Source organism: Odocoileus virginianus, chromosome 17 (genome assembly GCF_023699985.2).
Source record: "Odocoileus virginianus isolate 20LAN1187 ecotype Illinois chromosome 17, Ovbor_1.2, whole genome shotgun sequence".
Classification (NCBI taxonomy): Eukaryota; Metazoa; Chordata; class Mammalia; order Artiodactyla; family Cervidae; genus Odocoileus; species Odocoileus virginianus.
In genome coordinates, this window is record NC_069690.1 from 31,037,249 (window position 1) to 31,109,337 (window position 72,089).

Genomic DNA, 72,089 nt, shown 5'->3' on the forward strand with positions numbered 1-72,089 from the left:
GCAGGATTTTGCTGCATATTGGAATCATCCCAGGTTTTAACATACTCACACCTGGGTCTCATCCCTCCCATCCATCCCCAGATTTTAATTTCATTCATCTAGAAATGTCACTTTGAGCATCTGGAGTGTTCAAATCTTACCCTAGTTCGTTTAGTTGCCTTTAGAAAATGTCAACCAGACTTACTTGGACTCGGGGAATTAAGGGTTTCTTAGCCATGTCTGTGGGCTTTCCTGATGGTTCAGACAATAAAGAATCTGCCTGCAATGCAGGAGACCCAGGTTCGATCCCTGGATCAGGGAGATCCCCTGGAAAAAGGAATGACAATCCACTCTAGTATTCTTGCCTGGAGAATTCCAGGGACAGAGGAGCTGGTGGGCCACAGCCTGTGGGGTCGCAAAGAGTCAAACACAAGTGAGTGAGTAACACCTCTGCTTTCACTAGCCACGTCTGGCTACAAGTGAGTGAGACCAGACTGGACATAACCCTGGAGCTGGACATAGCGGCAAAGGGATCAGACCGAGGCTGTACCGCAGAGGAAATACAGAAATAATATCTGAAGAACCACCAGTGACTCTCTATGTGTTTGGCTAGATTACTGGGTTTGTTGAGCAATGGTTCCCAAACTGGAGCAGCATCAGAGTTATCTGGTGCCTAGACCTTGTGACAACCCAGACTGTTGATCCCGAACCCAGGAGTTTCTGATTCAGTAGATTTAGTGGGGCCCTAGGATTTGCATTTTTGCATCATCACCAGATGTTGCTAATGCTACTGGTCCAGGGACTACACCAGGTGAAGCATTGCTCCAGAGAAAGTTCTTCTCCGTTCATTTTCTTAGTCACCCGTGTTTTATGTGATTAAGAGAGTGGTTTCTTCACAGCCCCAGAGGGAGTCTTCCCACTCTATAACCACACACAGGGAAACACCAATTATCCCAAGCCAGAAAGGCGAGCAAATGCTCTCTGTTCCCCACCAGGTGCCTCAGCTACACAGCCGCCTGGGGCCAACCCAAATGCTTATGGGGAACTTGGGTTTTCGTTCTGCTGTCATTACAAAACTTGGAACCTACACAGCAAGGAACGCCCATTTGTCAGCAAGGGCATTTCCTCCTATGATCACAAATGGTTTCCAGTCGTGAAGAAAACTCAGGAGACATGTGGGGAGAAAAATTGCCAAGCCTATGGCTGTAGTCTCGGTTCATCCCCAAAATCAAACTGAAAGCTAGAGAAATAATTTGACCTCTCTCTACTTATTCTTGCACTGCTGTTTGGAATACACAGATTTTTTTTCCCTTTATTTTCAATATTTGCAAAGAAATTATCCCTTGAGATGTAGCATCTCTAGAAAAGTTTCAAACACTTTTATTAGTATCTGAGAAGTCATTATTTTTTCTTTTCTCCCAAACGCAAACATCTCATCATTCATTTTTAATTATTGCCTTTTCTTTCTTATGTTGAAACACAATTTGGAAGTGGAAAAATCAGTGCTGCCAGATTGCCCCAGCCTCAGAAGAAAGAAAATGTAACAGCTGGCACCAAGATCTGAACTCTGCGGGATTCTTCTAAAGTCACCCCTGTATGACGGCTCAGCTGAGGGACTCTGGTACCTCAGTCCAGTCGAGGACCACCATTCTCCTATGTGTATCCCACATCCATGTGCAGAAGCTTTGGGATTAGAGTGGTCTGAATTTCAAAGTCGTGACATGCAAATGGCATCCTTGATTCCCTGAGGTATTCTGATCCCTACAGCATATGCAGACACGCCTGGGATGCCCAGACCCCCGCGGATAATGGACATGGGGCCACAGAGGACAGGTCGCCACCACCAGTTAAACAGACACCAATAAGCATGATGAACTGGCCTGGTGTACCCTGAATGCTCAGTCACTTTAATCGTGTCTGACTCTTTGTGACCCTATGGACTGTAATCCGCCAGGCTTCTCTGTCCATGGGATTCTCCAGGCAAGAATACTGGAGTGGGTTGCCATGCCCTCCTCCAGGAGATCGTCCCAACCCAGGGATCGAACCTGAGTCTCTGCACCTCCTGCATTGCAGGCAGATTCTTTACATACTGAGCCACCCGGAAAGCCCTGGGACAATAATTCCATGATATAGCCCTGGACATACAATCTGGGGAAACATTGAATTAAAGTCAATTATATAAATTTCTTTATGTCAGGACTTCTGAAAACTCAGTGTACTAATATGCATGGTGAATTTTCACTGGCTTCCCCAGTGGCTCAGCAGTAAAGAATCCACCTGCAATGCAGGAGATACAGGAGACATGAGTTTAATCCCTGGAGTAGGAAGACCCTCTGGAGGAGGAAAAGATAACCCACTCCAGTATTCTCACCTGGGAAATCCCATGGACAGAGGAACCTGGAAGGCTACAGTCCATCAGGTCCCAAAGAGTTGGACACAACTGAGTGACTGAGCACACACACACATTATGAATTTTCAGGAAGAGGTTTTATTGGCCCATAGGAAATACATTTGATCATAGGGAAAAAGTAAGGGAGCTTCTCTTGGGACATTCCTGAGGAATTGCTTTGGGAAATGAGAGTTAGAAAATGTCTAGTCTCTTCTCATATAAATTCTACCCTCTGATTCCCAGGTCTCTACTACATGGGAATGAGTCTAAACTAACCAACAAGACTCAGTGGTGCAGTTTAAACCAACCATCTACCTACGAGCTAAGAAGCAAATTTTTGTGAAGCCTTTGAGTGTTCCTCCTGCTCCCTTTCCATCACCTTGCTGGAGTAAGAAAGTGACTTGGTGTGAAAGAAAAACCAAGAGAGGACTCTAAAATACTAAGTTGCAACTTTTATAGGTGTATTTTAGACATTTTCTTTCACTACTTCATATATAAATATTTGGATTCAAATATTCTTGCCAACGGAAGTCTGCTTTGCCTGGCGATCCTTCCAAGAGGACAAAGCACCTTGGTGGAAATCACTTTTTCTTAAAGAACAGCAGGCATTAAATTTTGTAAATGGATATTCAAACAGTGAGCCCAGAATCAGAAACCGTGTGACCTCTTCTACTAATTTCTCTCGCTGGCTCTTTAAAAAAAATTTTATTGGAGTGTAGTTGCTTTACACTGTTGTGTTGATTTCTGCTGTATGGCAAAGTGAATCCATTGACTGTATAATTGATCGCTCTTTTTTTGGATTTCCTTCCCAGTAAGGTCACCATAGAACACTGAGTAGAGTTCCTTGTGCTAACAGCAGGTTCTCATTAGCATCTATTTTATACACAGTGTCAATAGTTTCACTTGCTTCTTGGGCTGTGATACAGGACCTAGTTTGGCACACCACCAAATCCAGCAGTATTCCATGTTTTTGGCTACTGGTGATGTTGTTTTCCAACATTTTAAATGCTTTAATGTTCCAAAAACAGCATATTACTGTTACTTTACCTGTTAACTTTAATTATTGCCTGTTACTTTAATTATATATGCTATGATTTAATTATATCCTTTGATATTTACAGTAATGACATACTGATGAAATAAATATTGTCAATATTCCCCCTTCATAGGTGAGAAAACCAGGTCTGAATGATGTTAAGTAATTATCCTAGGTTACACAATTAGTTACAAGCAGGACCAGAATTTGAGCCCAAACCATCTGAAATCAAAACCTTTGTCCTTCCCACTACCATAACTTGCCTTCTGTAATTATTGGAATAAGATTGAGAAAGAAAATTTGAATGTTAAAGATAATTCCTTATATGAAACCTCAAAATACTTTCAAATAACCCATCATTTAAAACTGGAGAGGGATGGATTCTTGTAATATCCAAACATGAAGTTAACAGACTAAAAAGATCCAGAGTTTTCATAGCCTGCAAATAATCATATCACACTGATGACAGATTTTACAGCAAATAAATAGACAGCTCCAGAGATAAAAGCTCACAGCCCAGAGGGGCTGCAACGCCTCAAAAGTACACTGTGAGATGGACTCCAAGCTCTCCAAATAAAGGGGTTTGTTTAAACCCCTTGTAAAGGGGTTTAAACGGTAAAGAATGTTCAGCAATGTTTATTTCTGGGCCACCAAACTGATTTTTAAAAAAAGAAAGAGAGAGCAAGAGAGAAGTTTACAGTTTGGAAAATGCAATTAATCTTCAAGTATGATTTGCAAAGCTCATTTGTAGCAATTAACTTCATTATTCTACTTGAAGATTTCTCTCTCTCTCTCTCTGTATTCCAACCTTCTTTTAAGTTTTAAATCCGAGCCATTTTTACAGCTTTATTTCTCGTTAAGATTGCAATAATTTGTCATTGGTGTGCAGACACTTTCTTAACTATTCCTGTGTTACAAATAAAAGAACCAGTATTGCTCGGAGGTTATCTCTAGGGCCCTGCAAAGCCAAGCACTATAAAATGGTTAGACATTAAGATGCGGGGGAAACCCCATAAAACAACACATAAAAATGTGTCTTGCTTTGCCATTTATATGGAAAGATGGTGCTGTTCAATCTTTCAAGCCAAAGACTGTTTTAGAATTAAAGTTTCAATCAGGACAGGAATGGAGAGAGGTTTCACTCTTTTCTTTTTGACCCTCTTTCTTTGCTTGTAAAACTGCCAGAGCAAAAATCATGTGCTGCGTTCAGTTAGCTCTACCGCTGGCCTTTTGATCTCTCTCTCTTTCTTCTTTCCCCTCCCTCTCTGTCTCTCTCTGTCTCTCTATCTGTCTCTCTATCTCTCTATCTGTCTCTGTCTCACATATAAACATACACATACACACACACACACACACACACACACACACACACAGAGAGCAAGAGAAATCTGCTTCTTCCAGCTCAACAAAAACCTTTGGTAAATCACACCTCAAACTCTTGGAGAAACAACTTTGATTTGTTTGTTTGGGTAGACTTAATTTTTTTTTTTAAACTTGAGGAATGCGGCTCTGTTCATACTCACTGGAAGATCACTCCGGTTGCCCACAGGAGAATGGGATCACACTTACTGACTACAATAGGAAGTGTGCTGGCTTTCTCTACGCTGATTTCACACAATCCTCAGCACGTCTCTATGAAGCAGCTCTTTTTATTTTCCATGTGTTTCAGAGAGGATATGTCTAGCCCCAGGTCACCCCGTCAAGTGATGGAGGTAGGGTCTGAATCCAGCTATAGCTTGTCTCAAAGATGGGGCTCTAAATAAACCTCGGGGCACTCTTGAGAACCTCTATGTAAATTCTCTCCCAACATATTACCCAACACTTGTTGATGTTCTCGTGGGTTCTATCATTTGTATTCACAGAATCTATTATCTTGTCGATGGCTACCTAGTGCAAATTTGGGGCTTCTCTGGTAGCTCAGCTATAAAGAATCCACTTGTCAATGTGGGAGAGATGAATTCGATTCCTGGGTCAGGAAGATCCCTTGGAGGAGGAAAATGGCAGCCCTATTCCAGTATTCTTGCCTGGGACATCCCATGGACAGAAGAATCTGGCAGGCTACAGTACATAGGGTTGCAAAAAGTCAGATACAACTTAGCGACTAAACAATAGCAAGTGTGAATTCGAGGTTTTAATAACAAGGGGCTTTGTTTGGGAGGGAGCCCTACTTGCACGGGGCTACAGGTATGTCTTCCTCCACACATGAATTGATTGCAGCTGTTTATAAGTTATGCTACATTCTCAGCGTTTTGTGGGCAGGTCGGAAGGACAGCAGGGTATCACCCAGCATCAATATCCAGGGGATATTCCCAACCCAGGGACTGAACCCAGGTCTCCCTCATTGCAGGCGGATTCTTTACCAGCTGAGCCACCAGGGCAGCCCAAGAATCCTGGAGTGGGGAGCCCATCCCTTCTCCAGCAGATCTTCTCGACTCAGGAATTGAAACAGGGTCTCCTGAATTGCAGGTGGATTCTTTACCAGCTGAGCCACCAGGGAAAGGCCAATTAAGACTAGGCACAGCCAAAAAAATAAATAACTAGAGTTTTTTAAAGTGCATCTTGGAACAGCCATCCCTGCTTCCAGCAGCTTTACTTTTTCTTGCCATAACTGACAAGGATGGATCGACTCTGTCCTTAAATCTCTATAAAAAGAGATACCACAGGTTTTGCATTTCAGGAACATAGTTTCAGGTTGAATTCACAGAAAAATGTCAGTCTCCACATATCACCTAGAAACTAACCAACCCCAGCTCCAAGCTCCAGCTATTACAGTTCAGTTCAGTCACTCGGTTGTGGCCAACTCTTTGTGACCCCATGGACTTCAGCATGCCAGTCTTCCCTGTCTATCACCAACTCCCAAAGCTTGCTCAGACTCATGTCCATCAAATTGGTGATGCTATCCAACCATCTTATCCTCTGTTGTCCCCTTATCCCCCTGACTTCAATCTTTCCCAGCATCAGGGTCTTTACCAATGAGTCACTTCTTCGAATCAGGTGGCCAAAGGATTGGAGTTTCAGCTTCAGCATCAGTCTTTCCAGTGAATATTCAGGACTGATTTCCCTTTGGATGGACTGGTTGGATCTCCTTGCAGTCCAAGGGATTCTCAAGAGTCTTCTCCAACAACACAGTTCAAAAGCACCAATTCTTCAGCACTCAGGTTTCTTTATAGTCCAACTCTCATATCTATACATGACTACTGGAAAAAACAGAGCTTTGAATAGATGGCAAAGTAATGTCTCTGCTTTTTAATATGCTGTCTAGGTTGGTCATAGTTTTTCTTCCAAGGAGCAAGCGTCTTAATTTCAAGGCTGCAGCCACCATCTGCAGTGATTTTGGAGCCCAAGAAAATAGAAACTCTCACTGTTTCCATTGTTTCCCAATCTATTTGTCATGAAGTGATGGGACTGGATGTCATGATCTTAGTTTTCTGAATGTTGAATTTTAAGCCAACTTTTTCACTCTCCTCTGTCACCTTCATCAAGAGGCTCTTTAGCTCTTCTTCACTTTCTGCCATAAGGGAGGGGTCATCTGTGCATCTAAGGTTATTGATATTTCTCCTGGCAGTCTTGATTCCAGCTTGTGCTTCCTGCAGTCCAGTATTTCACATGATATACTCTGCATATAAGTTAAATAAGCAGGGTAACAATATACAGCCTTTATGCACTCCTTTCCCTATTTGGAAAAAGTCTGTTGTTCCATGTCCGGTTCTAACTGTTGCTTCTTGACCTGCATACAGATTTCTCAGGAGGCAGGTCAGGTGCTCTGGTATTCCCATCTCTTAAAGAATTTTCCACAGTTCGTTGTGATCCACAGTCAAAGGCTTTGGCATAGTCAATAAAGCAGAAGTAGATGTTTTTCTGGAACTCTCATGCTTTTTCAATGATCCAGCAGATATTGGCAATTTGATGTCTGGTTCCTCTGCTTTTTCTAAATCCAGCTTGAACATCTGAAAGTTCACAGTTGTGTACTGTTGAAGCCTGGCTTGGAGAAATTTGAGTATTACTTTGTTAGCGTGTGAGGTGAGTGCAATTGTGTGGTAGTTTGAACACTCTTTGTCATTGCCTTTCTTTCGGATTGGAATGAAAACTGAGCTTTTCCAGTCCTGTGGCCACTGCTGAGTTTTCCAAATTTGCTGGCATATTGAGTGCAGCACTTTCACAGCATCATCTTTTAGGATCTGAAATAGCTCAACTAGAATTCCATCACCTCCACTAGCTTTGTTCATAGCGATGCTTCCTAAGGCCCTCTTGACTTCACATTCCAGGATTCTGGCTCTAAGTGAGTGATCACACCATCATGGTTATCTGGGTCATGAAGATCTTTTTTGTACAGTTCTTCTGTGTATTCTTTCCACCTTTTCTAAATATCTTCTGCTTCTGTTAGGTCCATACCATTTCTGTCCTTTATTGTGCCCATCTTTGTATGAAATGTTCCCATGATATCACTGATTTTCTTGAAGAGATCTCTAGTCTTTCCCATTCTATTGTTTTCCTCTATCTCTTTGCAGTGATCACTGAGGCAGGCTTTATCTCTCTGTGCTATTCTTTAGAACTCTGCATTCAAATGGGTATATCCTTCCTTTTCTCCTTTGCCTTTTGTGTCTCTTCTTTTCTCAGCTACTTGTAAGGCCTCCTCAGACAACCATTTTGCCTTTGTGCATTTCTTTTTCTTGGGGATGGTCTTGATCATTGCCTCCTGGACAACATCACAAACCTCCATCCATAGTTCTTCAGGCACTCCTTCTATCAAATCTAATCCCTTGAATCTATTTGTCACTCCCACTCTATAATTGTAAGGGATTTGGTTTAGGTCATACCTGAATGATCTGGTGGTTTTCCCTTTTTTTCAATTTAAGTCTGAATTTGACAATAAGGAGTTCATGATCTGAGCCACAGTCAGCTCCCGGTCTTGTTTTTGCTGACTGTATAGAGCTTCTCCATCTTTGCCTGCAAAGAATATAATCGATCTGATATCAGTATTGACCATCTAGTGATGTCCATGTGTAGAGTCTTCTCTTGTGTTGTTGTAAGAGGGCTGTTGCTATGACCAGTGTGTTCTCTTGGCAAAACTCTTTAGCCTTTGACCTGCTTCATTTTGTACTCCAAGGCCAAATTTGCCTGTTACTCCAGGTATTTCTTAACTTCCTACTTTTGCATTCCAGTCACCTATAATGAAAAGGACATCTTTTGGGGGTGTTAGTTCTAGAAGGTCTTGTAGGTCTTCATAAAACTATTCAACTTCAGCATCTTTGGCATTAGTGGTTGGGGCATAGACTTGGATTACTGTGATATTGAATTGTTTGCCTTGGAAACAAACAGATCATTCTGTTGTTTTTGAGATCGCACCCAAGTACTGCATTTCAGACTCTTGTTGAGTATGAGGGATACTCTATTTCTTCTAAGGGATTCTTGCCAGCTATTACAAGTCCCTGAAAATCCCCCACTGCTTCCCAGATGCCCCCATTCACCGTCTTGTTTATTTAATGATCTCAAATTCCTTACAAGCTTTATTATGTGCAATAATCAAGACAAATTGAGATGGCTCCCTGGCTTACAAGAAAGCCGCCACCCCCATAGTGAGTCACTCTTGCCATGTTCACTCGTCCTGTAAAAGATGGCAAACCCATCAGGTGGTAATCCATCCACAATGTCCCACCACTGGTTCCCCTGCCCCAATCCAAGGACTGAATGGATGATTGGCCTGGCCAATCAGAGTTCTTAGGATCTTTTATCCTAATTAAGCTAGAAGGATAAAAGCCTTTCCGTTCTCCAGACATGGAGGTGTTAAGATAAGGTGTTAAGCATCTGGAACTTCTGGGGGTGTTCCCCTGAAGGCAGTTGGGTGGCATTGTGAGGACTAGCCATGAGCAGAGGGAAACAGAGAATGAGACGTTCGGATGCTATTCATGTCCTTCCTTAAGAGGGCTTACTCCCTCTCCACTTTGGTGGTTCCTGTGAGTCACTAAATTTCTCTTCCATCTTTAAAATGCTTTTAATCCTAACTAGAGCCAACCTTTCATGGAATAACAAAGAAATAAATTAAAGAACAAGTAGAAACATTTCTATATGATGAGACAGCATAACTGCGTAGGAACATTTTATGGTTAAGGGAGAGGACAGGGGCACTAAAGGGCAGACGCACAGTGTGTGCTCTGAGCATTCACAGTAGCTATCCTGAATCTTTGCCAAAAATTTTATGTTCCATAGACTCTATTTAAGTCAAGAATAAAATATCTTAGAAATGTTGGGTGGGCCAAAAGATTTGTCAGGGTTTTTCCATAAGATGTTATTAAAAGCCAAATGATGTGTTTGGCCAATCCAACATTTAAATCCAAATGGAGAATTTTTTTTTTTTAACTCAGGTGTTTGAAAGACTGAATGCAGTTATTAAGAACCACAGGCTGACTTCCAGCTAAAGTATTTTTTAAAGGGTCGACCATATCCGATTTACAATTTCTTCCCACACTGTGAAATTATTTTCTCCAGCGGATGCCAGCTTCTATTCCAAATGCAAACACTTGGATGAACTTGGGCTTGTCTTCTCTCCTTTCATGTCTCTTCTTCTTGTTCAAGTCCTTCTCTGTTTCATTGTCTGGGTTACCTGTACCTCACCTGGCCTATCTTCAGTGCTAACTGTATGCCTGTCCCCAGAAAGGAGAGTATTACAGAAGGCACTTAGATTCAAGATGCAAGAACTCCACTTTCTAGCTTAGGTTCAAGATGCAAGGACTCTACTTTCTAGCAGTTTCCATCCTGTACTTTCCTTGAAGCAGGATTCCAGGTTGTATTAATATTAGGAAATAGAGAGGAAGGTCTGTGAGTTAACAGGGTCTCCAAAGGAACTTAAGAGATGCTTGGTCCCCTTAGGACAGAGGTATCACCATGTTCTTGATAGTTCCCTATAGGGAAGGAGTCCTTTTGGCAAATTCCAATTGAGCAGCTGGATTTCCAGACTCCCCTATGCCAACTCCATGATTCTCCAGCAATCACCTTCCTCAAATGGGTTCCTCTCCCACCCACCAGGCCACACTTGACAATGTTACTGGAACCCATTTACCACCTGCCCTCTGCAACTATGCTGTAAGACCCCACATGCCAAGTGTCTTTCCTTATGACCACACCCTCTCCATCCCGCCAACCTCTGGCCAGGCCCTCTGGGTCCACACTACAGGCTCCCCACAGCAGCTAACATTCCCCTGGCTTTATGTTATTTGTCCTCTTGATCCCATTCTCTGAGTTTTTCAAAACTGTGTCTCAATGTACCATCTCCCAATCCTAAAGTAGGTATTTCTAATCTACACCCAGCTTCTTGTCTCCACTTATATTAGGTATTACAAACCCTCTTTTATTACTATGATTTCCTGAGTACATGATTCTCATACACTTTGGCATGTGAATCTACAAGGGTTTTTTTTCCTCTAATTATTCTAAACTTCACATAGATTTTCCAATAACTTGTAACACATATTACATTATATCTATCAACCCCTAGATCTTCACTCCCTACCATCTTCTTATAACGTCTACCCATACTTGTAATTTTTATGTCATCTGTCTGTATAAAACTTTCTTTTTCCCCCTTTCAAATGTGGTTTTTCAGCATTATGCCGTTCTCACCACATCATTCATTTCATAATTCTACCTCCTTGGCAAAGGAGGACTCCTACTCTTCAGCATTTCCTTTTAGGTTAATATTTATCACCAACTCAAAGAACATGAATTTGTGCAAACTCTGATGGTAGTGGAGGACAGAGGAGCCTGGCATGCTGCACTCCATGGGGTCTCAAAGAGTCAGATATGACTTAGTGACTGAACTGTGCTAAATTTTCTAAGAATTGAAAAATTTACTGAGAATCTTACCCTTTTCTTTCAAGTCAAGCCATAATTTAATATAATACAAAATACATACTCCTTTATCATTTAGCACTTTCTCTTATTCCAGTGGTTGGCATATGAATCACCTTCACACTAATTTTTGTTATTTCATGAAATATTAGAGACAGTCTTCATCCAGGAGACCACCTAACTGACATCCAGAAAGGCAGCAGAATTTCTTGATTCAGTTCATCTGATACTTTCAAAAATCCTCCACACATGCATTATTCCTGCTCTTATTTTAATTTTCCACTTTTTTCACACATATGAAAAGTAGAATCTTTCTGCATATCAGATACTGGCAGCTGCTGAATTTCCTGTTTTGTACATCCTCCCCATCCAGCTTCTGTAGACTCTGTTAGGCACCTCTTTGCCCCACTCCCCTCGTCAGTCTCATCCTTCCGTCTCGCAGTGATTGCCCTGAAACAACCCTGTGGGTGTGCATGCTAAGTCGTTTCAGTCTTGTCCAACTCTTTGTGATCCCATGGACTGTAGCACCAAGTTCCTCCATCCATAGGATTCTCCAGGCAAGAATACTGAAGTGGGTTGCCATCCCCATCTCTGAAATATCCCTAAGGAATTTCAGTTCACTTTCCAATAAGGGCGTCTGTTCTGAAATACCTAGTGCAACTCTTTTAATTTTAAATACATCTTTGTATCTTATGACTATAAAGAAAAAGTCATTTTCCTTAAAGAAAACAGAAAACACAATTTGAAAAGATAAACAGCAATAGAGAAATAATCTAAGACTGGGAAGAGATCACTGATTTAAAAATTCAAATGGGCCATAAACATATCAAAAATATTCTCTCTCTGATTCAAAAGTGAAAATTAAAATCACAAGATGCCCCTTCCATCTATCAGATTGGCAAGACTAAATACATTCTCAATCTCAGAATTGAGGAAACTTTCTAGGAAATTGCATTTTCATTGCTAGAAAAACCACTCTCTCTAGAAGGCAGCTCAACAAAATGTACCAAAATACTGAAATTATGAGTCAAATCCATGCAAAATTTTCTAAAAACCTAATTTCTTTGTTAAAGAAAATAAATAGCAGCATGAGTAAACTTTTACCCATTTGTGTAATTATAACAACATTATTTAGAACAGTATAAAAAGGAAAACAGAAAAAATGTCCATCAACTCAGGATTGGCTGTATCAGCTCTAACACAACCATGGATGGAAACCATGATGCCATTAGAAATCCCTACTTTAAGTATGTGCTAAGTGAAATAAATCAAGTACGAAAATAATATCAGTTCAGTTCAGTTGCTCAGTTGTGTCCGACTCTTTGAGACCCCATAGATTGCAGCACACCAGACTTCCCTGTCCATCACCTACTCAAACTCATGTCCATTGAGTTGGTGATGCCATCCGTCTCATCCTCTGTCATCCCTTTCTCCTCCCACCTTCAATCTTTCCCAGAATCAGGGTCTTTTCAAATCAGTCACTTCTTTGCATCAGGTGGCCAAAGGATTGGAGTTTCAGCTTCAGTATCAGTCCTTCCAAGGAATATTCAGGACTGATTTCCTTTGGGATGGACTGGTTTGATCTCCTTGCTGTACAAGGGACTCTCAAGAGTCTTGTCCAGCACCACAGTTCAAAAGCATCTCTTCTTCAGCACTCAGCTTTCTTTATAGCCCAACTCTCACATCCATACATGACTACGGGGAAAACCATAGCTTTGACTAGATGGAACTTTGTCAGCAAAGTAACATCTCTGCTTTTTAATATGCTGTCGAGGTTGGTCATAGCTTTTCTCCCAAGGAGCAAGCATCTTTTAATTTCATGGCTGCAGTCACCATCTGCAGTGATTTTGGAGCCCATTTGTATGATGTACTCTGCATATAAATTAAATAAGCAGGGAGACAATATATAGCCTTGATGTACTCCTTCCTCTATTTGGAACCAGTCCGTTGTTCCATGTCCAGTTCTAACTGTTGCTTCTTGACCTGCATACAGATTTCTCAGGAGGCAGGTCAGGTAATCTGGTATTCCCATCTCTTGAAGAATTTTCCAGTTTGTTGTGATCCACAGTCAAAGGCTTTGGCATAGTCAATAAAGCAGAAGTAGATGTTTTTCTGGAACTCTCTTGATTTTTTGATGAAAATAATATGTATAGTTTAATTATAGTTATTTTTGATCATTTGTAGAGAACTGTGCCTATCCCTAAGACAGAATACCAAAAGATGACAAAATAAAAAGTATTTCTGGGTGGTCATATTTGGAGAGAGTTTGTTTTCTCTTTTGTGCTTTTCTATGTTTTCTAAATTATTTATAATAAATAAAACTAACACATGTTGGTACTGTATTTTTATTTGTTTGTTTTTATTTTTTATTTTTTTATTGAAGTATAACTGGTTGACAATGCTGTTAGTTTGGGTATACAGCAAAGTGATTCAATGATACATACATACATATATATATATAATTTTCTAATTTTTTTCTCTTGTAGGTTATTACAAAACATCAAGCATAGTTCCCTACACTAAACAGTAGATCCTTGTTGCTTATCTATTTTGCATGTAGTAGTGTGTGCCTTTTAATCCCAAACTCCTAAATTATCCCTCCCAAACCCAACTTTTTTAAGGTCAATATTTCATTGAAAATATCCTATCATTCAATATCAATATCCATCTGTTCCTTCTTTTCCCCTAATTTACCTTATTTTAATCAAACAGCAATAACCATGAGGGAAAAAATCCATCTTTTTTTATTTTGCTATTAATATTCCACGAGTATTGCTTTTTGTCCAACCGATGATTGAAACAGACTCAGCACCACACCAATTACTAGAACCAACAATGATGATAGCAAAAGGTCACAATGTGTTTACTGGGTTCCAGGAACCAGTCTAAGGGGGATGTGTGTGTATGTGTAATTCTTACACAACAGCTCTATGAACTAGATCTCAATATCATCCCCTTTCTGTGGACAAAGAAATTGAGAAGTTAGGTAACTGGCCCAAAGTCACACAGCTAATGCTTGTCCAAGTGCAGTCGGTCTCACACTACACCCCAAGCCACTGTGTGATATCATTTCTATAACAAAGAGTATCGGTGGCTCTTGTTTTCCACGTTCTCCACTGCAGTATGTCAACTGAGGCATGTGTTAAGTAAAAGTGGGGGGGGGGGGGCTAGCCAGGGTCCTGAACCACCATTTATAATATTATTTCTATGGAAAATTCCTTGTGCATTCCAAACAACTGACCTACAAATGAAATTTCTGAATCGTCTATTTGCAAGTTGGGGGAAATTATATAGCATATCTCACAAGGAAATTATTGCCAAGGGAAAGACACGTGTTTCCATCCAAAATAAATGTCTGGAAATTATTTTGCCTTTGAATAAGGTCAGGCCATCCATCTCTGGCCAGGAATTTACTCTGAGGACTCTTCATCAAGTGCTTACAGTGTGAATAAAGACTCTTCAGAAGGCTGACAGCGACTGGCAGACGTGGATCTGGGAGGCGTAGAGTTTTCACATGGGCACACACGTGCTCCTGGGGAGAGAGTCCTCCTTGGCTGCCTGGCTTCTTGAAAAAATGAAACAGCAAAAGTGCTGAAGCATTTTCTGGTCCTTTCAGTAGTAGATGGACGTTGCACTCTGTCTTTCCACAAAGATAAGATATCTAGGACAGGGAAAAGGCTGAAAATCAGGAGAATTTTATTTTTTAATGTTTTCATCTCTTTTTTTTTTTTTGGCCATTATCAGACTTTTACTTTTTAAATTATTTATCTGAGTATAGTTGCCTTACCATGTTGTGTTAGTTTCTGGTGTACAGCAGAGCGAATCAGCTATTGTTGTTGTTCAGTCGCTAAGTTGTGTTTGACTCTTTGCGACCCCATGGACTGCAGCATGCCAGGCTTCCCTGTCCTTCACTATCTCCCAGAATTTTCTCTGATGTTGACCCTTATAGCATCTTGATTGCCTTAAACCTCTCAGTCTGCAGTATCAATCTATTCACAGTGACAGTTCAGGAATAAGGACAGTAGAGTACTGAACCATCTCTCATGGGCTTCAAAGAGTCAACTGTGTGGACCTCTTCCCAACTCTGGCTTCAGTTACATCACATCAGTAGTGTGAAACCAGCCAAGGTGAGAGTATTTACACCATAGAATTCAAATGCTACAATCAGGGATTCCCCCCCCCCTTTTTTCTTTCCTCTTTCTCTCTTTTCTGAGAGAGACAGAGAGCACACAGAAGTTGTCACACACTCATCACACATTGTTGGATGGGCATGACTTGATTTGGGTCCTTGAGACCTGAGGAGATAGTTAATCAGGCTTTTAGGAAACCATTGATGACACTATTCCTCTGGGTAAATTATAAAGAAATGAGATCTCAGACAATGGAAGCTACTTTGGCCACCATAAGAAGACCCATCAGAGGATGAAGTTGACATGTAAACCAAGAATCAAAGTGATCTGGAGTCAGAGTTCTGATGGCGTGGTCTTCTGAACCAACCCTTTTGTGACCTATATAAATTTTTTTTACTCTTGAGTTAAACGAGACCGTAGAATTTCTGTCTTAAACTAGCTTGAACTGGGATTTTTTATCATCATCGATGGAAAGATCTTGAATTAATACACAGAGTTATGACTTATGAGCAAGGCCACCCACATGGTGCAATCCCAAGAGGATCACGCATGTTGACATCATTGTGAAGAGCAGTCCTTAGAATTGGGCAGGACACCACCTCTGCAGCCCCGGTATATGAGGTGGTTGTGCCTAAGAAACAAGTTTACCCATTCCCTATAACTCAGCAAGAGCCAAAACCCCTAGCTCAGTTCCCCTTGGTTCCATTTATTTCCTTGTGCCATTTTGATTAATCTCTTCTTATTCCCCTGCCACAAGTGAGACACCCTCTGCCCTATTTTTATTTCTTTGCTTCATCCAACAACCAACATTTACTGCCTTCTGTCCTCATTTCAAGTTTTCTGTGGCCTCCGGGAATTCCTAAAAAGAATGAATAGACTCTTTAATGCTGGCCAGCTCCATTGATTAATCAAAGTTTTCCCACCAGTCTTGCAAACATTTATCCTGTTATTTTGATTTCCATTTCCCCTATATTGGCCAGAAGGACCTATTCATCATCCTCCAAATATGTCCAACAAATCTATGTTTCAGCACCTCTGTGCGTTGTTCTTCTTGTCCTGAATTCCAAGGTCCCTTTATCTTTCCCTATTGAAATCTTATGTTTCCAGCAACTCCCAATTCAAATCCCTTCCCTTATGAGTAAGTCCAATATTATTACAAGAAACAGACCTCTTTAGCCAAAAGAACTAGTCGGTTGGATAAAAAAAATACACACACACACAGTGCTCACTCACAGAACCTAGGGCACCAAATATAGCCATGTCCTACGTGACACCAGAGTCAGAGGAGTCAGAAAAATCAGGGGTGGAAATTACCCTCTCCATCTCTGGAGCACAGGTCTCCACTTCTCTGATCTTCTCTTTTTTTATGCTTTGTTGTTTTCACTCCTTCACACCAGTTCTCTGCATTTAGTGGGTCCAATGGCATATTTATCCCATCAGTTCTGGAATTCAATGGAAACAGTACATTCTCCATATGTCCCCATTCCCCCAATTCCTTGGAGAGAGAAGACAGGAATTCCAGCTGAGCAAAGGAGTGGACTCCCTTCAGTCTGATGCCCACCCCTTGACCAGCCAACTGTGTAGACAGGAAGAAAGAGCATGATTGTTAAAACATGGAAACTTGGACTCTTCCTTCTAGAGATGTGGAAGAATCTGAGTTTTGAAGGAGGAGGCATCCAGACATGGAAGAAATGACTGGCATCCCACAAATCATCACAGATGGAGTGATCTGAACTCCCACCACCCCCACTTCTTACTACCTGTGTCTTTTGTTGTTGTTTAGTCACTCAGTCCTGTCTGACTCTTTAGGACTCCATGCACTGCAGCATGCCAGGCTTCCCTGTCCTTCACTATCTCCCAGAGTTTGCTCAGATTCATGTCCATTGAGTCAGTGATGCCATCCAACCATCTCATTCTCTGCCATCCCCTTCTCCTTTTCCCTTCAATCTTTCCCAGCATCAGGGTCTTTTCCAATGAGTCACTTCTTCACATCAGGTGGCCAAGGTATTGGAGTTTCAGTATCAGTCCTTCCAATGAATATTCAGGACTGATTTCCTTTAGGATTGACTGGTTTGATCTCCTTGCTGCCCAATGGACTCTCAAGAGTCTTCTCCAACACCACAGTTCAAAAGCATCTATTCTTCAGCGCTCAGCCTTCTTTATGGTCCAACTCTCACATCCATGCATGACTACTAGAAAAATCATAGCTTTGACTGTATGAACATTTGGCGGCCAAGTGCTCTCTCTGCTTTTTAATATACTACATGGCAGTAACTTATTCATGTCTCACTTCCTCTACTAGGGTACATGCCCCAGTTTATTTCATGTGTGTTTATGTGAGAACATAGTTGGGTTCTCCAGAGAGCAGAGTTATAGTTTATGTAAAGGGTGTTTATTCAAGAATGACCTTGGTATCCAGACCCATGCAGGCAGAGGAAGGGAGCAGGACTGGGAAGAGGGCAATGATGAACTTCAGCAAAGGCCAGATGGCAACTTGGTCTATTCTTTAGCCTGCTGTGGAGCTAGGAGGTAACTTGAGCTTTGTCCTAGTTACTAGGGCTTTCCTGATAGCTCAGCTAATAAAGAATCTGCCTGCAATGCAATAGACCCCCGTTCAACTCCTGGGTCGAGAAGATCTGCTGGAGAAGGGATAGGCTACCCACTCCAGGATTCTTGGGTTGCCCTGATGTCTCAGCTGATAAATAATCTGTCTGCAATGAAGGAGACCTGGGTTTGACCCCTGGGTTGGGAAGTTCTCCTAGAGAAGGGAACAGCTACCCACTCCAGTAATCTGGCCTAGAGAATTCCATGGATTTGTATAGTCCATGAGGTCACAAAGAGTCTGACACAACTGACAGACTTTCACTAGTTACATTGAGAGAACCAAGTCTCTGGACCCTGAATTTATCTGCCATTCGCTCTGAGGATCTGCAGGAAAGGGCTTGGATTTGTGAAGGGGAAGCTGTCTGCAGCTGAGACACCTGGAAGGACCAACAGCTGGGGGCTGTGTGCTGACAACATGCCCAGCAGCTGCAGCAACAAGTTTTCCATTAAAGTGGGATCTGGATGGCAGGACTCGATGATCAAATGCAGTCACTATTGTGCATCACAGGAGACGTGAGTGTGCATATCTGTTATCAGCTTCAAAGCAGAGAGGGAGATGGGGAGAAGGGCGAGAGAGCAAGAGAATAATTGTTGAATGGAAGAATAGATGGATGGATAGATACAAATGAGTCATTTTTACACAGATTCTATGGGAGAAATGGGGGGTGGATGTGTGAAGTTAGCCACGTGGGCTAATTCCAGTTCATACATTTCCAATGGCTTTAACCAGGTCACTAAGCATCTCTATTGCTTCTCTGCTCTTTCATCTGATTAAAGCAAATACACTCCCTGATGTCTGTCCCTAACATTTGCATGACCCAGAGAAGGACACAACTGGGGTTCCCCACCCCACAGAAGTGAGTTGCACCTCAACCCACACAATCAAGTCCTTCCCACACTCCTCCTCCAACTCTCCATGAGCAGCAGCCCCTGGGACAGCCATGAATCGAGGGGCAAGGCCATGGGGTGGGCCACCCTTGGGTGAACAGACCCACAACAGAGACCCTCAGGCTCTAAAGGGGTCCTAGAATGCTGAAATTCTGAGAAAAGCTTAATTAAAATGGTGGCTCATTTAATGAGAACCTATTCTGTAGCACAGAGAACTTTACTTAATGCTCTGTGGTGACCAGAAAAAGGAAATCCAATAAAGAAGGGATATATATACATACACACACACACACACACACACACACACACACACACAGAGCTGATTCACTTTGTTGTACTGGAAAAACTAACACAACATAGTAAAGCAACTATACTCCAGTAAAATTTAAAAAATGAAACAAAACAGTTGCTCATGAAGGGAAATTTCTACCTAGTAATCTGTGGATGCCCTGCAGGTCATTTAGCCTTCTTGTGTGCAAACTGAAACTCCCCAGTCTGCTCTCAATAACTCCTCCACCCCATAGCCCCTCTCAGGGGTGACTCAGCTGCCTGAGCTCCCAGCCCAGGAGCACCCCAGCCTCTGCCCCACCCCTCGCTTCACTTGCCACAGTCGACAAACAACAGGACCTGCAGATGCTGCCTCCTTACTGCCTGTGTAGTTGGGGCCACCTCTCCCCGCGGTCACCTCCTCTGTTCCAGCCACAGCGATCTCCAGCCCGAAAGACTCCAGCAGCCACATCTGCATTGTTTCTGCCTCCAGTCTAACCCACATCCAATCATTCGCTGCTCTGTGGCCAGAGAGATCATCCTGACAAGAAAATCCAATCATGTTAGTTTCCCACCTATCAGGCTTTCTCTTATTCCCCTCTGCCCTTGAGATGAAGTCCCAGCTCCCCAAGACAGCATGAAAGACCTTTCATTTCTGCCTCCTTCTCACTACTGAGGCTTTTAAAAAATATGTCACACACATATTTATGTATATAGTATATTCTATATATGAATATAGAATATATACATATATGTACATGTATACAATGTATGGGCTTCCCAGGTGGCCCAGTGGTAAAGAACCGGCCTGTCAATTCAGGAGACACAAGGAGTGTGAGTTCAATCCTTGGGTCAGAAAGATCCCCTGGAGACGGAAATGGCAATCCACTCCAGTACTCTTGCCTGGGAAATCCCATAGACAGAGGAACCTGGCAGGCTAACAGTCCATGGGGTCGAAAAAGAGATGGACACAACTTAGTGATGGAGCATACACACACACATGCATGTAATGTATAGCACACATATACACATACATGCACACATGTATGTGCATATACAGAATATTCCCATATACACTTAAGTATAAGGAAACACAAAAATGACTTACATGTAACAAACTGTCATTTTGCCCTATTTATTTCTGTAATTTTAGATATTGTTTTAAAGAAAGAAAGTTTGACAGATATACTTGAAAACTTACCCTCCACCAAAGCCCCAAATCCCATCCTTTACCAAACCCAAACTTTGTCTGGTAGAATTCACCTTTACTTCCCTCCCACCAGCAAAGTCCATTAACCCAGCATCCTTTAGTGAATGCTCTGTCCTTTGCACACATTTGCAAACATTCTCTTCTGTCTGTCTCTGTCTTGTATCAGAGACTACCCTCAATTTTCTCAACCCTCAATTCTGTAATTCGCTTCCACTGGTCTGCCTCTCTCTCTCTCTCTCTCTCTCTCTCTCTCTCTCTCTCTCTCTCTCACACACACACACACACACACACACACAAAGTTTTATTACTATAAATTTAAAACAATTCAGAAAAAGATACTTGCCACTTAACCAATCCCATGGGCCTGAGCCACATAGCTCTAATGGAAAAAAAAAAACATCCAGCAAAAAAGAGGATGAGAAATAATAACAACACTTCAGGGTTAGGTGCCGAGCTCCTCAAACATAGTTCTGGTGAACCTTCAGCTACATGTCCCAGTAACATTTCTGATATCATCAGAAATGATAGCATCATCTTTGGAAGTGATTCTGTGAAAATTACCTGTGTGTCTCCAAATCAGCTTTGCTTTCTATGGGTTAGAAGAGAAAAAAGTACATATAAATCTAAGGTCAGCCTTCATTAAGAGAGAAGAGACAGAAAACACTAATGGTTAGGTACAAGTGCTCCAAATATTCTTAACTTTCATAGCCAATCCCTTTTTTAAAAAACCACTTTCTCAAATTTTCTAGGGAAGCATTTTTGACATTCCCTCCTATTAAGACTGCAAGGAGATCAGTCAGCCAACCTAAAGGAAATCAACCCTGAATACTCATTGGAAGGACCGATGCTGAAGCTGAAGCTCCAATACTTGGGCCACCTGATGTGAAAAATCAACTTATTAGAAAAGACCCTGAAGCTGGGAAAGATTGAGGGCAGGAGGAGAAGGGGGTGACAGAGGATGAGATGGTTGGATGGCATCACTGACTCAATGGACATGAGTCTGAACAAGCTCCAGGAGTTGGTGATAGAGAGGGAAGCCTGTTGTGCTGCAGTCCATGGAGTCACAAAGAGTCAGACACAACGTAGCAACTGAACAACAAGCTGTTGAGACAGTTTTCTTTTGGTTGTTCTTAGGCAATAACTTCAAGAAACTGCCTTTATTAAGCTCCCACTGTCCGTGGCTTGGCTTCCCGGGATGTTATAACCCTGGCAGCTGCATCCCCAAAGCCATCAGTTACCGTCTGGTCTGTCCTCTGTCCCCGTGTCCTGTAGAGTAAATACTCAAATTCTCCCCTGGGGGTGAGTTTTCTTTCATTTTTAATTTTTTTCAATCTCTTCACCCATCTGTATTCCTTTTGGCTATCAAGTCAAGGTGAGATTGACACATGCTGATAGTTGTTACAGCTGCTGCTGGGAACCGGTTACCCTAGCAACGGAGAGAAAACAAACATAGGAATTCCAAGGAGCCATAGGGACACCCCTCAGCTTCTAGGCTTCTAAAAATTAGTGGAGTAACTGGATCGCAAGGCCTGCCCACATCTGTCTGGCTGAATTCGTGGCTGAATTTACAAAACAGAGGAAGAGCCGATTGCTACCACCAGTTCCGAGGAGGAAACCTTCCTGCTTTTTCTTTCTTTTTTAAAACTTTTGATATTATACTGAGGTGTAGCTGATTAGCAATGGTGTGGTAGTTTCAGATGAACAGGGAAGGGACTCAGCCATATATACACGTGTATCCGTTCTCCCCCAGACTCCCCTCCCACCCAGGCTGCCACATAACATGGAGCAGAGTTCCCAGTGCTCTATAGGAGGTCATTGTTGGTTATCCATTCTAAATGTAGCAGTGCGCTTTGATTTATAGCGTGTGATCTTATGGGCAAGAGGACCCCTATCCCCAAGTATTTTGTGTCCTGACCTGTGACAATAACCCTGATCCATCTCCCTTCATACAGAGGTGTCTGAAACCTAGCAAGCTAAGGGGTTGCCAAGGTCTTGAGGGGCAGGAGCCAACCATTGTCTTTGGCCATCGGCACAGTCTTTGCAGTAGCAAAATTATTATTCCCATTAATGCAGTGGGGGAGGGACTTCCATCTTTTAATGAGAAAATGGAGGATTGTTTTCATTTTTAATTGCAGGGGCTAATTAAGGCCTGGGGCTCTGTGGCCGGGGACCCTTGTGGGTATGCATTCCCATCACCTCTGCAGAGCCTCCCCCCAGCTGTGGGTAAGCCCCCTGCCCCAACTTCCTGCTGTAATTAGTAAGGGCTTCTATTCTGATTAAGTACTTTATTACAGAAGCTAATTATGAAGCCCAGAGCGGGTTAGCTATGCCTTAGGAGAGATTTCCTTGTGCTTTGTGAAGGGAATTCTAATGGCAGCAAGGGTGTTGTTTCGACCTTTGAAGGACAAAGGTAGGAATTGGCACATCACACGGATGGTCAAATGTTCATCTATCCATGGAAAATGGACATATGTTAAAGCCACACCAGGAAAGCCAAGAAAACAAAGCTCCTTTTCAACGGAGATTTCAGCTGGAGGTTAGAGAGGAAACAAACGCTATCAGCCACCAGCACCCAGAGACTATAGCAACAAAAGGTCCACCTTGGACCCCCGAGCAAACCCGCAGCGTGAGGAATCTTGGCTTTGTCTAATGCACCAACCCAAGCTGAAATCGTGGAGTGAAAGGGTTTCAGTCGTAACTACATATTGTATCCTGTAATTGTCTGTGCATTCATGTTTTCTCAGTATCACCGTGGTATCTGGAGAAAAGACAGTGAAGAAGAAGGAAACCGGGAAACGTTGGGAATTTGTAATAGTCCTTTGTTGTTTTTTACATCATTCATCTTAAAGCCCTTCGGATAGAGTTAAGAAAAAGCATGTTTTTTATTAGACATGTCTTTATAATTCTATATGGCTTCCTAGCATTTCTAGGGAGATACAGATATCTATATTTGTTGTTGTTTTTAGTTGTTAAGTTGTGTCTGACTCTTTTGTGACCCCATGGACTGTAGGCCACCAGGCTCCTCTGTCCGTGGGATTCCCCAGGCAAGAATACTGGAGTGGGTTGCCATTTCCTTCTCCAGGGGATCTTCCTGACCCAGAAATCGAACCCTCATCTCCTACATGCAGGTGGATTCTTCACCACTGAGCCACCAGGGTCTGGAAGCACATTTTGTTCATTCAAGATCCCCACTTCCCATCGAAAACTAGAGAGGCCTTCAAAGTGGAGAAGACCCTGCAGAACTTCACTGATACTTTCTATTTTGCAGGGGAAAGGCAGACAGTGGGGCTTCAACATGAAGGGTGCAGGCCAGGGCCCCTACACCACCTGTTTAATCCACCACAAGTGTGTCCAGCAGCTTCAGCCAAAACAGGCAGGAGATGTCCTTTCGTACAAGGTGAGTCTCCCAGCTGTGACTGCCTGGTCTTCCTCTCAGCATCCATTTAGCTACTGAATCCCTAACAAAAATGCAGACTTGTGTCCATGTTCCATTTTCCCCTCACATAGAACTGTAAAATTTGAGTAGGAACCCCCATTGATTTTTTACAGAATATTATGATTTTTTTTTTTAGTTGAAGCAATTCAGTTTATTTCACTGAATAAGGTATACTTTGTATGTGTTAATAACTCTCTACTTTGCTCCAAGTTATTTATGTGGCTTATAAAAATACATATAAAATAAAAAAAGAATCAATGGAGACAAAAAGGAGCACGTTAAAATGTTCAGTTCAATTGCTCAGTCATGTCTGACTCTTTGCAACCCCATGGACTTCAGCAGACCAGCCTATCTCCCGGAGTTTGCTCAAACTCTTGTCCATTGAGTCAGTGATGTCATCCAACTATCTCATCTTCTGTCGTCCCCTTCTCCTCCTGCCTTCAATCTTTCCCAGCATCAGGGTCTTTTCCAATGAGTCGGTTCTTCACATCAGGTGGCCAAAGTATTGGAGTTTCAGCTTAAGCATCAGTTCTTCCAATGAATATTCAGAACTGATCTCCTTTAGGATGGGCTGGCTGGATCTCCTCACAGTCCAAGGGACTCTTCAGGAGTCTTCTCCAACACCACAGTTCAAAAGCATCAATTCTTCAGCACTCAGCTTTCTTTATAGTCCAGCTCTCACATCCATACATGACTACTATATGGAAAAACCATAGCTTTGACTAGACAGACCTTTGTTGGTAAAGTAATGGCTCTGCTTTTTAATATGCTGTCTAGGTTTTTGGGGTTTTTTGTGTTTTTTTTTTTTCTCTTGTTGTGATCAAATAATTGCTTGATGAAAGGAAGAGAGAATGGCTTTGCTCAAACACTGCTTGTGCAATGGTCAGTAATGTAATTTTTCTGATGTTTAATTTGGCAATGTGTGCTTTGAAAGCCTTAAAAATGTTTATATTCTTCACCCCAGTAATAATGATTTTGATTTTTAGAATGAAGAAATCATCAGAGCTACACACCAAGATTTACATGGTTCTTGGTATAATTTATGATACAAAAAATGGGAAAGAATCTATATATTCATTAAAATTTTGGTTAAACACAATTGGATATGTATAGGCATTAAAAATATATTTGAATATTTTTTGTGAATTTTTAAGGAATGGAAAAATGCCAAGTATATCTTAAGTGAAAACTCAGCTTATATAGAGCATGACACAATTGTGTACAGATAAAGCAAAGATGAAACAAATTTATAAAGAGAAAGAAAGGCCAAATGCTGCAATTAACACTGTTTATCTCTGGGCTGTAATGTTACAGGGAATTATTATTATTATCCAAATGTTCTGCAATAAACATTTATTACTAGTGTAATCAGAAAAAAAAAATTCCTTTTCTAAAATTCTCATTCAAAATACTCCTTCCGCCTAGGGATGATCTGTGATTCTTTCCCTGGTAATATTAGCTTAGAAAAAATAAAATATCCACACCTCAATTCGTTTGCTATTCCCATCTCCAGCCAGATCAAGTGAAAGTGAAAGTCACTCAGTCGTGTCTGACTCTTTGCAACCATGGCTATATAGTCCATGGAATTCTCCAGGCCAGAATACTGGAGTGGGTAGCTTTTCCCTTCTCCAGGGGAATCTTCCCAACCCAGGGATCAAACCCAGGTCTCCCGTTTTGCAGGCAGATTCTTTACCAGCTGAGCCCCCAGGGAAGCCAGATCAAATCTGACCTCAGATCGACAACAAATCTGTAGCAATTAAATATCACCAACATCTTCTCTCAGAGGGCCAGAGGTTTTTAAAAGACTTTTTCAGACATTTAGTGATGTCTTTTGGCCCATGCATTCTTTTAAGAGGGCTTGAGGGGAGTATCCAGGGGTAGCAATCATGCCACGAATGGACTGTTGGTTAGAACAGATGCACCAGGAACAACCGATGAGAACAAGGATATAGATGGTAACTACATTTGCCTACAGCCTCCATGTCAATCCAGACAGAAATTTCCAACACAGGTGAGTATAAGGAAAGAAACTTATCATCATGGATGGATTTTTCCTTTAACAGATACCCATTCCATACTTTAGAAAATGCAAGTCATCTCTGAATAGCGCCTTTCTAAGTGACAGTGACAGAAAGTGTCAGATGGTCCAAGAGGATCTCTGAGGGCACAGTGTCACAACAAAGTCTTCATTGATCTGCTAGGTGTGCGCAGTGACAGGCCCCCCAGCAACCAATCAGGATGAGAAATAGAATCCATTAGTGGACTTGTTAAGCATCTTTGGCTCTCTGTGGATGACAGTCGAGTATCTGCCTTTCTCTATAACAGTAAGTCATTCTCCCCAGGTAGTGACAGCAGGGAGACGTCACACAATACGAGAAAAATCTCAACAGTGATTGCTTTATTTTGTAGATGACATTGAGAACACCAGAGGTGCTGGTTAGAAACACGCAGAGATTTATTTTTATGAGGTTTAAGCCTCAGGAATGATTTATAGGGCAACTCCTGAGACAAAGTAATAATTCACCACAGACCATGGAGCTGTGTCTCTGTTCTGAAGCCTCAAGAAAACAAGATTCATCTTTTATTGTGTCTGTGATCATGAAAGCAAATGCTAAAAGTTAGCGATCGGTAGGAACTCTGTCACAGTGATGTATAGACTTGCCACTTTCAAAATTAATACTCCTTCAACCTGTGTGTCTAGAGGTTCCTGAACTCACCTATCTCGACTTCCTCATACCACACATCACATGTATTAATAGTTGAAAACATCATTTTGTATTGGATGAAAAAGATGAATGTGGTCCTTCCAGTAATTAACTTAGTGCCACTGATCCTTGTGACAAACGGGGGGTGAATCAAGCAGCATCAGGAAAGGAAACTCACAGGCAATCAGTAGTCACAGAGTTAGCCAAGCTGAGATGATATTTGACTATGACTGAGAGACGTCCGCTCATACAAAGGGAAATGTATTTATCACTTGTCAGAGCTTTGGTCTCCACATGCGCTATCTCCGGACACATGTGTTTATGATAACCTTGTAGATCTGTGTCTCTTAAAGCAGCAGTCCCCAACCTTTCTAGCACCAGGAACCAATATCATAGAGGAAATTTTTCTACAGACTGGGGACAGGAATGCTTTCAGGATGATTCAAGTGCTTTACATATATTGTGCACTTTATTATTATTACATCAGATCATCAGGCTAAGTTAGATTGCAGGGGTTGGGGTCCCCTGTCTTTAAGGTTGTGATTCCTGATTTTAATTAATCCAGTAGTCCTTGGATCATTCAGGTATTCCAGATGAAAAAAAATTATACCATTTTCGTAGCAGAGATTTCACAAATCAGTTTCACAAATACAGCTGTCCAATGACGATTTCCTCCAAATCTCTCCATGTTCCAAAACATCCATTATTTTGATAAAAGTTGCACAGTGACTTCACTGATTGGGTTCTGCCCATCCCACCCTCCCTCACTCTCTCTATAAGCCTTATCCCTTCACTTACAGGTTATCACTGATTTTTGTTAAGTGTGCATTTCTATGTCTGATGATTGGATTGCATTATAATCTCAATCCACCAAAAAGGGGAAAAAGTCAACCGTTGATCATGAAAACAGTGCTGCCTGCAAAGACCACAGCTATTCTGTCTTTTGAGATTACTCGGGTCACATACAAGAATTCTTTCTCCTGCCAAGTCTAGATTTCACTGTTCGTTCTCAGATAAGGACTCTTGCTTTTTTACCACCCTCGACATGGCAGCTAAATTTACAGTTTGAGGTTTCAAATACGCCTACCCAGGGTTCAGAGTGTAATCTCTTAGTCCTGGTCATGGTAGATTTCTGCTTGCATTTCAGGGTTTTATCCTGAGTACTCACCCAGTACAAAAACTGTGCACTTCCCACTGGGGAGGAGAAGGCATGTCCGTGGTGTGGAGGTAGTCTTGTGAATGCAGGGGGAGACATTTGAGAGAGAATGCTAAGTCACTTCAGTCGTGTCCAACTCTTTACAATCCCATGGACTGTAGCCCATCAGGCTCCTAGGTCCATGGGATTCTCCAGGCAAAAATACTGGAGTGGGTTGCCCTTCCCTTCTGCAGGGGATCCTCCCAACCCAGGGATTGAATCCACATCTTTTATGTCTCCTACATTGGCAGCTGGGTTCTTTACTTCTAGCACCAAGGACAGGATGTAAATCAAACTATTAACAGTCGTGAACATTGAGGAGTGGGGCCAGGAGAGAGTGGAGTGAAGAGAGAAAAAAAACTCACCTTTTACTTTGTGCATGTTTGTTCCAATTCATCCATAAATCTTTCCAGAGCCCCTTGCCATGGGCTGGGAGGGTGTGTCAACAGGAAATGTGGGGTCCCTGCTCTCAGGGAGCTTACCTTGTAGAGGGAAAGCCTAATTAGTAAACATATAAACACAGAAATGCAAAAAATACACATTGGATCATGGCATCAGGCCCATCGCTTCATGGCAAGTAAAAGGGGAAAAGGTGGAAGCAGTGACAGGTTTTATTTCTTGGGCTCCAAAATCACTGCAGAGACTGCAGCCGTGAAAATAGAAGATGCTTGCTCTTTGGAAGGAAAGCTATGACAAACCTAGACAGCGTATTAAAAGGCAGTGACATCACTTTCCCGCCAAAGGTACATATAGTCAAAGCTATGGTTTTTTCAGTAGTCATGTACAAATGTGAGCGTTGGACATAAAGAAGGCTGAGCACAGAAGAACTGATGCTTTCATACTCTGGTGCTGGAGAAGACTCTTGAGAGTCCCTTGGACAACAAGGAGATCCAACCAGTCCATCCTAAAGGAAATCAATCATAAATATTCATTAGAAGGACTGATGCTGAAGCTGAAGCTCTAATATAAGAAGAGCTGACTCACTGGAAAAGACACCGATGCTTGGAAAGATTGAAGGCAAAAGGAAAAGGGGGGCAACAGAGGATAACATAGTTAGATAGCATCACCGACTCAATGGATGTGAATCTGAGCAAACTCCAGGAGATAGTGGAGGACAAGGAAGCCTGGCATGCTGCAGTCTGTGAGGTCACAAAGTTGAACATGACTTAGCGACTGAACAACAGCAGCACAGGGAAGAAAATGAACATGCCAGGGAGATCTGCCTTGAAGACAAGGATGGGGCCTGAGGAGATGACCACACACATCCCCTGGGACACATGCACAGTTGGAACTGTATTCAAGGTCCACATACTTCCTTTAAAGAAATGCTTTTGAAGAAAACAAAAGCAGAGCAAGCCAGGCAGACCCTCGGTGGAATTTTGAACTTAAAGTTTTGGTGTCTGCCCTCCTCTCCCTTGGCAGTGAACTTGGCTGGGATGGATGGGAGGAGGGCACATGAAGGCTAGATAGAGGCTTCACTGAAGCAGAAGCAGAGCCTTGTCAAAGGCGTAGGCCACGGAACACAAGACCCGGAGCCACCATTCATTTTCTGAAACCCAAGGACGGGCTTCAGTGGGTGATGGCAATGTGGCTTCCTCCAGCTCGAAGGACTGGTGGGTCCATTCATCTGTGCTGCTGCTGTTTCTGATGCAGTAGGTGCTTAATAAATGCTACCTGAGAAAAACACAACTAGTCATAGGACTTTCTCACCTATTCAGGGATGTGAAGAGGTCCATTGTGATGCAGACTCCAGCTGGAAGGGAAATTCATCTATTTTTGCAAAGCATTCCTGAGCACTTGGAGTTCTATAATTTTCCAACTGCTCATAACCCTCCTCCCCATAAATGTGCTTGGAGCCACCAAATATCTGGGCCAATTTCCTGTCCATCTATTCACTGAGCGAGACAGAGCTGAATGGGGAAACCAAAAGCCAATCCCATTGGAGGAGACTGGAAGGGCACTGGGGCTGGAACGAGACACTAGCCCCACGGGAAAGATTGGCATTCCAGGTGGATTCACCGCCAGGCATGGAAGGCTAGAGCAGCCTTATTCATCTCTGCTCCATGGCACCTCCCCCAAGTGAAGGTAGAAGAGCACCTGGCCCCAGGGCAGCCTCCCCCTCCACCCACAAAGGAACACTAGGTGGTCAGAGGCAAGCAGAGCAAGCACGTTTACATCTCACACAACGGAGAATCTAACCCAGTGGAGACCAGCGGAGCCAGCCAGCAGGTGCCACCACCCACGTCAATTAATACAACTGGAAAATAAAGGAAATGCCCCGTTCTTGCCACCGAAGTTGAGTGTAAAATTCCAAAGGGAAAGTCAACTCTTCTAAACAAGCTGGGGAGAGTTAGAAACTTGCTCTACCATCCCTAACTGCTCTGCTGGGCTTTGTGTCCCTGTGAGAAGTTCTGCCTGGTATGAATTTATGCAAGTAACGAAAACACTTGGAGTGTCAGATTCTTAATAAACCTTGACCAAGAAAAAGACTCCTGAAACCCAGAGGTGTGAGACCTCAGGAAAACCCCTGGACCCCTATTTTCCATTCAAGACTCTGATGCAAAGAGACGAGAACCCGGGATCAGACCATTCCTAAGGCTCTTTTCCGGCTTCCCCTGTGGCTCAGTGGTAAAAAATCTGCTTGTCATGCATGAGCTGTAGGAGACGGGTTCGATCCCTGGGTCAGGAAAAATCACCTGGAGAAGGGAATGGTCACCCACTCCAGTATCCTTGCCTGGAGAATTCCATGGACAAAGGAGCCTGGAAGGTTACAGTCCATGGGGTTGCAAGAGTCAGACACAACTGAAACTACTTAGCATGCATGCTGCAAGGCTCGTTCTAGCACTGCCTGGGAAAAATAATGGAAAGATCTAGAATTGTCTTTGTCCCCTTTTCAACTGAGCGGACTTCTGAGCTCAAAGCAAAGAATGAAATCCAGCAGCTGGGAAGTCCTGGAGGGAGGGTGCAGACAGCCATTCTTCCAATAGCATCGTGTTTGGAAAAGAAATTCTGTGAAAATGATTCCTTAGATTTTCCCTATTTATTTTTTCTCAAAGACTTTCATATCCAACAGAAAAAAAGAAATAAACTCACCACCATTTGTTAAGGTAGTTCCAAAGCAGATTATCTATGGGTGCCTCAGCTTTAAGGACCAGATGTAACTACAAGTCTATCAGTGTAAACGATAAGTCAGTGAGCATTGTGTATAAAAATCACGTGCCTATGACACTGATCTGCTTCCAAACGTGGTTTGAATGTGTGCAGCAGACAGGCCAAGAGTTTCTCCATCACTGCTGGGAAAGGTTGCTACTTTCTAGTTCACAACGAGAAAATAACCACTCTCCCCAAGTGCCTCTCTGGGAAGAGACAGGAGATAAACACAAAAACTTCCCTGGAGCCAGGTCATTACATCTGGAGAGTCAGAAAGGGCTGAAACGTGATTCTGTCCCCGAAAGGCTCATTGCAGATGTGCAGACAGGGAGAGCAGAAAATTCCAATGGGAGGGACAACAGGTGGACTAGAGGAGATTGCATGAGGCCAGGTAAATGCAGCACAAGGTATGTCTAGACGATACCAAATGCCAGGTTATAACACTAGTGATGCAACCCTGACATCGATTGCACCTCATTTCTGCCAAACGCAGCCAATGAATGGCTTCTTTGATGCCACCAAAAAAGAGATTGATGGCCAGGGCGGGGGGGAGGTGGCCAAAGGAGTACAATTTATCAGCGTATTAAACATTTGCAGATGAATGAAATGGAGCAGTTTATGACCTGCACTAGATCGGTGTTAGCACAGTGCCCTTGGCAATGGCTTCACCAGGGTGGCCTTAACATTCTTTGGTCTCATGTAAAACATTCCTTTTTAGTTCTGATTTTCTGTAATCCTTATACAAAACCCTGGCAACCCAATTGCACCCTTCCTCCTATGGGAGATAGATTTTATTCTTCTCTGTCTCCTCAGCTGCTTCCAATAAGAAAACTGAAGCTTTTTTAAAAGTACAATTCAGAAGAGCTGGGAAGTGAGCATATTATGGGAAACACAAATTGTTTCAAATTGGAGGTGATTTGAGCAAAAGCACTAACTCCATCAGGAGGTTAGGAGGTTGCAATAAGCTCTATGTAAGGCACCACATAGAACTTAAAGAAAAGAACCTAAAAAAAGAAGCACTGAGGAAAGCTTTGGGATCCATTCCTATAAAATCCAGTGCAATGTAGCCAGGGATATTCCAGAAGAGGTAGGAAGATGATTGATTTAAAATAAGACACAATTTCAGGGTGCAGTTGAGGTAGGAGGAACTGTAGTGTGAGAAGATCAAACCTGAATACCATTTAAAGAAAAATAAAAATCCAACACTATGAAAACTGGGTTTCAGATGAGATCTACTAATGCGCTGAACAGCCATCTGTTAGGTATGGTGAGAAGCTAACACTTTGTTGCTTTTTGCCAAGGTGATCAAAGGTCCACGTGCACTGATGGAAGCCGAGGGCACACTCAGATGCAGAGCTGACCTGAGAAACCGTCCAGAGACACCCCGTGGTTCTTGGGAAGCAGGATTGGGAGGGTGAAGCATGCCTTACAGTCACTTGCTGCCACGTTCATTTCTCTGTGAATGGGGGCCTTTAGCCTGAAAGTCTTGGTGTTTGTGGGTTCCCCAGCTCCCCTGACCTCACTGGCACAGAGGGTCTCATCTTCCTATGAACCTGACACTAGTGTTACTAATGCCATTTCTATTCATTCCACTCATCGACTATGTATTGAATGTCTTACTGTGTTTACAAGACATTGGGGATAAAACAAGGAACTGCTCCTGCCCTCTTGATTCTTATGATCGGTGGGGAAGATCTTGTTATTCCCAGCCTTGTCGTGCTGAAGGGGCTTGCATAACACAAGGAAGCTATGAGCCATACTGGGCAGGGCTACCCAAGATGGACGGGGGTCATAGTGAAGGGTTCTGACAAAACGGGGTCCACTGGAGGAGGGATGGCAAACCAGTCCAGTGTTCTTGCCGTGAGAACCTCATGAACAGTATGAAAAGATGAGGAAGATAGGCATTCATTAATTCATAAAAATGTAAAGATGCAACTATGATCAACGTCTCAAAAGTAAAGAACTTGGTGCGGGAATTCAGTCTAAAAGAAGCACCTGCCTCAGTGAGGGGGTATCAGGAATTCAGCTGAGTGGAAAAAGACAAGCAAGATTAACCAGGTGAAGAGCAGAATGAGGGACATTCCAGGCGAGAAGGAACAGAATGTGCAAAGGCTCATCGGGAGGTGGTTGCTGCTGTTTAGTCACTAAGTCGTGTCGGATTCTTCTGCAACTCTGTGGACTGCAGCCCACCAGGCTTGGAAGCATGTAACGAGGGACTAAAGAAAAAGGCAGTGTAACCGGAAGTGGGAGAAGGAGGACTTCTGAAAATCTAGTGGAACCACGGCAGCTGAGAACTAACGTAGCAACAGTAGATTTGAAGAAAAGGGCGATTGGAGAGAAAACAGAAGGGATTTGATGATAATTTGGGCATCAGGTGAGAGAAAAGGAAAAATCAAAAATGACTCCTATGCTTTCAAGCTGCATCCGTTAAGTGGTAACATGCATGGATTCAGGAAAGTCTCGTGACTGTGTGTCGTGTTGGGGGAAGATGTGTGGTGTGGGAGGCTGTGTGTCATGTTGGGAGTTCGAGGGGCTTTTCTGGGAGGAGGAAATTCAGGAATTTTGTTTGGGTTGCACTAAGTTCAAGTGTTCTCTGTGACACCCTAATGAATAAATCAGGGAGTTGAAGTGGATCCGGACTCAGAAGAAAGGCCTGGGCTTTAGAGAAATTTGAAAATGACCACTATCAAAATGGTACTTAAACAGAGAAGAACGGAAACACTCACCTAGGAGAAAGTTAATATCTAAGCCTCAGGGAGCCTTAACAGGTTTGAAGTTTGGTAAAGAAGGAGGAGGGCTTCCCTGGTGGCTCACTGGTAAAGAATCTGCCTGCAATGCAGGAGACACAAGAGATGCAGGTTAGATCCCTGGGTCAGGAAGATCCCTTGGTGGAGGGCATGGCAACCCACTCCAGTATTCTTGCCTGGAAAATGCCAGGGACAGAGGAGCTTAGGGGGCTACAGCTCATGGGGTCACAAAAGAGTCGGACATGGCTTAGCAACTAAACAACAAAGAAAGAGGAGTAAGCATAAGGGACGAAGAGAAAAAGAACCAGTTTGAAAGTGAAAGTAAAAAAAAAAGAAAGTGAAAGTAGCTCAGTCATGTCCGACTCTTTGCAACCCTATGAATTCTCTAGGCCAGAATAATGGAATGGGTAGCCTTTCCCTTCTCCAGGGGATCTTCCCAATCCAGGAATCAAACCTGCATCTATCTCGTGTCATAAGGGTCTAAGAAAAAAAGAACCAGTTGAGAAAAGAAGAAAAAAAAGATCTTTGAATTATGAGCCAAGCATAAAAACGTTCCAAGAAGGATGTAGCCATCATCAATGCCAAAAGCACCTAAGAACATTTTTTTATTTGATATGTTGGATAAAGACAAAGTGATGTCCACTTGTTCAGGAAGCAAGAGGTCCCCAGAGCCCTTGGCAAGGTGTTTCAGATGCGTATTAGGGGCAAAAGCTCTAATGTGGGAAGTTGAAGGATAAATATGGTGGGGTAGAGGGTGATAACATAGAGACCACCCCTTGGGAGATGCTTGGCTGTTAAGGTTAAGGAGGAGAATTTGGACTCCAGGAAAGTTTGGGGTTTGTTCATTTTTAATGAGTTATACTTATTCTTTGTTTTTATCAGTGGTGCACTGGTAAATGTTTAACCACTGGCTCTCGGGAGTCAAACTTTGGTTGGTAGTGCAGCATTGGCCAATTTCTGCAGCGTGAAGGCTCTCATGGGGATTGATTTCCAGCTACCCATGTGATATCACTGTACGTAAAGATGGAAAGAAATGCTTGGAACTGACTTTTACTAACCAGAGACTCTGGCTCTAGTACAGCTCTGCTTTTCTCATGTTTGCATTTTGAAAACACCTAGTTCAGAGTGAAGGATGCACAATGCAAGATATGGAGACCAAGGAAACAAAATCTTTACAAAGGAGAGAGGGAGAGACTTGAGAACAAGAAGGAAGCTAGACTTCACAAGAGGAGGAATAGTCCGCTGTTGTAACAAGAGATACAAAGAAAACAGGTGTAAATGAAGATGCTGGGGGAATTCTCCTCTGTCTTTTCTGTAGGTCCTAGGCACCAGGAACCTTCAAGTGCTTTACATAGATTATCAGATTTAATCCTCACAGTCACCAGAAGAGAGACACTTTATTAGGAGACTTTTTCATAGGCTCAGGCTTGCAAATGAAAGGTAACTTGGTTAAAGTCACCCAATTAGTAAGATTAGAATCCAGGTGACCCTAACCACAGAACCCATGCTCCTGCCCACAAAATCCAAGGTCACAGGCTGGAGCTTCTGCAGCTATTTTGTCACTAAGAGGAAAGAGCTTGCCTGAGGAAAAAATATCAACCAAACCAAATCCCACAAACAAAAAAGGGGAGAAATCAAGTTCTGATCATTTTATTTGAACTTATAGATCAAACCATGCATCAAGCTAAAACTACCTCTGGGCTAAGAGAAGTATGCCAGTAAAATTCTCTCTCTCTGTTAGCTTCTGCAAATATGACCTCCTTATTACTGGCAACAGAACAAAACAAAGAGCTGTTGCTGTTGTTCAGTCACTCAGTCCTGTCTGACTCTTTGCAGCCCCATGGACTGCAGCATGCCAGGCGTCCCTGTCCTTCCCCATCTCTCAGACTTTGCTCAAACTCATGTCAACTGAGTCGGTGACGTCATCCAATCATCTCATCCTCTGTCGTCCCCTTCTCCTCCTGCCTACAATTTTTCCCAGCATCAGGGGACAGAGTAAACACAGTTTTTAAAAATGCAAATATTGCAGACTAGAACTTTAGAAATTCTATGCCAGAATACATTGCAGAGTCAGGAGTCAATATTGTGTGGACCCAAGTAGAGCTAATCCATTTATGTGGATTACAACTGTTACACATACAGCTCATGTATGTGAGCTTGGTGCTTTTTTTTTTTTTTTTTAACATTATCTGAGTTATGCTAGAGTCAAAGGACCATTTTTAAAAAGAACAAAGTATTATAAATAATGATCAACCAGTACAATCAACCAGGTTGTTTCCGTTATCAGTGAAACTTCATTTCCAGGATCCTAAACCTGCTCCTTTGTTTTGGTAAAAGACATTCTGCAACTGAGATGTGGGGCTGCCTGATTCCCTGGGGCTTATAAAATAGAGCAAAGATCACCACACCCCAATAGAATGTGATGCTTCTAAAGAGAGATGACCTCCTGGAAAGAACACTGCCATTGTCAAGCCCTCACAGAAACAAGAACCGAGGACATCACAGTTGTTACAAAAGAGTTCTCACATCTATATTATATGGAGTCCCTGACTGGGGTATCAAGGATTAACAGGAAGTGAAAATAAAACGGTAACAAATGAGTCATTGAGACACAAATCTCTTTCTTGTAAGCCAAGACCTAATTTTGCTAGTGGTCCTGCTCTTGTTCTGAATGGCTGGCTAGCTAATATCAGAGTCTTCCTCCCCACCACCCCACCATCCAAACCCTCCAGGCTTCGCCCTAACTCCTGTGGAAGTGAACACTGCAGCAGAGACCAGGACCTGCCGCTGATAAAGAAACCCTGATCCTTGATCCCATTTGGTCCTGGGTCTTAATAGCCTGCAGAGCCTGACTGGGCACTGATGGGGCGGGGGCGGCGGGCAGGCCTGCGGGAACTATAGTACTTATGCTAATTTAAGAGACTTCTTTGTTGTGAGATTTCCAGAGCAGGAAGCAGCTTGTGTCAGACATTTACAGTAGAAGTCCTAAAAATAGCACCCTCAGGTATGCCCCAGGGTGAAGACAGAGTGAGCAGGGAGGTTAATCTGAAAACAAAGCAAATGAGCTGGAACCGACCAGAACAAGCACCAACAGAAGATCTAAGACTGTGAACCTTGTGAATAAGAGCGCGGAGGGGGGAACTGGGGGGCGGGAGCGAGCAAGAGGCAAAAAACTGCAAAGAAGCATCCTTTCTGGAAACTCCTGCATTAAAAAAAAAAAAAAAGTCAAGCCCCAAACTAATTTCAAACAGCAAAGAAAATAAAGGAGGCTGCACAGCTGCTGATCAGAAATGAGGTCGATCTGTCGAGGTGGACCGCGGCGATGTGGCAGGTGGGGTGCGCATGCGTGCTGCATCTCCAGGCAGATGATGGACCCCGCAAGGACAAAGGTTTGAGAGGATGCTGCCCGCGGGAGGAGCTGGGGCCGGAGAAGGGCCCCCTCTCAGCGGCACCTCAGAGACCCCACGTGGGCACCTAAGAAGGTGACTTTAAACCTGGAAACACGGAGCGCCCTGGACTGTTTCCCCACATTTAGACCAAGGGACTAGGACACGACTAAGCGACTGAACTGAGACCAAGGGAAGAAAACCACTTGTTCCTCTAAACTGTATCCTTTAGCTGCAAAATATCATCGCAAAACCAGAGGAAAGGAACTGCTGGTTTACCCAGATAAACCTTTAGTCAAAAGGACCTCTTCCTTATTCCGAACATGAAGAATTACTTTTTTTTTTTAATTTCCAAACACCAATCCTTCTCTCTTTGCAGGAACTTCTCTGTTTCCAAATCGTTTTTTTTTTCTTTCCCAAAAAAAGGAAAACACAAATCCTCTTTGCATGAACTTGATTGCCACCTCCAGACACAACTTGGATTTTCTGTGCCTTTTCTCAGCCAAGGATCTGCAACAAACAGGTCATACATACTCCCACCGTTCTTTACCATCTCCTCTCCCTTAATCCCGAAAATCATGACTCTCGCACCCTCACCTCTCCACTGAAACTGCTCTGGGAGACCTCTGCTCTCCTCGTCAACTGAAGCCAACGTCTTCCCTCGGATCCCCATCACCCCTAGTCATTCTGTAGCAATGAGAAGTGTTGTCTCAGAGACAGAGAAGAGATGTATGGACACCAAGCGGGGATTCATCAGAGGTGGGATTAATTTAGAGATTAGGATGTACATACACTACTAATGCTATGTGTAAAATAGATAACTAATGAGAACCTACTGTATAGCACAAGGAACCCCATTTAGTGCTCTGTGGTGCCCTAAATGGGAAGGAAATCCAAAAAGGAGGGGATATATATGCATGCATGTGTAGCTGATTTACTTTATTGTACTGCAGAAACTACAGCAACTACACTTCAATTTTGTAAAAAATTTTTTAATTAAATGAAAAAAAATAAAGAAGTGTTTTCTCAGAATTGTCTTTCCTTCGGAGTCAGTGATCCCCTAGGGATATGGCTCTTTAACCCACCGAGCAACCCTGCCGTAGTGCAGCTCACGCCTTATCAGAATGTCCTGGGGCCTATTGAAGGCAGATTGCTGGGCCCCACACCCAGAATTTTGGACTCAGTACATCCAGGTGGGAACCAAGATTTAACTGTCAAGCAAGCTTCCAGGTGATGCTGGTATATACAGTACAGAAACCATTCTTCAAGAACCACTTTTCCAACAGTTGTCAAACCAGGATTTTCTTTACAATTGCCCAGGGCTGGGGCACTTTGAAAAGTCAGATGACTGGCCCTGACCCTGGACAGTTACAGGGAGACTATCTGGGTTGGAGTCTGAGCTGTCTCTGTGATTCTAACATGCATGATTCTATGATCGGCAGCCTCTGCATCTGCCTCCTGCTCCAGCTCTGCTTTGTCATGCCAGCCTCCACAGTGACCACCTGTCAGGCTCAGTCCCCTAGAGCTTGGTGAGAAATTAGGAGACCTGTCCTAATGAGGTGGCTCTAGGGAAAGAGACTAGGGCAGCTTTGAGAGAGATTTAAGATCCAAAAATAACTCTTCTTAACAACCACCTGGACACTGTGTGGACACTGGAAGAGACAAATAATTCACTTATTTAGTAGTAAGTATAGAAATAGTATTTGCAAACTTTTTCAAATCCTGAGAAGACCACAGTCCTTATCCCCCCTCGCCCCAACAGTTTTACACGAATATTATGCCAAAACTTCTGTCCACCAGATGGAAAATGGTTTACTCATCTACTCTGGGATCAGAAGGCAGGATTCCCCTTGGTACCTTGCCAAAAAAGTAATTAGGCCTATTTGGAAACAAGATTTTGTTTTTGTTTTGTTTGTTTCACATTCTTGGAAGTTTTGCTTCTTTTTTCCTGATAAATCCAAACATCAGTAATAATACCACACTTGCTATTCACATTTTTAGGTCTGCTTTCTTTTTCTCTGCACACATACACACAGAACTTTCCTCTTCCTTTTCTTTTACTGTGTTTTCCCTCTTTGCCTTCAAACTAGTTATGTGTTCTAGGAATAAAAGATGGGTCAATATGAAAACATCTGTCTGTAAAATTCATTGCAACAACAAATTAAATATGGAGACAGTGAAAAGGCATTTGATAAATTTCAGCAGTCACAACTATTGCTGAAATAAACAGAAATGCTTCAGGCATGATAAAGACTATTATCAAAGCCTAAGATCAAACACAATATTAAATGTAAAATAGTAAGCAAGCTCACTGAAGCCAGAAAGAAAAAAGAGATGCCTTCCGGCATCATTTGTATGCAACAGCGTCTTGGTGATTCTAGCTACTGCAATAATAAAAGAAAATAAAATGAGTGGCATAAATTTGGAAATGAAAAGAGCAAACTATATTTATAGATTAACCATATGCCTAGAACACTCAAGAAAATATAGTAATTTTTTAAAAAGCCATTAGAATTAAAGGGCAAACTTGGGTTCTTTTTAAGATTAGTAAATACACAAAAGTGAAAAATTGCCTTTATACTAACAGAAGTCATTTAGAAGAAAAAGAGTTTTTAAAATTCCGTTAATGATCACATTAGAAGCTTTAAACTCCTAGGAACCTACATGAAAAATAGGAAAAGGTCTATGTGAAGAATGAAATGAAATGTGGGTTGCCATTTCCTACTCCAGGGGATCTTCCGGACCCAGGGATCCAACTTGCATCTCTTACGTCTCCTGCATTGGCAGCCAGTTTCTTTACCACTAGTGCCTTGTGGCTCAGCTGGTAAAGAATCTTCCTGCAGTATGGGAGACCTGGGTTCAATCCCTGGGTTGGGAAGATCCCCTGGAGAAGGGAAAGTCTACCTGCTCCAGTATTCCGGCCTGCAGAATTCCATGGGCTATATAGTCCATGGGGTCACAAAGAGTTGGACATGACTGAACAACTTTCACATATATAGTGCCAGCTGGAAAGCCCTATATGTATACATCCCTTCTTTTTTAGATATCTTTCCCATTTAATCACCACAGAGCACCGAGTTCCCTGTGCTATACAGTAAGCTCTCATTAAGTGATCTGCCAGCCAGTGCAGGAGACACAAGAGACACAGGTTCAGTCCCTAGGTCAGGAGGATCCCCTGAAGTAAGAAGTGGCAACCCACTTCAGTATTTTTGCCTGGAAAATTCCAGGAACTGACGAGGAACCTGATGAGCTACTGCCCATGGGGCCACAAAGAGTTGGACATGACTGAGCAACTGAGCACACACACAGTATGTTCTCAGTAGTTATATACTTTATACACAGTATCAGTAGTGTATATATGTCAATCCCAATCTCCCAATGCAGCCCACCCCCGCTTTCCCACGCTGTTGTCGTTTAGTCGCTAAATCGTCTCTGACTCTTTGCGACCCCATGAACTGCAGCCGGGCTCCTCTGTCTCCTCTGTCTCCCAGAGTTTGCTCAGATTCATGTCCATTGAGTTGCTGATGCCATCCAACCATCTCAGGCTCTGCTGCTCCCTTCTCCTCCTGCCCTCAAACTTTCCCAGCATCAGGATCTTTCCCAATGAGTCAACTCTTCACATCAGGTGGCCAAAGTATTGGAGTTTCAACTTCAGCATCAGTCCTTCCAGTGAATATTCAGGGTTGATTCCCTTTAGAATTTACTGGTTTGATCTCCTTGCAGTCCAAGGGACTCTCAAGAGTGTTCTCCAGCACCACAGTTTGAAAGCATCAGTTCTTAGCCATTCAGCCTTCCTCAAGATCCAACTCTCACATCTGTCCATGACTACTGGAAAAATCACAGCTTTGACTATATGGATTTTTGTCAGCAAAGTGATGTCTCTGCTTTTTAATACTCTGTCTGGGCTTGTTCCCACCTTGATGTCCATAAATTTTATATTAAAAATCCATATGTAAGAATTGCTAAGATAATGTAGAAAAACAAAGAGGAGGCAAAGACTATATGTGAACTGGTGCAATCAAAATAATTTGGGACTGGCCAGGATTGGTCAGAGAAAGCAGTGCCAAAGAGTCCAGAAATAAACCCAAGTATGCATAGGGACTTAATATGTGACAAAAGTGGCATTGAATTCAAGCATGAAAGAATCATTTATTTTATAAATGAGACTAGAATTATTGGCTATTCATCTGGAATAAAACAATATCAGTTCCTTACTTCGGGCCATAGACAAAAATAATCTATATAAAAAATAAAAATAGAGGAATAGTGATTATTGGGAGAAAATTTAGGAGAAGATTTATCTAGCCATTGAGTGAGAAAGTTCTTACTAAGCAAAAACAAAACTCAAAACCCATGAAAAAGCTAAGCATTTTATAAAAAATCAACAATGTCTAAATGGCAAAAGATACCATTAAAAAAAGTTAAGTGGCCTATAATAGATGGGAAAAAAAATATGAGCTGATATCTGAGAGTGAGTTCATATTCCTGTTGCACAGAGAAAGAGAAACTAATTTTTTACAATTGAATAACCAGCAGACAAACAGGGGTGCAATAATAGGAAATTTACTCAAGAGGAAAACGCAAAAGGACGACAGACATGAAAAGCAGATCAATCTCACAAGCAGCACAGGCAAGCACAAATTAAAAGGCAAATAAAATGTAAATATCCTACACCTCTCTTTTGTAGTAATTTAAGTCCTTACAGTGATTAAATGTTACTGGAAATGAATTTTTCCTGAAAGTCTGCCAGTTGTTCTTTTTTTTTTTTTTTTTTTTTTTTGCCAGTTGTTTTTGACAAATTATCATTTGGTATCTGAGAGACAGTCTTCATGACAGCAAAAGTGACTTACACCAGCACCACTTAACTTTGAAAATTCTGTGGTCTACGCTGAGATGCTTGGCAATTTTTATTGTCTCTAATTGTCTGTTGTGTGAATAGACAATTCCTTCATATTTAGTCTAAATGACCAAATGGAGTGCAACTTTATTTTATTGAGTTTTATTGAACTTTTGATTGTTGCTTCAAATTAAGTATAAATATGTCATCATTCTCCAAGAAAGGAGGCATGTATTGCTTATAAAACTTGTGTTATAGGGAGTTCCCTGGTGGTCCACTGGTTAAGACTCCACATTCCAAGAGCAGAGGTCTTGGATTTGATCCTGGTCAGGGAGCTAAGATGCCAGGTGCCAAAGAAAAGAACTGAAGACATCTTTTTTTTAAATTGTATCATAAATTTTTTAAAAAGCAAATAAAATGCCTTTCTCTAAATTGTATCATAAATTTTTTAAAAAGCAAATAAAATGCCTTTCTCTACCCTCTTATTTGAACAAAAAGTGAATGTCAGACAGGAGGAGGAAGAGAAAGAGGGAGGTGAAGAAGGAAGATACCAATGGTGATGATCATATAACTATATTTTCTTACCAAGGGTCAGCTACTGTTCTAAGCACTTGACATATAATAGCTCATTTAATTCTATTACTGTCAACAACCATGAGGTAGGCACTATTATTATTCCCTTTTATTGATGGGAAGATGATACAAAATTCTCATAAAACTATCCTTACCTTGATTACAGTGAGTTCTCTGATAATTACTATTCTGTCCTATGTTACTTTACTTAAAAATTTCCAATCAGGACCCAGTAAGTTAATTTTATGGTACACAAATGGTTAAACCTACAGTTTGAAAAACACTGATCTAGAGAGATGTTCATGTTAAATTTGACAAGTTTCTGAGTAATGTGTGTACGGAAATCTCATTTACAGAAGAAAAACTGAAAGAAGGAAGGAAGGGACATGGGGGGAGGAAGACAAGGAGGGAGGGAGGAAGAGGCAGAAGGGGAGGGAGGGGAGATGCTGCGAGTTTGTGAGAATGGACTCTGTAGTAACAGGTGTGTGTGTTCAGGTAGGAAAGAAGGGCCTGCTCCTCTCTGTCTGTATCAGCTACCTCAGTTGGTTGGACATAGTAGAAGAAAGATTTTCAGCTTTGCCTTGTGTGTCTCTGTTTTGTTTCCATGCTGCAAAACAAATGCTTTGCTTTTGGAGTTTTTAAAGCACAATCCAACACACTGGGACAAAAGAGTTTTGTGATCTATAAATTTCTGTGCTCTGAGATAAAATCTAAGTTTTTTCTTTTTGTCATAGTTCATGCTTCAGGGACCCTTATTCAGCATTTGGCTCCCATTTATTAAAAAAAAATAAATCTCTCAATTCCACCTATGAAGCTTCCTGGGAGAAGGATAAACCTGATTATGGTGTTTTCTTATCAATGGAGAAGGGTGAGTGCTTATTCTTACCTGTTGTAATAATGCAGTTGAATGAAAGGGGAAGGATATCCATGGAAAAATACCCAGGAAGAGTTACAGAGGATGTTTATAGGAGAGAAGTGTAAGTCTACTTGAGTGAGTGAAGACTCATTCATTCATTCATTGAACATGTCCCTGATTTGTTTTTTATTTTATATTTTATTATTTGGCCTCACTGAGGGGCATGCAGTATCTTGGCTCCCAGGACTAGGGATCAAACACCCAACCCCTGCAGTGGAAGTGCAGAGTCTTAGCCACTGGACTGCCAGGGAAGTCTCTGATTTGATTTATTTTACCTTAATCTTACATACCAAAACTGCCACCTCTCTGCTTCGCACTCTACATGAAATAGTTCATTTAATTGCTAGAGGTTTCCCCCACGAACCAGAAGGTTTAGTATCTCCTTTAGACCTTCCTCCAGCCAAACTGTTCAAGATTCTGGAGTCTTATTCAGTGCAAACATCAAGCAAGCCTGGTTCTTTCTTCCAAAGTCTAAAAGTAAAAAAAAAAAAAGTAGGATTTTCAAACAACTTCCATGGTGACTTACAACTCTCTTTGCTAGCTCCGTCTTCCACGCTCATGCTAGGGCTGCACTACTCTGCACCCTTGAGGTCAGATGCAGGTGTAGGTCTTGCTTTAACCAAAGGAAGGAGTGAAATGTGATGGCTCATGTGAGATTCGGTGTGTGAATTTGCCATGCCCTTTGCTGCCTCTGCAGCAATGGATGTGATCTCCATCAGCCTGTCCTCATGATGGACGTACAGAGGGGTGGGAAATAAACTGGAATCGTGTTAAGCTGCTGAAACTTCAGAACTGCTTGTTACACAGCATGGCATATCCTATCCTTGACTGATACACTACATGAGCACTAAGTCTTAATCGCAAACTCCTGACATGCATTACTGTTAAGATCCGTACCTTGCCACTGGGGGAATGTTTGTCCACAGCTGTGGTGCTGTCTCTGCTCTCTGGAAACCTACAGAAATATTACAGAACTCGGTGGGCTTTGTGACTGCAAAATTTTTACTTACGCTCAAATTCTGAACCATTGTTTTCACCGAAGGATTGGGGAATGAAAAGGAATAGAAAATAAAGACAGGATCAGTGATGTTTGGATGCAAAGGGAAGGAAAGTGGTCAAGAGCCAGCAGGGCAATGAATATTTTAATTTTTTTTTCTGGGACTTCCCTGGTGGTTCAATGGTTAGGGCTCCCTGCTTTTACTGCCTAAGGTGACAGTTCAATCCCTGGTCAGAGAAACAAGACCTTGCAAGCTCCTTGGCCAAAAAAACAATAACTTTTTTCTGTGAATTTGGGAAAAGGCCCAACTTTCTTAACTCTGAACAATGAACGGAGTCTAAGAGGCCATCAGCATCTCCCATTCTGAAGCAGCCAGTCTGAGACAATAGTCTCTATAGATTCAAAGACGTCCAGAAATCTGTCAAGAAGGGTAGTAGGGTGGATGAGCTGGAGATTTATGTGCTGAATTATGAACTGAATCAAGACACTCTCATCTTAATTTGAAGTGCTCTTTTGAAATCAGAACTTCTGGCAAGAAAAGGAAAACCACAAATTATACCTAAGGCAAAATACACTATGGAGATATCCCAGATCTTTTGAATCCCATGAAAATAACCTCAATTTCTAGGGAAATTGGCCCATCTGTGTTAGAAGTACACGGACCCCCTTGACACCAGCATTAGAGGCCCGGGGTAGGCTGCTCCAGGAAAGAAATACTTCTTGGGGGGGAGGGGCCCTGGAATAGGCTTGACTCCTTAGATCATGCAGGCACACGGAGTAGCCAAATAGCAAAGCCTGGATGTCATGCCACCACCCTTGTAAGAAAAAGTCAGTATAAGTTAGGTTGTTTACCTTTCCATTTATTCATGTACCCAGTAGACTCTCCCGGACACAATGCAAAACACTGGAGATATTTGATAAAAAAAAAAAAAAACAGCAAAATTAAAAGGTAGTCTTTGCCTTTCAGGTTCTAATGAGGGAAATAATATCATAGTAATATACCAGGGACTTCCCTGGTGGCTCAGTGGTAAAGAATCCATCTGCCAATGCAGGAGGCAGGGGTTCGATCCCTGGTCCGGGAAGAGCCCACATGCCACAGAGCAACTAAGCCCGTGGCTCACGACTATTGAGCCTGTGCTCTAGAGCCGGGAAACCGCAACGACTGAGCCCACATGCCGCAGCGAGGAAGCCTGGGCGCCCTAGAGCCTGTGCTCCACAACAAGAGAAGCCTGCACACCACAGCTAATGAGTAGCCCCCACTTGCCACAGCTAGAGAAAAGCCCACACAGCAACAAAGTCTCAGCAGAGCCATAAACAAATAAATACACAAAATTATAAAAAAAATAACAATTTATCAGGTTAGCCGATAATAGTATTAATTTTTTCTGTAACCATAGAAAAATTTTGATCTACTCCATAGAGTAAATATATTCTAATAACAGAGCTATTGTAACCAGGAAGGGTTAATTTCACATTTACACTGGATCTGCTTCTGTGAGTTTAACCCTTCTCTTGCCACTTTTGCAGCAGGCATACGTGATGGTCTGCTGCAGGGCGATCATCTGACCCTGCCCACCCGTGAAGAACTGTGACATTCTTGAATTCTTTGTTTGGCAAATGGCAGCACCCAGTTCCCCCGTCTGCTGCTTATGGTGGGCCCAGAAGTTCACATTTGGGGAGGCCTGAATCACAGATAGATGTGACATCTTTGTTGATATGACAGGAGATATTCCATTTCACTGGAGAAGGAAATGGAAACCCACTCCGGTGTTCTTGCCTGGAGAATCCCAGGGACGGTGGAGCCTCGTGGGCTGCCGTCTATGGGGTCACACATAGTCGGACACGACTGAAGCGACTTAGCAGCATTCCATTTCACACCACCCATGAAGAGACTGTAAGGAAGTGAAACTAACACATCCCCCTACCTGAGGCTTGCCATTCTAGGAGATATTTGAAAGAATTACAGGCCTCTTTACTTTGTTCCTCACCTTCTCCCCCATCTCTGATCCATAAAAGAATCTGACATCCAGGCCCCAACAAGATGGTTATTTTGAGGTGCTAGCCTGCCATCTTCTCAGTCAGCTGGCTCCCAAATAAAACCCCTTCCTCATCCCAACACCTGACCTGGTCTTAGATTCATTGATTTATCATGCAGTGAGCAGAGCAAGTTTGGACTCGGTAACACTATGAGCAACCTGCTATGGTCAGATGGAGCAGAGAAGGAAAAACTGACTTCTGGGTTCACAGATCTGGTAAGAACCAGGGATAAACGCCACTTTCCTGAACTGGGACACAAGAGACCTAATCATGGGATCCCATTTGTGACTGATGTTGGGAAAATTGAGGTGTAGTCTGTAGAGTTCCAGAGTTGTCATGATATATATGAGTGTGTGTGTGTGTGTGTGTGTGTGTGTGTGTGTGTGTTTTAACTACCATTCATTTGTGAGGCAAAAAAGATTTGCACCCAGAGCAGATTTAAAAGACCTCTGAGAGCAGAAAACACACACAGTTTGTTCCCAAAAACAGTGCAATTTCCTTGTCCTGTCTGATTAAGTTGATCATAAACAGACTGTGATTTTCCAGGAAAAAGAAAAGAAAGCTGAGCCTTTCTAACAGTTTCAAATCATTTATCTTGATTAACTAGACAGTCTTAGATCCAAACAAGCCTGTCTTATTTAAACTTAAGTGAAGAATAGGCCTTCATCCTCAGGAATGGATGATCCATATTTTCTATGATCCTTGATGAAATTGGGGTTACAAGACTGTCTTGGAAGCAAACACAGAAATCTGGAAATGGACCTCTCTCTGCGTTAAAAGAAAACCAAAACCACCCAACCCAGCAAAGAAACTTTTATGACCCTACAGACCCTCTAGTTATCACTGTTTCCTTCTCTTTATCCTTGAAAGTTAAGCTCACTTATTTTTTCTCACCTTCTTGTACCTGCAGCCAACCAGAAGTCAGACACCACCCTGACCCTCCTCCCAAGCCGCATTTTCCCAGATCAACCCTCTTTTCTTGTTGCCAAATCCAGCCAGGCTCTTTGACCTCATTCTAGATGAGGAAATCCCAAATTTGGACACTGCTCTCTCTTCCCTGGGACACCCCTCCCTCCAGGTCTTGCTCCTTTGAAAACTTGACCTGTTTCTCCTGCCCCCCAGACTCTGCTGAGGATTTTATATGTCCTTATTTGCTTGTCTGGTGTCTAAGATGGTAGAGAATCTGCCTGCAATGCAGGAGACCCAGCTTCAATTCCTGGGTCGGGAAGATCCCTTGGAGAAGAGAATGGCTACCCACTCCAGTATTTTTGCCTGGAGAATCCCATGGACAGAGGAGCCTGGTGGGCTACAATCCATGAAGTTGCAAAAGAATCAGACACGATTAGCAGCTAAACAACTACGCAGACATTCCCTACAGGAGCCTTTTCCTGTTTTATCTCCCATCTTTGCTTATGGCCTCACATATTCTTAGTGCCACAGGCTCAACACCTTGTCATCACTTTAGGCTAAAAATCCTTGTCAGGTGTAACTGTCTACTTCTAAAGCATCTCTCTTCTTTGTCCTTGTTACCTCCACTGCCAATGCCCAAGTTCACTGACAAGTCTGATCCCCCTTCCACATATCCTCTGTCCAATGACAAAAAAAAAAAAAATCTTTCTAAAGTATACATCTTACCATGCATCTTCTCTTCTCAAAACCTTTAATGGTTTCCCCTTGATGTAACACAAAGGCACAATGTAAATACTAAGAGAAGATGGCTGAAGGCAGAGGAGAGATGAAAATGGGGCGGGACGGTGAACTTGAAGTCAGATTTCATGCCAGAAGGAAGCAGAGGTGTTGTCAAGAACAGAATTAATACGCCTTCCTTTCTGATCCCAATGCTTCAGAAATTACTGCATTTAAATCAGAAAAATGGTATTTGTCAGACTTCCCATATCAGATGAATAACATAATAGTGATGGTTTTTGACAGTCTAAGTATTTCCACTGAAATAGTTTTGAGAAACAAAGCAAAAAAACTATCAGGGTTTTGTTGTCAACATTTTTATGCCGTTGCAATGCTCTTGCATTGATGATTCCAAGGAAATGGAAGTGTGGACAGTTTTGCTACTGAGAAACAGGTCAAATATTTAGGATTTGAGTTGAAGAGTTACTTTTGACAGTTGAGGACTTAGAATATATTTGAGTGTTCCAGGAACGCAGTTTGAGATTCTGCCAGGCAGAATCAGGATCCCCCAGGTTCAAGGTGGCAAAGAGCTATTTCAAATGTTTTGTAAGTTGGTGAAGTAGACATCAATCAACCGGCAAAAATCCTGGGACTCATTTTATTTCAGTTTCTGTTTTCAGTTCCTGTATTTTTGTGAGGCATATAAAAGGGAACAATATGGTTCTGAAACTGTCCATACCAAAATAATGTAACACCCAGCTCAGCCTAATATTAATCATCTTCCAAAGTAACTAGTACATAGAATATGCTAGATGTCTTTTCCTAGCACTCATGGAAATAACCTGTAATACAGAACAAGTGCTATTATTACAGTTTTACCAATACATTAAAACCTTAAGGGACTTCCCTGGTGGTCCAGTGGTTAAGAGTTCATTTTCCAAGGCAGGGCGTTCAAGTTCAATCCCTGGATGGGGGACTAAGATCTCACATGCCTCGTGGCAAAAAAACAAAACATAAAACAGAAGCAATATTGTAACAAATTCAATAAAGATTTTTTTAAAATGGTCCACAGCAAAAAAGAATCTTAAAAATAAACAAATAAAATTTTAAATAAAACTTTAAGACATTTAAGCAACGATAATCCTTCCTACAAGCTACCAAATTCCTAGTCTTTAGAAATATTCTAAAAAAAAATTTATGTTTAAAAAGGCATCTGATTAGATAAAGGTTATATAAAGGTGGCCCATTAGATGGTAAAGAATCTGTCTGCAATACAGGAGACCGGGGTTCCATCCCTGGATCAAGAAGTTGCCCTGGAGAAGAGAGTAGCATCCCACTCCAAGATTCTTGCCTAGAGAATTCCATGGACAGAAGGCCCTGTCAGGCTGTAGTCCATGAAATTGCAAAGAGTTGGACAGGACTTAGCACCTAACATTAATTTACTCATCTTCAGGGACAAATTGAGAGCTAAGCTTTTTTTCTCTCAATTAATGGATGGAGACCTCACCGTTGACATTGTCAGGAAGTCCAGGATCCCCTTCTGGAGGTCTCCTCCTCCCACACCCACTCATGTATTCTCCAAATCCCCAGGCAGAGAGAGAAATGGGTGGTGTGACCAGTCCCCTAAGGGGACCCAGGCTGGCTTTGCAATTGTTCTCACTGCTGCCACCGAAGCTGGGTCCTTGAGCCTTGCTCTGCTCCTAGGAAACATCCTTTCCCTTGGCTGCTGCCCTCAATGACCTGGTTCCCTGCGCTGCCTTCAGGAGGGTGAGATTCCCAGGCTGGATCTTGGGACCACGTACACAACCACATGAGGCCACTGGGTGTTGAGAGGAGTCCCACCCAAGGAGACTGTCTGCATCTACTTGGGCCAAGGGGGACTGGAAGCATCTTTTGACAAACAGGTCATTGAAATGTCACGAGTCCTGCTCCTACGTCAGTGAGGCTTTGAAAACCCCCTAGAAAGATAGTGGCCGAAATGCACATGCAATCATGCCCACCCAGTGAAGCTGGTGCTGAGTTTTATTTTCCTTTGAATTTCTGTCTTTTCTAAATATCTCCCATGAAAATATATTACGTCTGTAACCAGAGTTTTCAAGCTACAAATTTTTTTTAGAGAATAAAGAGAAACTGCCCTAATGTTTTCCCTGAATTGTTTAATAAATATCTATCGAGTGTTTCTTATATGCCAGGCACTTCCCAGGCACCAGGGACACGAAAGAACAGGATAGGCTATGTTCTACTAATTCATCAGCAAAGAAGCTGAATGTAAGTCTGTCCCTATGGGCATGGGTGGAGGGGTGGCCACCAACCACCAGCTAGGGAGCCATCTGGATACCATCCAACACGGAGGAGGCAGGCACTGAACTGTCTTCACTCATTTAGGAAAATCACACAAATTGTTGAAAAGAAATTCATCTTCCATTGCAGACTAAAACTTAATTACTTCTGAAATTATAAGTAGACTGATTTCTCATTTGAAATAACTTTAAAAATGTACTTTTTCTGGGATTTCTCTGGTGGTTCAGTGGTTGGGACTTTGTCTTCCAGTGCAGGGGGTTCAGATTTGATCCCTGGTCTGGAAGCTAAGATCACACATGCCTCCTGGCCAGAAAACCAAAACATAAAACAGAAGCAGTGTTGTAACAAATTCAATACCTTATAAAAGATGGTTCATTTCAAAAAAACTTTTTAAAAATGTGTTTTTTTCCAACTAAATTCAGATTTTCTATCAGCATCTCTCCTAGTTATCATCTTTCCCTCTTCCCTTCTCGATCTCCAGTCTTCTACTTTGCAGCCTAGCCCTCAATATCCCTTGAGCACAGAACAGCCAGTCACCATGGTGACCACCATCATCCACCATTACTCTGCAGAGCCCCGAGTCAAGTGGGTGACAAGTCTTTCTTCCTCATCAAGACCCTCAGGACTGGCAGCCAACTTGGACTTCAGAGGCTGGGACTCAGGAGAATCCCTTTCCACCATGCAGAGTAGAGTCTCTGAAGTCCGCCTGCCCCTGGCAGCCTGGGCACTGCGGCTGAGTGTTGAAACGTTGAAGCAGAGCATTTGACTCACAATCCACAGCCACATTTGCTTCACTCTTTTGGAAACAGTCTGACTTTCTTCTTCTTCTGGCTTCTCAGATGTTTATCAGTGTGACCCAGGGTATCCCAGGAGGCCCCTTCATGGCTCATCCAGTGTAGCCAAGAGCCACACAAGGACGGAACACACACTCCAGTGACAGCTCTCAGAGATGCTTCAGAGAAAGCACCAAGAAAGGAAGGGTCAGAAACCAAGGAGGGAAACCCTTAATGAGACACCAACATGCGTGCTCAGCAGCACGGTCATGTCCGACTTTTTGTGACCCCATCAACTGTAGCCCTCCAGGCCTGTCAGTCCATGGGATTCTCCAGGCAATAATACTGGAGTGGGTTGCTGAGGCCTCCTCCAAGAGATCTTCCCGATCCAGGGATCAAACCTGCATCTCTTGCATTGGCAGGCAGAATCTTTACCACTGAGCCACCTGGGAAGCCCTGAGACCCAAAGCAGTCAAATAAGTAAACATTTTAAAAAAAAAAAAAAAGCATTTACAGGGCAAGAGCCAACCATCTGGAAATTCACTGATAAACGCAATGTCTACTTCCCTGCTGGTACAGGCCACTTGCATTAACTCCAGAAACATCTATAGAAGCTTCCAAAAGAGAACTGGACTCTTTTAAATCAGGAAGATTCAGAAAAGTTTTCTTCCAAAAGGTCCTGGACCAACCACAGTAGCTTTCGCTGTTCATTCTTTTGTTTCAAATTCTGCAAAGGCCAATCCCTTTGGATTTCCAGCAGACTTATAAAGTGGAGTATGTTTATATACAGTATTGCCACATTCCCCAAATATTCTTTCAATACAGCTGTGATTAACCTTTTGGGGGAAACAACTCCTCTGACAAGTTAAGAGCAATATTAAATAACATATTAAATAATTCAAAAAAGAGAGAGAAAAAGAAGTAGATACTGCTATGGTGTCAGCTACTGTGCTGGGTCCTGAGGCTATAAAAATTGGGAAAATATACTTCCTGCCTTGGAAAGGCCCCCCAGTTGGATGAGTTTAGTGGTTAAAGGACATATTATTTTAACACTCTATGGACACTGAGATCTGGCGCTGGCAGAATTCAGGACCAGAGAGAATCTCAGACATAGGTCAACCTTGTCCCTCTGCTCACCTTTCAGGTTTTGCTGAACTTCAGAATTCCCTGCCCCTGGGAAAAAGCCCTCATTTTTGAGCATCCTTATTTTCTTCTTCTGATGCTAAGTAGTGATTTTATTTCAACCTTGGGAGGAAAGTCCTTGCATAACAGTGACTGTTTTTCAGAATTGAGCATCCTTTTAAATGGGAATCATTTCTACACCCTCACTAAGCAAGAACCTCCAGGAACTTGCTGCCAGAGTGGAATTCCCTCTAGATTTTTGAGCAATAAACATGACTTGTCAGAAGCTGTCAGAATCCAGTAGCTTTGAAACCACCAGTTTGGTGAGAGAGGAGACATGACGTTGAAAAAATATGCCGTAATTCCCCAGACTCAGCCAAGAGAAGCTGTCTCAACATGAAACATTCCGGGACTATCTGTGAAATCTCTGGAAAGTGAAAAATACAAAAGTAGGAACAGACTAGGATAGCGTCATGGGCAAAGCCTGGACTGTAGCAGGGTTCTATACATCTTCCTTGAATGAATGAAGATACAAGCCTTACTTCTGTAGCTTCTTTTTAATAGAAAAGGGCTATAAAGCTGAGACTCTGACAGAGTGAAGGGGTTCAGTCTCCGAGTGGGGCAGCCAATCAGTGCTCCCCTCTCCCAGCCAAGGAGTTCCAAATGCCCCGTTTGTCCATCTCTGTGTCAAATCCACAGTCTAGAAACGTCCCATAAGCGGGAGCTGACCCAGGTTTGAGATATCAAGGGCAGCCTCCCACTAACCCATCCTCAATAAACAAAGAGCAACATGGGCTCATATGCAGAAAGCAGTGTTCAGATGACCCTTCAGAAAGACCCTACTTAAAGAGAAAGCGTTGGGAATTCTCACGAGACATCGGGGTCCCAGTGCAGCGATCATATTCTCCACCCTTTGAAGTAGGCAAGGAATCTGAGAAGCCAACCACAGTTTCCATGGGACCAGGGCGAGGGCCCCACAGGAACTGTGTGAATGGGGATCCTGCAGCCTTTTGCCCTGGGTTCCCATCTATAAAAATCACCAGATTTGAACAGACAGCTGCTATTCAGGCTCTTAAAACGGTAACTGGACGGAGACGTGGGGCTCGCCTCAAGCCTGTAGCCCGGCCGTCAATCTGATGAGAAATACAGTTGAAAGGACAGATTGGAAAGCCAAGGACCTGTCAGGCTCCTTCACACTCCAGTGTTGCCAGGAGGTCTATAAAAATGTCATTGTCTCTGGGCTGCCGGTGATTATGTTACCCTGTACGTTGGCCGTCGGTAATAAAAGAAAAAAAAAAAGCAAATATCATTTTTGCACTGTTCTGGCCTTCCTCTGGCCTTTTTCAAACAATAATAGACTAAATATAAAGAGACAGAAGTCATTACCCGGCTCTTTAACTAGTGCCAAGGAAAATGAATAATTAAGGAAACATTACTGGTAAGAAATGTACACAGTTGCTTTTAAGGTAGAAGCAAATAAGAGCTCTTTAAAAACATATCATTTCCCCTTTATCTTAACACGGCCATTCGGACTCTGGCATAATATATTAGGGTTGCTACTGTTTAGATCTTAGCAGGAAAAAAATGCTTTTAGTTTCCATTATCCTATTATAGGTCCCATATCAAACAGAGACTCAGAGGAGAGATGAAGAGGGTTGGGGAGGGGGTGGGTCTGTTTGCACAGCTTCCTGACCATCTAGCAGAGCCTCTGATGGTTGATTTTGTTCACCTGGGATGGCAAGGCCCCAGCTCGGCTCTCTGACCTCCCCCGCTTCGGAACATCCAGAGCAGTGGCTGGAAGCCAAATTGACTTAAGCTGATCCTTAAGTTGCCAGGAGGAGGCCCACCCAGGGGACCTTGCAGGTACCTCAGCACCTGAGCAGCTTTAGACAAGGCAGTCCTCCTGCTCTCCCTGTGGCTCTCTCTCCCTCTCACCTCTCCTCTCCTCCCCTCATCTGGGTCTTCAGCCTCCCTTTGGCAGGAGCACCAGGCAGAGTGGGCAGCAGACCCAGCTCAATCCCCTCTGCCCAGCCTCTGCGCAGGTAGCCGTCTTGACCAGCTAGAGACGGCAGGGCAGGAGGGGCTTCGCTCAGCCCAGGCTGCCACAGAGGCGGTCAGAAGCCTGCAGGCGTGGCTGGTCCAGCATTGAGGGGCAGAACCACAGACAGGCGAAGCCAGAGTGAGCCCAGGCTCATGAACATGAAGCTGTGCTCCGAGAGAGGCCCTTGGTCCTGGCGCCAACTCTGTGTTGGATGGATGAGGCCTGAGGCATCGTCCTCGGGCATTGTGTGACTCACTTGGTCAAGCAGAGAGCTGGTGTCTGCTGTTCCCTAATACCTGGCTCCCTGCTCCCCTGCTTCAGGTGGCAGAGCCCTGTTCCTTTCCTCTGTGTTATGGGCTGACTTATGTCCCCCAGATTCAACTGTTGAAGTCCCAGCCCCTTGTACCTCGCATGTGACCGAATCTATGGACAAAGTCTTTTAAGAGGTGATTGTGTTAACATGAGGCTGATTAGGTGGAACCCTAGCCCCATACAAGTGAGGTCCCCATAAGAAGATGAGATGCCAAGGGAGCATCCAGTAGCAGCTAGAGGGTGGCTATCAGGGGGCCAAAGACACTTTGATCTTGGACATCCATCTCCAGAACTGTGAGGAATTAAACACCTGTTGTTTACACCATCAGGACTATGGCATTTTGTGATGGTGGCTCCAGCAGACTCATATTCTATCAAAGTCAATCATTTGCCGGTCCCCGAAAAGTCACTGTCCTGGTTCCCTAAGACACCACAAACAGGGCATGGTAAAACAACAGGAACTTAAGATCTCACAGTTCCAGAGGCTGGGAGTCTGAGATCAGGGTGGAGGCAGGGTTGGTTCCCCTGAGGCTGGGAGGGGGTTCTGCTCTATGCCTCTCTCCTGACTTCTGGTGGTTTGCTGGTAATTTTCATTTCCTTGGATTGGAGCAGAATCACCCCAGTCATTGTATTCCTCTTATATGGCACTCTCCTTGTGTCTGTTTTTTTTCTCTGTGTCCCAATTTCCTCTTTCTATAAGGTCTGTATAGTCAAAGCTATTGTATTTCTAGTAGTCATCTACAGATGTGATAGATAAAGAAGGCTGAGCACTGAAGAATTGATGCTTTCAAACTATGGTGCTGGAGAGAACTCTTGAGAGTCTCTTGGACTAAAAGGATATCAAACCAATCAATCCTAAAGGAAATCAACCCTGAATATTCATTGGAAGGACTGGTGCTAAAGCTGAAGCTCCAATACTTTGGCCACCTGATGCAAAGAGCCAACACATTGGAAAAGATCCTGACACTGGGAAACACTGAAGGCAGGAGAAGAAGGGGCCAACAGAGGATGAGATGGTTGGATGGCATCATTGACTCAATGGACACGAGTCTGAGCAAACTTGGGAGATAGTGGAGGACAGGGAAGCCTGGCATGCTGCAGTCCATGGGGTCACAAAGAGTCAGACACGACTTATCGACTGAACAACAATATAAAAACACTGGTCACGTTGAGCCAGGTCTCATCCTAATGACCTCGCCTTAACTCGATCATCTACAAAGACCCTATTTCCAGATAAGGTCCCATTCACAGGCAATTGGGGTCAGGATTTCAAGATCTTTTTGGAGACTATCATCAATTTATAGCAGTTACATATAGCAAAGCACTTACTTTCTAGAATTTCCAGGGCTTCCCTGGAGGCTCAGACAGTGAAGAAACTGCCTGCAATACAGGCAACCCAGGTTTGATTCCTGGGTCAGGAAGATCCCCTGGAGAAGGGAATGACAATTCACTCCAGTATTCTTGCCTGGAGAACTCCAGGGACAGAGGAGCCTGGTGGGCTACAGTCCATGGGGTCGCAAAGAGTTGGACACAACTTAGCAAATTACACGTTACTCTCCAGAATGCCAATGCCAGAGAGTTATTTATGAGTTAACATAGGAGAAACCACCTTCTCCCCAGCTCCTTAATCTTCCCCATCCATTCACCAATGTTTTGAATTGTCTTATCAGAGAATAGAACTTTCCTGGGCTCCCTAAGAAAGAAGGCTTCCACCGCAGGTTGATGAATTCCTACTGCAAGACACACACCCAGAGGGGAGTTTATCTTGGCAGATGGTGTCATTACCTAGGAGGTACAAGACAACTAAAGGGCTAATGCACTAAGGACCCCCAGGTTGGGCCCTGGAGGAGGAAGGAAAAAAGAGGTTAAAGGAGGTTGGGAGCTGCAGAGATCTGTGCATGTGCTCATCAGAACTTTGCATTTTTCCATCGTGTGTCTGTTGTCACGTAGACATGGACTTTGCAGCCGGAAGAGAGAATGGTTCAAAGGAGCCACTGTTGAAATGTATGTGGTCACACTAGACTCTGAGCAAATCAGATGGGACCTGCAGATTCTTCTGACAAGAACAAGATGGGGAGAAAAGAAGAAAGACTGACAGTGTCTTTAAAAGCCACCTTGGCTTGCTGGCTTGCCTGGAGCTGATTAATTATGCATCATTGCAGGAAAGGCACATGTTCCAGAAATGCTCTTCAGTGAACTGCATCCATTCGTGCCTTTATGGAGTCAACCCAGGTGATTCAGGCAGGAGGGAGGACTTGGATAAAGAGAAAACCTACAAAGCAGTTGCGTTCCACACATACTTGCTCTTTCAAAGCACATCCAGAAGGAAATCAAATCACTGTGCAAACCTCTGCATTTAATTCATTCCCTGGGGGGAGAGGGGGAGGTGTGGGGGAGGCGTGCAACCAGGGCCATCATTCCAGAAGCAGAGACGTGAAAGTCCCATTATTTGAAATATAGTCATTGAATTTTTGTTTCGCTCGAGGCTGTACATTGAGAAGTTATCAGTAAATAGGAAGAAAGTCAAGAAGGATGAGATGTAATGTTGTGGTACTTTTTGCCAACAGGACTAAGAGCAGCTTGGCAGCACCTGGAGACTGTTGTTAGGAGACTTTGTTTAAAAATCACAAGTTTGGGTTGAGGTGAGTGTGTGAGTGCGTGTGCATGCACATGTGTTGTGAAAATACGATCCAAGTGATTTATGGGAACTTTTGCTTTGCGAAGGGCCAGCCTGAAACCTCATTGCAGTGTTTCTAAAATTGCTTGTTTGGGGAGAATCCATGGTTCATGAGGGCTTCCCTGTTAGCTCAGTTGGTAAAGAATCCACCTGCAATGCAGGAGATTCTTGTTTGATTCCTGGGTCGGGAAGATCCGCTAGAGAAGGGATAAGCTACCCACTCCAGTATTCTTGGGCTTCCCTTCTGGCTCAGCTGGTAAAGAATCCGCCTGCAATGCGGAGACCTGGGTTCAGTCCCTGGGTTGGGAAGATCCCCTGGAGAAGGGAATGGCTATCCACTCCAGTATTCTGGCCTGGGGAATTCCATGGACTACACAGTCCATGGGGTCGCAAAGAGTCGGACCCAACTGAGCAACTTTCACTTACTTCACACTTATGGTTCATGACAATCAAACTTGTAAAGTCTGCACAGTAAGGCATGTGGCTGCACATTACTGACTTGCTGGGGAAAGAGTTAAAGTAAGAACAGGGTAAATTACTGCGAAGACACCCTGGCTTCACTTACCTCCACCCCAGCCTTGCTGGGTCTTGGCAACCAGAAGTCACCGGTCATGTATTTTCCAGTGCTCGTTCACTCCAGACATAGCCTCTGAAACACCCGGGATCGCCCCAAGCCTGACTTACAGTCCTGTCTATGCTCCACTATTGGGGCCAACTGAACCCGTGCACACAACTACTGAGCCTGTGTTTTAGGGCCTGGGAGCCACAACTACCGAGTCAACACACCACAACTACTGAAGCCCAGAGCCTGTGCTCCGCAGCAAGAGGAGCCGCTGCAATGAGACGCCTGTGCACCGCTAAGCGTAGGCCCTGCTTACCGCAGCTAGAGAAAGCCCGCACGCAGCAACAGAGATCCAGCACGGTCAAAGCCTAATTAATCAATAAAAAAAAGAATTCTGAAACTTTAATCAGCCAACTTGAGCATATCACAGAATATTTAAAGCACACACATCCACCCCACCCCTCTCTGCGTCCCTTCAGTAGAGAACCTCAGTGCAGTGTGAGAACCCACACATGAGGGACACTCTGTTCCAGAAGGTTCCATCCAGCTCCATCACCTTTCACATGAGCCCAGCAGGGGCTGCACATTAGGGCACAGATGACAGCAGGGCCAGGCCACCTTCCTCACACCTGTCAGACCCCAGTGGACCAGACTCCACTTAACCTGTGCTCTGGCAGGGCTGGAGTGTCAGCCTGTGTTACCCCTTCTCATCTGTATGAGTGATCTCTCTGCTCCAATGTGATGACCATGTCTAGTTTGGCCAGAAGGACCAAGCTGACCTTTTTCCTGAGAGTCCCAGAGGAGATATTCTGCATGTGTTTCTGTGACTACAGCAAATTACAGAGCACAAGGGCTTAGCAATCCACAATTTCTCTCTTTGCCTCCCTTCTTCATTTCCAGGCAGAACCCTAGCCTTTTCATGGACTCCTCCTCTCACCCAAAAGCACGGACGGGGAAGAGTCAGCATCACTATCATCATCACCATCACCACCATCATTTCATCTTCATCATCTTCATCATCTTCATCACCACCATCATCATTTTGTGTTTATTACTATCACCACCTTCATCAGTTTCATCTTCTTCATTACCATCACCACTATCATCATTTTTTCTTCATTACCATCACCACCTTCATCATCTTTATCATCCTCATCTTTATTATCATCTAACTGGTACATCCCTTATAAGCCCATTTGACTGGTTACCTCACTACTAACTACTAACTGTTAATCCGCTTCACCAGCTATTTCAGCTCCACACAAACATAAGCCAAACTTTTCTGGGAAACAACCAGCCAACCTGTCATAACACCACACAAAGCACTAGCTCCATGCAGAGTACAAAAGAAATAAAAGATAGAATTCATAAGCAGCACAAATGGCATTCAATAGGAAAACTGTTTTTAAAAATGAATGGGACACCCATATGATGAAATCTCTGTGCTGGTTAAAAAGAACGAACTACCTCTCTATGACTAACATGGTCTTCCTTCTAACATATACTGCAAGTGGTGATGCAAATTACAGAGCAATATAGGTAGTATGATCTTCTGTATGTTAAAATAAACATCCCAAACTATTTTGGTGGAGGGAGAGAAAAGAAAACTTGCATTATGGTATTTGTGCAATTAAAAAAAAATATATGGGTTGGCCAAAATGTTCATTCAGGTTTTTCTGTAAGGTCATGAATGTTTCGGCTAACCCAATAACAGTAAAAGGATAAGTTCTTCCCTGAGAAGCTTCCCGTCATGAGGGAAGAAGGCAGACTAAGAAACATGACTTACCCTGAGATAGTTGTTCACCTGTGGGACTAAGAGCTCCCTGGAGAGCAAGCCAGGAAACCTAGCAGCAGAGGTCAGGACCTGATCGGGGGGTTGAGGAATGGGCAAGGTGTGTTAAGATGGGGAGAGAGACAGGAACCAACTAGACAAGACGCCTTATTCACCCTCCCAGTGGGAGGAGTGGAGAAAGACAAGCTGTACCCCTTCTTGGTCCCTAACCCCCACAAGGGAGACATTTGTATTTTCTCCAGGTAATGAAGTCACTAGAGAGGTTTGCTCTCTGGCAGTTAACAAAATCAGGGAAACATACATTTGTGGAAGGAATAGAAATACATGCTATACTTCTGCAGTTAGGTAAATGTTACATTTCCTTTAACATGAATAACCATCAACATAAAGCAAAGAAAAAAGAAAAAAAAAAGTATCCAGCCACCTGGGTCCAAGAGAGTATTTTAGCTCTTAACTGACCCTCCATCATCTTCTGATAATCTGTCCTCTCCTCCAATGACCACTATTTTAAACCAAAGCCCATTAATTCTGCATTCATATTTTTCTAATGGAACATAGATTAAGAATGGCCTTCCCAATTACCCTACACTGATTCTCCTTTTAGTTATAATAAGCCATCTAAAGCCTCCCACTCAGGGGCCCTTTCTTGTTCCAAGAAGTCTCAGTGCCTCTCAGCAGCTTCCTCAGCTGCACACAATTAATACCCAACCAGGATGCCTCTGGATGAGTGATTCAGCAACCTTTCAAAGGACCCGACTCATCTTCACGCAGAAACAACATATGCTACCACAAAGTAAATCCAACATGGAACATCAAGACATTAAGCAGATTTATTCACAGGGGGTGAGGAAAAAACCACAGGGAGAGAGAAATAGGGCACATTTGGCTAAGAGCAAGAATTCTGCTGGTCTGGGAAGGGATGGTCCTGCTTGCCAAGGTCAGCCAAGTCCTCATGATTCAGACCAGTATCTCCATGTGCCACCCAGGTCTGCAGCTTTGACAGTAAATCATATTTGGATGAGGGGGAAAAGGAGTTTGGGGTCAAAACAAGCATGAGAAACAAGTGGCCTGATGGAAGTTTCATATTTTGTTTTGTTTTGTTCTTATTGCAGGACTTCTCAGAGCCTTTATTGTTGAGAAAGTGCACAGTAAACCCCTGGGGTGGCTGACAGTCAACATTTCTCAAAATGTTCTCAGTCAACAGTCCTGGGTGATCACCAGGATGTGTTTTAGGAAACAGTGACTTAGATAATGGAGTCATTTTTCTTGGGAAAATGTATTTCCTGGGAAAGTGTAACACACCCTGTGGAATTCTGAGAATAATTGCACTTATTTACTTGGAGTTACAGCAACCTGGTGGGCAAACCTCAACCAAGGAACTGTGCTTCTCTAGCTAAAGTTTGGCCCTTCCTTTCTGTTAGAAGCATCTTGATTATGACTGTCAGGCTCCCTATAGCCTCAGTCTTCCAAGTGCGGTCCATGAACCAGAAGTGTGCAGATGGCCAGGAGTGTGCCAGAAATGCAGCATCTCATGCCATCCTCAAAGGGATTAGAATTTAATTCCTGGCCCTGTGTCCATGGAGCTCTTGAGGACCGGTCTTTCCAGCCGGCCATCCCAACCCCCGCCCCCACCACCACCAAGCAAGATGCTCTGGGCAGCCGGAGCACAGCTGGTCACAGGCAAGTCCTCTAGGCCAGCGGAGACACATGCTAGTCATCCACAGGAGGCCTGGTGTTTCCTGCCGAACAGCCTCCAACCCTGTTCCCTCCCCCGACCACCACTGCCAGCACCACCCATGTGTAGACAAGTGTTTTAGGATCAGGGGGAGATTGTAAAAGAAATAAAAGACACAGTCCCCATCTTTAAAAATGTATCATCTCGCTGGGAGAAGCAGACCATTCACATATGTATAAAGCAACTTAAAAACGCATTTACAGAGAAACATAATTAAAAGCATAAGTGGAGGAAACCACGTCCTGAACCGCGTCACAGTCATAGGACGTATGCTGGGTGCCAGCAAAGAAAACCTCCCTTTCAGACTCTATCATCCACTTTGGTTTAGAGTTTGGCTTATTCTAGAAAGGTTTTGAGAAAGTGTGAAAAAAATAGGTTGAAAGAAAAATGGAAAACTAGAACCAAGGGAAATAAGAACACAAAAATGGCACTAAAGAACCTAAGTCAACATAGGGCTTCCCAAGTGGCTCACTGGTAAAGAATACCAATGCAGGAGACACAGGTTCAATCCTTGGGTTGGGAAGATCCCCTGGAGAAGGAAATGGCAACCCACTCCAGTATTCTTGCCTGGAGAATCCCATGGACCGAGGAGCCTGGTGGGCTACAGTCCATGGGGTCGCAAAGAGTTGGGCAAGACTGAGCACACACACTAAGTTAACATAAGCATGACATCGCTGTTCTTCCAAGCTATGACTTCTTCTTCCTGGTGAAAATGTTTTGTGGATTCCTTGATCGGATATTGAAGGAACATTGAATTCTAAAACATTACTGCTCATAGCAAGGTCCTTGGCCTAGCACCATTGGTGTCAACAGTAAACTTGCTGGAAGTGAAAAACCCCACACCAATCCCAGACCTACTGAATCAAAATCTGCATTTTAGAAAGATCCCACGTGATTCATAAGAGCATTAAAGTTTGAGAAGCCCTCTTCTAAAAGTCATCCTTCACCTGGAATTTCACAGAGGAGGTCCTAAATAATAAAACAAAATCTATCCACAGGATTTCTACAACAAATGTGAGAAGTAACTGAATGGCTGTTTCTGACAGCAGCTTTTGAAATGACAAAGGATGTAATAATAAAGTTAAACTTAAAGCAAAGCGTTCTTCAACATGATACTGAAAGCACAATTTAATTTTTTAAATTCGGTAAATTGTAACTTGGATTTCATCAAAATTTAAGTTTCTGGCTTCTAGAAAGACACTGCTAAGAGAATGAAAAGACAAACTACAGTCCAGGAGAAAATATTTTCAAATGATAAATCCAACAAACAACTAGCATCTAGACTATAGGATTCAACACTTGACAATTTAAAAAAATCCAATTAGAAAATAGACAAAACACACAAACAGAAATGTCAACAAAGGGGAGCTATAGATGGCAAGTAGGTCAAAGAAAAGATGCTCAACCTCAGAAACCATTAAGGAAATGCAAATGAAAACCATGATGATAAGTATCACCAGATACCTATTTCAACAGCTCAGAGAAAAAGTAGTGAGAACACTCAGTGCTGGTGAGGATGTGGAGAAACTGGGTCTCTCACATGTCTCTGCTGGGAATGTAAAATGGTACAGCTGCTCTGGAAAATAATTTGGCAGCTTCTCATCAAAGTAAACATGCACTTACCATGCAACCCGCAATTCCATTCTTGGTCATTTATCCCAGAGAAGTGAAAACATGTTCACACAAGAACTTGCTCACAAATGCTTACAGCATATGTAGCCATGGCCAAAACGTGGAAAAAAACACAAATGTCCTTCCCTGGGTGAATGGTTAAATAAACTCTGGTACCTTTGTATTAAGTAATACTGCTCAGCTATAAAAGAGGAGAAATTGTCAATACATAGCAATTTAGATGCATCGCAAAGGCATCGTGCTTAGTGAGAAAAGCCAGTCTTGAAAGGTTACATACCGTGTGATTTCATTTGTACAATGTTCTCAGAAGGACAAAGCTATAAAGCAGGAGAACAGATACGTGTTTTTCAAGGAACACTGATAGGACGGGAGGGTAGAGAGGGGTTGTTGTTTTGTTGTCTAGTCTCTCAGTTGTGTCCAACTCTTTTGTGACCCTATGGACTGTAGCCTGCCAGGCTCCCTGCCATGGAAATCCATGGGATTTCCCAGGCAAGAATCCTGGGGTGGATTGCCATTTCCTTCTCCAGGGGATCTTCCTGACCCAGGGATCAAACCCAAGTCTCCTGCATGGGCAGGCGGATTCGTTGGCACTAAACCACCTGGCAAGTCCACCAGATCCTGAATAAATGGGTACAGTTAAGTTTCTGAGCCTGGAAATCAGAAGATTTGAGTCTGAACTCATGTATTCATCCAAACAGATGCTCGGAAAAATATCTACCAGCCAGAGTTCCTACCTGAGACTGCCCATTGGCTCCATCCATCTCCAGACAACATCTCTCAGCAATTGTTGGAAAAAATGTCCCCGGAGTCAAAAAATGCTTCCTAAATCCTGAGCAAGAGCTCTAGGAGGTCACAAGTCCAGCCAACAGCTATCCCCAGACAAGTTTTGTGACACCAAATCTGTGTTCTTTTTTCTCAGATGGAAGCCAATCAGCATTTTCAAAATTGAGAATTTTCCTCTCTAAATGCAGGCCTAGCTTATACCACGAAGCTCACACTCCCTCGTGGCAACAACCTGCTGGGCTGCGGAGGCATGGGTCTGGGACAGGTCACATGATCTCAGGACCCTGCACTGACTCAATGCTCTAATACCCGTGTTCTGTACCTGTCCAGTCCCCGGACCTCCAAGCTTCCTCCGTCCTTCACAGGAGCTTTTGCTGAACAATCTACCTCTCACTCTGTGATGTGAAAACCAGCGGTCAGCAGGTACCAGGAGTAAAACACAACCCCACTCTGCCCCTCTCCAGAGCCTCACCCATAGCAGCATCCACCCCAGACCAGCCTGTCCGAGTCCCTCTGTGTTTACAACACCCATAGGGTTGCATCCTAGTGGCAGTGAGAAACTCCAAAGGCTGAAACTGATTTGAAATTTACTTTGAAGAGGCTGACACACGCCACTCGGGGCTGATTTAACACCAAGTCCTGGCATCTAAATGGCCCTTCGTGATTAATACCAGTCATTTGTTCAAAGTTAACAGCCCCGGAGTGACAGCCATAGATAAATGAACCACATTAGAAAAACAGTAAAGCAGGCGTTTATAGAGTTGAGTCATTGAAGAATATGATCGTAATCGAGATCAGCTCTGCCCACCATACACGATGAATGAATCTGCTCTGTTGAAGTCATTTTTACCCAATACCTTTTCAATTGTTCTGAAGTTGTCCATATTTATCTTGATTAAAAAACAAGCCAACTCCTGGTGACATTAATGGGTTTTATGTTCTTAGAAGTGAGTATTATAAGCAGATGGAGACAGTGGGCGGGGATGGGAAGAAGGTTTTGCATTTCCATCTGTGCAGTTTATCACAGTGGATCCAAGGCAAGGGATCACCATCAATTAGGGGACCAGTTAACCCCTAAGACCTCCAAGTACATGTGGCCAAACTTGGCTTTGCCTTCCTCTGCTCACATCTGCCTGCCCCTGGTTAGAGGGTCTCTGTGTGGACACGAAAATCTGGCCACAGACCATTGCTTTCAATGCCCGAGGCCATTTACTGGGACAGAGAGTTTAAATCATTGTTGGATTTGTTTCCTTAGCATCAAATATTTAAACAGAGAGAGGAGGTGTCATCTTTGAAGATCACATGCTGATTGGTTCCATTCATCTGGGAGAAGGCACTCCTACCACTTAGAAAGCAACAAGGCAGGGAGGGACCTCACCCCACATTTGATGGGTGAGGAAACTATGAGCCAGACAGGTGGGGTGTCAGGGCCACAGTGAAGGGTCGGACCCCTGGCCCCTAACCCACCTCTCCTTTCTCATCCTCCCAGCCCCTCCCACTGCACAGCGAGGAGGAGGAGAATAGTAACCTCGGGACAGCCGTTCGAGTGGGACTCACCCGATACGGAAAGTCAGGACAATAAACCTTGCTGTTTGGGGCCAATTTGGGGGCTCAGCCCCTGCTCCTGCTAGTGCTTCTCCTTCGGAAAGGCCGGTTGCCTGGATGGTGCTGCATTGCATTTGATGTGATTTTCTGAGTCAACAGCCTAGACGAATCAGCTCCGAGGTCCAGGGGATCGCTGTGGTCCCCCTTCCAGTGGGCACCACGGTCTAAGAACAAAGCCAAGGCCAGAATCACTCAGACAGGAGGCTTCCCCTCTGTCTGGTTTCTGAGATTTCAAACCCTGCCTGCCGCATCCTCCAGCGCTTCCTGGCTCAGCGACTTGGAGATGTAAATCCCCAGTTTGTCTCTCCGGCCGCTTTCACATAGGAAATCTTGGTGGTGAGAGAGCCCTCCCTGTCGGGGAACCACCCGTGAACAGGAGTGGCAGCTGTGATGGAAAGAGGGCTGTGCAAGTGGTCCCCGGGCCAGCAGAGGAGGAGAGCCTCCTAAGGAAGACCTTGACTCAGGCCACACCATGTGTTAGCGGCAGCGACTCATGCCCCACTCTAATCTGCCCCGATTTTCTGAAGGATTCTGGGAGTATCCCCCTGCCTCTGGGTAAGATGAAGAGGCTGCACTAGATGATGGCGTTATCCATGGGATGTGAACTTTAAGTAGTTAGGGGCTTCCCCAGCAGCTCAGCAGTAAAGAATTCACCTGCAATGAAGGAAACAAGGGAGACACAGGTTCGATCCCTGGGTCAGGAAGATCCCAGAGGAGGGCATGGCAACCCACTCTAGTATTCTTGCCTAGAGGATCCCATGGACAGAGGAGCAAAGAGTTGGACACAACTGAGTGACTAACACTTCACTTAAGAGCAGACTAGCTCCCAGAAGGTATAACCCAGGCAAAGATCAGGAAGCTGGTAGGAGAGGAGGTAATTAAAGCCAAAAAAATGCTAGACCTTGAAAAATAATGAATGGACCTCCAGAAAATGACTCACCAGAACTGACGCACATGTGCAATGCTGCTGGAGCCCTGGAGCCAGAGGCAAGAGAACTCTTTTCTGTATTTAGGCCAGATTAGGGGCTCTGAGAGCCCCTTCTCTGTTCCAGCAGGAATGTCCCTCCTCAAAGACTTACATGCTGCCTAGACTTTCAAATTGTGGTGCTGGAGAAGACTCTTGAGAGTTCTTTGGACTGCAAGGAGATCCAACCTGTCCATCCTAAAGGAAATCAACACTGAATATTCATTGGAAGGACAGATGCTGAAGCTGAAGCTCTAATACTTTGGCCACCTGTTTCGAAGAGCTGACTCATTGGAAAAGACCCTGATGCTGGGAAAGATTGAGGGCAGGAGGAGAAAGGGGAGACAGGATGAGCTGGTTAGAGAGCATCACCAACTTAACAGACATAAATTTAAGGAAACACTGGGAGATACTAAAGGAAAAAAGAACCTGGTGTGCTGCAGTCCATGGGGTTGTAAAGAGTCAGACACGACTCAGAGGCTGAACAACAACAAGGGTGCCAGCATTAAAAACCAAGCTTGTAATTGTGTTGTTCAGATCTTTCTTGTCTGCTATTGGACTCCTGCTAGTAGACTAAATTCTAGGGTCTGCTTGTCTTGTTCTTGGCTATGGAGACAGAGCTGGACCCCAGTGAGCTTCTGTGGGATGATGAGGAAGTTTCACTTAAGACCCAATCTGTTTGGGGAATATTTCACTATTTTCACCACTGTTCACGTCCACCTAAGTTTAGGTGCTGGGCTTTGCTTTCTGAACCACCACTGCTCGGCTGAGTGCTAAGGACACCCAGCCCCATTTCAGGGATGTAAACTGGCCTAGACCATTGAAAGGGACAGCAGGAGAGAAGTTGGCCTCGTAAGGCATTTAGAATGAACTTGGCAAAGCCTGGAGGTCCAGGCCAGCATCCTCCTTGGGGTAATGCAGAGCAGACACTGAGGCATCCGTTGAAGGAAGGCCTTCATCCCCAGCAATGAAAACTAACAGCACTGTGACTCCTCAACAGGAACGTCGTACAAAGTGGTACTCCCTTTGATGCTGAGTGGTACTCAGCATCAGTGGATGCTGAGGAGTGGTCCATGAGCGATGCTCATCTTCTTCTGGGCTCCAAGCCCTGCTCACAGATGTACATCCAGTTGTAGATGCCGACCACGCCCCACCAACCATGGTGACCCCAGTAGGCATTGTGGCCCAGACTTCCCCAGTTTCTTCCAAGGCTAAGCTCCATACTCCCCCTACCACGTCCTGCCCTGTCCTTGCCCAGGGCCACCTTCCTTTGCCTTCCCAAGGCAGCCCACTCCTTTCAGAGTATTTTCCTGGCCTGTTGTTAAAGCTTAAACTTCATGCTGTGTTTTTTTCAGGTCTGCCCTTCTGTTTCTCAATTTGAAAGTTAAAAAAAAAAAAAATGAACAGTTGGTCTTCTGTTTACATTCCCATCATAACAGCTCCAGTTCTATGCAAGGTGATATTGATGTATATGATTGATTAAAGAACAAGACACTTACAAGAGAATAAGGGAAAGAAATGCCAAAAGATTAAAACCTTCAGAGTATCTCGATACATTCAGACTCATTTGATGTCGTGTGTTTCAAATATATTTTACCAATTTATTGGGTGGTCTGTGTGTATGATGCTGCATTTTTGTTTGTGGTGCATTTTTTTTAATAGAAGTTTTCTCTTTGTAGTTTTTTTTTTTTTTAAGAGGATAAAAGTATTTAATATGTTTGGAATCAGATCTGTTTTTTTAAAGTTTCTTATTGTATGCTTACAAAGACATTTCTTTTTCATTTTGAAAAAATTCACAGTGGAACTGAAATTTTTTATGGTAGTGAATTTTTTAAAATTCACCATTTGCATAGAGAAATAACCATTGCTCTGTCACTTAATCACTAGAGCTAATCTTTCACTGCAGAAACTAAAAAGGCTAGATTTCTCACTTTCCCTACTTCCGTTGTTTTGAGAGTGGTCATGTGACCCAGCCTTAACCAATGAGAAGAAATGGAGACTATTCTGGGGGTTTGGGGGAGAGAGTTCCTCTGTGATAATAAGCAAGAAAGCTTCCCCAGGAAGGTCCCTCCCATCATCCTTGCTGCCTCCTTCCTTCTCATTTTTAGAAGCAATTCTGCCTAAAAAAAGATGCCTGGCACCATGGCAGCCATATTGCTTCCATGAGAAGATGTGACTGAACCCAAAAAGCCAACCTGGTGAGGATGGAAAGAGCCTGATAACCTGTTGGGCCCATTAACTACCCTGCAACCCACTTCCTCCAGCATTCTTATCATGTGACATAGATGAAAACTTCTTTGTCTTAGGCCTCTGTGCCTCGGGCCCCTTGTGATTTGCAGAGTTTGGGAGAAGGACCTGCACTGGAGATACACATTTGGGAATCATCAACATCTGGATGGTGTTTAGGACTGTGAGCCTAAGTAGACTGCAACAGGGTCACAGTGTTTCTCCCCAGGTGACTCAGTGGTAAAGAAACCGCCTGCCGATGCAGGAGATGCAGGTGCAAAACCTGGATCGGGAAGATCCCTTGGAGAAGGTAACGGCAACCCACTCTAGTATTCTTGCCTGGGAAATCCCGTGGACAGAGGAGACTGACCGGCAACAGTCCACGGGGTCACAAAGAGGCGGACACGACTGAGCAACTGAGCACACACATATTTAAGTAACAGATCTTTTTTTTTCAAGGAACTGGGGCATATGGGGACTTCCTTGTTGGTCCACTGATTAAGACTCCACTCTTCCAATGCAGAGGGCATGGGTTCAATCCCTGGTCTGGGAACTAAGATTCCATATGCCATGTGGCACAGCACCCCCACAAAAAAAATTAAATTAAAACATTTTTTTAAATTACAAAAAGGACACTGTGTGTATAAGGGAGGCATGGTACCATTGGATGCCTGGTTCACAGGCCATTGACCCCTTTCTCCCATCCACAGCTGGAGGGCTGACTTAGCCACATGACTCTACGCCCAACTGAGCAGGCACTCAGTTATCATAGGTCTCATTACCAGGATAGGATTAGCATCTCACACCCCCAGCCAGAGACTGATGCTTCAGAGTAACCAAGAGTTTAGCATCCACGGTCTAGTACATGCCACTGGGGCCCATCCTCCCAGCCCACATGGAGGACTGTGGCCCACTACAGCCAAATCCTTCCAGCCTGCTTTCCCCTCTGCTTGCTCCCCAACCCCCGGCAGTTATTTCTTCAAGGATTGCCAAAGGCTTGGGCCTTCTCTGGGGGTCCAGTGGTTAAGACTCTGCATTGCCAATGCACGGTTCATGGATTCGATCCCTGGTTGGGGAACTAAGAACCTACATGCTGCGTGGTGTGGCCAAAAAGTAAAGAAAGAAATAAAGAAATACCAAAGGCTAAGCCTGTAGAGTAAGTAGATTCCTCCCAGGCATAGAGTGTGGGGTGAGATATGAAATGTTCCCCATGTTGGCTTCAGTGAGAGTGTTCTGCATGATGAGGTGAAGTCTGAGTGAGGCAGAAGGGAGAACTCAGCTGGTTTGCCCCACTCAAGGCCCACCTAGCTTGCTCTGCCTTCTGAACTTGGGTTGTTAATGACGCTTACTTTTAATCTCACTCCGTCTGCAAAACAAAGATTGTATTCTAACACATATATACCGAATTTAGAAAAATGGTACTGAAGAATTTATTTACAGGGCAGCAGTGGAGAAACAGACATAGAGAATAGATTTATGGACATGGGGAGAGGGGAGGAGAGGGTGAGGTGTATGGAAAGAGTAACATGGAAACTTACATTATCATATGTAAAATAGATAGCCAACGGGAATTTGCTTTATAGCTCAGGAAACTCAAACAGGGGTTCTGTATCAACCTAGAGAGGTGGGGTGGGGAGGGAGGTGGGAAGGAGATTCAAATGGGAGGGGATATATGGATACCTATGACTGATGTCTGTTGATATTTGACAGAAAACAACAAAATTCTGTAAAGCAATTATCTTTCAACAAAATACTACTAATAATAAACAACCTACCAACAACTACTAAAACAGAAATAAACAGCTGAAATTTTGGGAAAGAAAAACCCAGCTTGGGTGGGAAGCTCAAAGAAATTAATAAGGAGCTGCTTTAAGTTGCCATCTTAAGCCATTTCAAGTACAAAACAGTCATTCGGCAAATAGATAATGTTAATATTTAGGAATGTAAAGTTCTAAACTCTCATCTCCAAGCCAAAGTGCTAAAGTCAACAGAGAAATTCCGAATAGTGAGTACTAAATTTCCTCTCTCAGATCCCTAGACATTTTATAAACTATCTCATTTATCTCTCCAACTACAAAAAAAAAAAAAAAGTTTTTTCCAGACCCTGTCATGGAGTAGGTACTGAATAATATTTGTTGAATGAACACACATCAGAGTTTGCAAAGACTACATAGATTACATAGTCATGTTCTATTATCAAGGGGAACTAGAATACAGAGATGCTAAGCAAATGGTCCAAAAATTCAAAGTCAACAAAAATGATGACTCTATCCTGAATTTCTAAGTGTTAGGTCCTGTCTAAGAGTTTTACAAGTGTAACAGAAGTAACTCTGCATGCACAAGCGCTGACATGCAGAAAATACCCATTTCCTTATTTTCTTTACGTCCAATAAAATCCAAGTTTGAGGTCTGAGACCACTAGGCTGGTGGAAAATTCAGTCATTTGGGGATCCTTCTTCCAAGAATTGCAACAGAACCAAGAAGGTCTGTGAAACACTGCAGTTTTAGAAAGGAAGGGCTTTAATTTCATCCTAGCCCTGCTGGAACCCTCACTGTCTAAGTACCTAGTGGTTTATTAAGATTTGAAGGCGCTCTGCTTCTGTGCCACCTGCAACGGGCTTAAGACTCAGTGGCTGGGCTAGGGGCTTCCCTGATGCCTCAGAGGTAAAGAATCCGTCTGCAATGCAGAAGACACAGGAGATGCAGGTTTGATTCCTGGATCAGAAAGATCCCCTGGAAGAGGAAATGGTCACCCACTCCAGTATTCCTGCCTGGGAAATCCCATGATCAGAGGAGCCTGGTGGGCTACAGTCAAGGGGGTCACAAAGAGTGGGACGCAACTGAGCAACTGAGCATGCGCACACACCTGGGCTGGAGGCGGTCTCCCTAAGCAGCCTGGGGAGAGCCTCTTGACCTTCCCTGTGACTTCACACTTTGGGAGGAAGCTTGTGACCTGGTGCTTTTACCCCATCCTGGCTCTGTCCTCTCCTTTTCCTGTAGAAAATAACTGATCAGCACTCTCCCTTGCCCTTCCTCTGTCTCCTGAGATCCCTCAAAGAAGATTCCTTAAGTGGCTTTCATCACTGAGCTCAGGCTTTAGTCACACAGAAACTGGGAAGGGAGAAGACTGGCAGGCAACTTCTGCTGTCATTGAAATCCTTTTCCAAAGCCAAGAAGCATGAAAGATGGGTTTCCTTTGGCAGAATGGATGTGGAAGCGGGGGGGACACAGGAGGAAAACCAGAACCAAGCATTTCTCAAAAAAATATACTGCCAACGTCCAAATGGGAGGGGAGTTGGGACAAGAATGGATAAGTATATAAGTACAGCTGAGTCTCTTTGCTGTCCACCTGCATCTGTCACAACACTGTTAATCAACTATACTCCAATATACAATCAAAAGTTTAAAAATATATATATATACTTTCAGACTCAGATTATTTCATTAAACTCCACAATAGACTTGTGACGATGATGGTCGTGTCTGATTTTCAGATGAAAGCTAAGAAGCCCTGCATAACTTACTCAAGTTAAGTCAGCTGGTAGGTGGCCAAGAAAAGATTCAAGTTCAAAATCTGCCAGACCTCAAGCCTACGCACTTTCTTCTGTAAT

The 72,089-nt window shown here is 43.4% G+C and overlaps 3 long non-coding RNA genes across 4 annotated transcripts; 1 reads left to right on the top strand and 2 right to left on the bottom strand.

Moving 5' to 3' along the window:
- Positions 1 to 13,746: 13,746 nt before the first annotated feature.
- On the bottom strand, positions 13,747 to 17,064 carry LOC110127767 (uncharacterized). Its single transcript, XR_002310923.2, has 3 exons — positions 16,694 to 17,064; positions 16,188 to 16,238; positions 13,747 to 14,910 (listed from the first exon to the last, which is right to left on the bottom strand). It is a non-coding gene; the product is annotated as an uncharacterized lncRNA (long non-coding RNA).
- Positions 17,065 to 18,238: 1,174 nt separating this feature from the next.
- Positions 18,239 to 51,465, top strand: LOC110127766 (uncharacterized). Of its 2 annotated transcripts, XR_011492244.1 has the most exons (4): positions 18,239 to 18,496; positions 23,617 to 23,745; positions 43,112 to 43,245; positions 46,446 to 51,465. It is a non-coding gene; the product is annotated as an uncharacterized lncRNA (long non-coding RNA). The 2 variants fall into 2 exon arrangements; XR_002310921.2 differs by lacking the exons at positions 43,112 to 43,245; positions 46,446 to 51,465 and adding an exon at positions 32,136 to 33,899.
- On the bottom strand, positions 19,469 to 21,770 carry LOC139039081 (uncharacterized). The gene is made up of 3 exons (XR_011492245.1): positions 21,587 to 21,770; positions 20,910 to 20,937; positions 19,469 to 19,679 (listed from the first exon to the last, which is right to left on the bottom strand). It is a non-coding gene; the product is annotated as an uncharacterized lncRNA (long non-coding RNA).
- Positions 51,466 to 72,089: the final 20,624 nt, after the last annotated feature.